At 43.6% G+C, this 72,089-nt stretch overlaps 2 protein-coding genes and 1 non-coding gene across 5 annotated transcripts; 1 reads left to right on the top strand and 2 right to left on the bottom strand.

Annotated features, from left to right (window-relative positions):
• Positions 1–32,428: 32,428 nt before the first annotated feature.
• LOC119308825 (purple acid phosphatase 23-like) lies at positions 32,429–35,386 on the top strand. Its single transcript, XM_037584983.1, has 6 exons — positions 32,429–33,333; positions 33,665–33,888; positions 34,096–34,286; positions 34,475–34,756; positions 34,834–34,976; positions 35,122–35,386. Exons 1-6 carry the CDS (start codon positions 32,471–32,473, stop codon positions 35,156–35,158), a joined length of 1,740 nt encoding a protein of 579 aa, XP_037440880.1. The 5' UTR covers positions 32,429–32,470; the 3' UTR covers positions 35,159–35,386.
• Positions 35,387–35,452: 66 nt separating this feature from the next.
• Positions 35,453–35,539, bottom strand: TRNAY-GUA. The gene is given in 2 exon segments: positions 35,453–35,488; positions 35,503–35,539. It is a non-coding gene; the product is annotated as a tRNA-Tyr (tRNA).
• Positions 35,540–37,346: 1,807 nt separating this feature from the next.
• Positions 37,347–42,531, bottom strand: LOC119308826 (nucleobase-ascorbate transporter 2-like). 3 transcript variants are annotated; one of them, XM_037584986.1, is made up of 14 exons: positions 42,215–42,529; positions 41,801–42,078; positions 41,618–41,715; positions 41,329–41,505; positions 41,110–41,210; positions 40,586–40,661; positions 39,667–39,911; positions 39,489–39,585; positions 39,306–39,392; positions 39,071–39,129; positions 38,896–38,987; positions 38,740–38,817; positions 38,470–38,630; positions 37,757–37,969 (listed from the first exon to the last, which is right to left on the bottom strand). In XM_037584986.1, exons 2-14 carry the CDS (start codon positions 41,892–41,894, stop codon positions 37,757–37,759), a joined length of 1,578 nt encoding a protein of 525 aa, XP_037440883.1. In that variant the 5' UTR covers positions 41,895–42,078; positions 42,215–42,529. The 3 variants fall into 3 exon arrangements, with proteins under 3 accessions (XP_037440881.1, XP_037440883.1, XP_037440884.1); XM_037584987.1 differs by having other exon boundaries at positions 40,589–40,661; XM_037584984.1 differs by having other exon boundaries at positions 37,347–37,969; positions 39,489–39,911; positions 42,215–42,531.
• Positions 42,532–72,089: the final 29,558 nt, after the last annotated feature.

The following is a 72,089-nucleotide window of genomic DNA, read 5'->3' as shown; positions in this document are numbered from 1 at the left end:
TGACCAAGGTGTTGGACACGGGATCATGCATTACGGTACGAGTAAAGTGACTTGCCGGTAACGAGACTGAACAAGGTATTGGGATACCGACGATCGAGTCTCGGGTAAGTAACGTACCGATTGACAAAGGGAATTGCATACAGGGTTTGATCGAATCCTCGACATAGTGGTTCATCCGATGACAACATCGAGGAGCATGTGGGAGCCATCATGGGTATCCAGATCCCGCTGATGGTTATTGACTGAGAGAGTCTTGGTCATGTCTGCATGTCTCCCGAACCCGTAGGGTCTACACACTTAAGGTTCAGTTACGCTAGGGTTATAGGGATATGTATATGCAGTAACCCGAATGTTGTTCGGAGTCCCGGATGAGATCCCGGACGTCACGAGGAGTTCCGGAATGGTCTGGAGGTAAAGATTTATATATGGGAAGTCCTGTTTCGGGCATCGGGACAAGTTTCGGGGTTATCGGTATTGTACCGGGACCACCGGAAGGGTCCCGGGGGTCCACCGGGTGGGTCCACCTGTCCCGGGGGGCCACATGGGCTGTGGGGGGTGCGCCTTGGCCTAATGGGCCAAGGGCACCAGCCCCACATAGGCCCATGCGCCTAGGGTTCAAGGGGGGCAAGAGTCCTAGGAGGGTAAGGCACCTCCTAGGTGCCTTGGGGGGAGGGAAAACCCCCCTTGGCCGCCGCACCCCCTAGGAGATTGGATCTCCTAGGGCCGGCCACCCCCCCTTGGCACCCCTATATATAGTGGGGGAGAGGAGGGACTTCATACCTGAACGTCTCGGCCTTTGGTTGCCTCCTTCTCCCTCCCCAACACCTCATCCACCTCCATAGTGCTTAGCGAAGCTCTGCCGGAGTACTGCAGCTCCATCAACACCACGCCGTCGTGCTGCTGCTGGTGCCATCTCCCTCAACCTCTCCTCCCTCCCTTGCTGGATCAAGAAGAGGAGACGTGGCTGTTCCGTACGTGTGTTGAACGCGGAGGCGCCGTCCGTTCGGCGCAGGTCATCGGTGATTTGGATCACGTCGAGTACGACTACATCATCACCTTGCAAGCTTCCGCACGCGATCTACAAGTGGTATGTAGATGCAAACTCTCTCCCTAGACTCGTTGCTTAGATGAACTCATAGATAGATCTTGGTGAAACCGTAGGAAAAATTTTAATTTTCTGCAACGTTCCCCAACACTTTGTTGTTGCACATTTTACGTGGCTGCTACGGGCTTCTAGCAAGAACCGTTCTTACCTACGCATCAAAACCACAATGATTTTTTGTCAAGTGTGTTGTTTTAACCTTCAACAAGGACCATCCGTAGTCAAACTCGATTCAACTAAAGTTGGATAAACAGACACCCACCAGCCACCTATGTGCAAAAGCACGTCGGTAGAACCAGTCTCATGAACGTGGTCATGTAATGTCGGTCCGGGCCGCTTCATCCAACAATACCGCTGAATCAAAGTAAGACGTTGGTGGTAAGCAGTATGACTATTATCGCCCACAACCTTTGTGTTCTACTCGTGCATATAACATCTACACATAGACCTGGCTCGGATGCCACTGTTGGGGAACGCAGTAATTTCAAAAAAATAATCCTACGATCATGCAAGATCTATCTAGGAGATGCATAGCAATGAGACGGGAGAGTGTGTCCACGTACCCTCGTAGACCGAAAGCAGAAGCGTTTCAATAACGCGGTTGATGTAGTCGAACTTCTTTGCAATCCAACCGATCAAGTATAGAACGTACGACACCTCCGCATTCAGCACAAGTTCAGCTCGATGACGTCCCTCGTGCTCTTGATCTAGTTGAGGACGAGGGTGAGTTCCTCAGCACGACAGCATGGCGATGGTGATGATGATGTTTGATAACCCACAAGTATAGGGGATCAATTGTAGCCTCTTTCTATAAGTAAGAGTGTCGAACCCAACAAGGAGCTAAAGGCAGAACAAATATTCCCTCAAGTTCTATCGACCACCGCTACAACTCTACGCACGCTTAACGTTCGCTTTACCTAGAACAAGTATGAAACTAGAAGTACTTTGTAGGTGTTGTTGGATAGAATTGCAAGATAATAAAGAGCACGTAAATAAAAAGTTGGGGCTGTTTAGATAAAGAAGCAATAAAGTAAATATAGCGACTGTGGAAAAGTGGTGGTAGGAGTTGTGAAATTGTCCCTAAGCAATTGACTACTTTACTAGACCGATAGCAAGTTTTATGTGGGAGAGGCATAAGCTAACATACTTTCTCTTCTTGGATCATATGCACTTATGATTGGAACTCTAGCAAGCATCTGCAACTACTAAAGATCATTAAGGTAAAACCCAACCATAGTATTAAAGCATCAAGCCCCCTTTATCCCATACACCACAACCCCCTTACTCGGGTTTATGCTTCTGTCACTCAAGCAACCCACTATAAGCGAATCATGAACATATTGCAACACCCTACAGCGGGAATCCCTCACGCTTGCGCGACACGGAGGGAAAAATAGGACAACAACATAACCACAAACAAATTAAACCAATCATAGGAATTCACCAATTATCGATAGGACAACGAAAATCTACTCAAACATCATAGGATGGCAACACATCATTGGATAATAATATGAAGCATAAAGCACCATGTTCAAGTAGAGGGTACAGCGGGTTGCGGGAAAGTGGATGATGACACACAAGTGTAGGGGATCTATCGTAGTCCTTTTTGATAAGTAAGAGTGTCGAACCCAACGAGGAGCAGAAGGAAATGACAAGCGTTTTTCAGTAAGGTATTCTCTGCAAGCACTGAAATTGTAGGTAACAAATAAATTTGTGATAAGATAATTTGTAACGGGTAACAAGCAATGAAAATAAATAAGGTGCAGCAAGGTGTCCCAATCCTTTTTGTAACAAAGGACAAACCTGGACAAGTTCTTATAATGAGAAAAGCGCTTCCGAGGACACATGGGAATTATCGTCAAGCTAGTTTTCATCACGCTCATATGATTCGCGTTCGTTACTTTGATAATTTGATATGTGGGTGGACCGGTGCTTGGGTACTGCCCTTTCTTGGACAAGCATCCCACTTATGATTAACCCCTATTGCAAGCATCCGCAACTACAAAAGAAGTATTAAGGTAAACCTAACCATAGCATGAAACATATGGATCCAAATCAGCCCCTTATGAAGCAACACATAAACTAGGGTTTAAGCTTCTGTCACTATAGCAACCCATCATCTACTTCTTACTTCCCAATGCCTTCCTCTAGGCCCAAACAATGGTGAAGTGGCATGTAGTCGATGTTCACATAACACCACTAGAGGAGAGACAACATACATCTCATCAAAATATCGAACGAATACCAAATTCACATGACTGCTAATAGCAAGACTTCACCCATGTCCTCAGGAACAAACGTAACTACTCACAAAGCATATTCATGTTCATAATCGAGGAGTATTAATATGCATTAAGGATCTGAACATATGATCTTCCACCAGATAAACCAACTAGCATCAACTACAAGGAGTAATCAACACTACTAGCAACCCACAGGTACCAATATGAGGTTCTAGTACAAAGATTGGATACAAGAGATGAACTAGGGTTTGGGAGGAGATGGTGCTGGTGAAGGTGTTGATGGAGATTGACCCCCCTCCCGATGAGAGGATCGTTGGTGATGATGATGGTGATGATTTCCCCCTCCCGGAGGGAAGTTTCCCCGGCAGAATAGCTCCGCCGGAGCCCTAGATTGGTTCTGCCTCGTGGCGGCGGAGTTTCGTCCCGTAAGCTTGCTTATGATTTTTTCCAGGGTAAGAGACTTCATATAGAAGAAGATGGGCACCGGAGGGCTGCCAGGTGGCCCACGAGGCAGGGGCGCGCCCAGGGGGTAGAGCGCGCCCCCACCCTCGTGGGTGGTGGGTGGCCCCCCTCAGGTATTTCTTCCGCTGAATATTTTTTATCAATTCCCAAAATGACTTTCGAGAGTTTCAGGACTTTTGGAGCTGTGTAGAATAGGTCTCCAATATTTGCTCCTTTTCCAGCGTAGAATCCCTGCTGCCGGCATTCTCCCTCTTCATGTAAACCTTGTAAAATAAGAGAGAATAGCCATAAGTATTGTGACATAATGTGAAATAACAGCCCATAATGCAATAAATATCGATATAAAAGCATGATGCAAAATGGACGTATCAACTCCCCCAAGCTTAGACCTCGCTTGTCCTGAAGCGGAAGCCGATATCGAAAATATGCCCACATGTTTAGAGATGGAGGTGTCGATAAAAATAAAATACGGACATGAGGGCATCATGATCATTCTTATAACAACAACATATATATATATTGTCATATGATTTCTTATGCTCAAGTAACAATCTATTCACAATGTCAAGTATGATTCAGAAACTTCATTGAGAACTAACAAACTATAATCTCAGTTATTGAAGCAATTGCTATTTATCATAACATCAGAAAGAGTCAATAATAGAGCTTTTCAGCAAGTCCACATACTCAACTATCATTTAGTCTTTCACAATTGCTAACACTCACGCAATACTTATGGTTATGGAGTTTTAATCGGACACAGAGAAAGATAGGGGCTTATAGTGTTGCCTCCCAACCTTTTACCTCAAGTGTAATGTCAACAATAATAGTTCATGCTAACTTACATCCAATTGGATATATATATCAGGACTTTCCAACATGAGGTGCTTGCCAAAGGATAAAATGTAAAAAGGAAAGGTGAAGATCACCTTGACTCTTGCATAATGTAAAAGATAGGCCCTTCGCATAGGGAAACAGAGGTTGTCATGTGCTTTTATTGTTGGATGCCCGAAATCTTAATGCAAAAGAACGTCACTTTATATTGCCACTTGTGATATAACCCTTTATTATGCAGTCCGTCGCTTTTATTACTTCCATATCACAAGATCGTATAAAGCTTATTTTCTCCACACTAATAAGTCATACATATTTAGAGAGCAATTTTTATTGAATGCAACATGACAACTTACTTGAAGGATCTTACTTAATCCATAGGTAGATATGGTGGACTCTCATGGCAAAACTGGGTTTAAGGATATTTGGAAGCACAAGTAGTATCTCTACTTGGTGCAAGGAATTTGGCTAGCATGAGGGGGAAAGGCAAGCTCAACATGTTGGACGATCCATGACAATATACTTTAACTAAGATGTGAGAAAACATAACCCATTACGTTATCTTCCTTGTCCAACGTCAACTCTTTAGCATGTCATACTTTAATGAGTTCTCACAATCATAAAATATGTCCAAGATAGTGTATTTATATGTGAGAACCTCTCTTTCTTTATTATTTCCTATTAATTGCAACGATGACCAAAACTACGTTTGCCAACTCTCAACAACTTTTAATCATCATACTCTCTATATGTGAAGTCATTACTATCCATAAGGTCAATATGGTCTCTTTTATTTCTTTTATTCTTTTATTCCCTCAAGATCATAGCAAGAAAGCAAAGCCCTTGACTCAACACTAATCTTTATTATATATAGCTCATGGACTCGATTACATAGATGGATCACAAAGCAAAAATCAATACTAATTCATACCAAAACTTTATTCTACTAGATCAAGATATTACCAAAAGGATCGAACTAAGTAAAATGGTAAAGATAGGAGTGTGATGGTGATACGATACTGGGGCACCTCCCCCAAGCTTGGCAGTTGCCAAGGGGAGTGCCCATACTCAGGTGTTATGTCTCCTTTGTTGGTGAAGAAGGTGGTGATGATGATGGATAGTCGCACATCGAGCGTAGGAGCTCTTCCAATTTGCGGATAATGCCCTTAAGTGCGGCGATATGATCCTTCAACAAAATATTTTCCTGTGTGAGATACTTGTTTTGTATGCGAGCTAACTCAATCATCTTAAAAGCTTCAATCTCAGTTGGGGTAAAGAGGTTAGGAAGAGGTTAAGGGATGTTTTCTTCTTCTGCCGCCGGAGCTTGATCCTCCATGGCCTTCTTGATCCCATCGTCCTTCTTGATCTCCCCAGGTTCTTCTCTCTTCAGCTCTATCTTCAATAGCCAGGCATCCTTGTCTTCATTGTTGGAGGAGGGTGACGTCATGATGCCTGGCCTTGACAAATCTGACAGAAAACAGCTCGAAACAAAGAGATAAGATTTTTACGTAATACAGTGGTAAAAATCTTCGGGAGATTATATAATGAATTTTTACCAACCAAAATAAGTATCGTGCAAGAAAATGGAGTCTAGAGAGCACATGAGGTGCCCACGAGGCAGGGGGCGTGCCCAGGGGGGTAGGGCGCACCCTCCACCCTCGTGGATGCCTCGTGTCCTTCCTGGACTACTTCTTATTTTCATATTTTCTTAAATATTCCAAAATGGAGGAAAATTGCTATTAGAACTATTTTGGAGTCGGTTTACTTACCGTACCACATGCATAATCCTTTTCGGAGTCTGAAACGTTCTGCAAAGTGTCCCTTATCTATTCCTCCGGGGTTACGGTTTCAATAACATTAGTTTCATCATTTATAGGATTACCTGAGATATAATGTTTGATTCTTTGACCGTTCACCACCTTCGGATTTGTGCCTTTGAAGTTGTTGATTTTTATGGCACCGGAACAATAGACCTCCTCGATAATGTAAGGGCCTTCCCATTTAGAGAGAAGTTTTCCTGCAAAAAATATTAAATGAGAGTTGAATAGCAACACGTAATCACCTACGTTAAACTCACGCTTTTGTATCCTTTTGTCATGCCATCTTTTAACTTTTTCTTTAAACAGTTTGGCATTTTCGTAGGCCTGAGTTCTCCATTCATCAAGTGAGCTAATGTCAAATAACCTCTTCTCACCGGCAAGTTTGAAATCATAATTGAGCTCTTTAATGGCCCAATATTCCTTATGTTCAAGTTCAAGAGCTAAGTGACATGCTTTTCCATAAACCATTTTATACGGAGACATCACATAGGATTCTTATATGCAGTTCTATAAGCCCATAATGCATCATCAAGTTTCTTGGACCAATTCTTTCTAGATCTATTAACAGTATTGCAAAATTAGTTTGAGTTCTCTATTACTCAATTCTACTTGACCACTAGACTGTGGGTGATATGGGGACGCAATTCTATGATTAACATCATACTTAGCCAGCATTTTACGAAAATCACCATGAATAAAATGTGAACCACCATCAGTCATTAGGTATCTAGGGACTCCAAACCTTGGAAAAATAATTTCTTTAAGCATCTTAATAGAGGTGTTATGATCAGCACTACTAGTTGGAATAGCTTCTACCCACTTAGTAATGTAATCAACAACAACTAAAATATGTGTATACCCATTAGGCAGGAAACGGTCCCATATAATCAAAGCCCCAAACATCAAATGGTTCAATAACAAGAGAATAATTCATAGGAATTTCTTGATGTCTACTAATATTACCAATTCTTTGACATTCATCACAAGACAAGACAAACTTACGGGCATCTTTGAATAGAGTATGCCAATAAAAACCGGATTGCAATACCTTATGTGCAGTTCTATCTCCAGCGTGGTGTCCTCTATATGCCTCGGAGTGACACTTGCATAGGATCTATTCCTGTTCATGCTCAGGTACACAACATCTAATAACACCATCTACTCCTTCTTTATAAAGGTATGGGTCATCCCAGAAGTAATGTCTTAAATCATAGAAGAACTTTTTCTTTTGCTAGTATGTGAAACTAGGTGGTATGAATTTAGCAACAATGTAATTAGCATAATCAGCATACCATGGAGCAGTACGAGAAGCATTTATGACAGCTAATTGTTCATTAGGAAAGCTATCATTAATAGGTAGTGGGTCATCAAGAACATTCTCTAACCTAGACAAGTTGTCTACAACAGGGTTCTCAGCTCCCTTTCTATCAATGATATGTAGATCAAATTCATGTAGCAAGAGAACCCATCTAATAAGTCTAGGTTTAGCATCTTTCTTTTCCATAAGATGTTTAATAGCAGCATGATCAGTGTGAACAGTTACTTTAGAATCAACAATATAAGGTCTGAACTTATCACAAGCAAATACAACTGCTAAGAATTCTTTTTCAGTAGTAGCATAATTTCTCTGGGCAGTGTCTAGAGTTTTACTAGCATATTGAATAACATTTAGTTTCTTATCAACTCTTTGTCCTAGAACATCACCTACACATAATCGCTAGCATCACACATAATTTCAAAGGGTAAATTCCAATCATGTGGCTGAACAATAGGTGCATAAATCAAAGCTTTCTTAAGTATTTAAAATGCTTCTACACAATCATCATCAAAGACAAAAGGAATATCTTTTCGCAGTAGATTAGCCAGAGGCCTTGAAATTTCAGAAAAGTCCTTAATGAACCTCCTATAAAAACCGACATGACCAAGGAAACTTCTTATACCTTTAATGTCCTTGGGACATGGCATCTTTTCAATAGCATCAACCTTAGATTTATCAACTTTAATACCTCTTTCAGAAATTTTATGCCCCAAGACAATACCTTCATTAACTATAAAGTGGCACTTCTCCAGATTCAAGACGAGACTAGTATCTTCACATCTCTGCAAAACTCGATCAGGGTTGCTCAAGCAATCATCAAAAGAGGATCCATAAACGGAGAAATCATCCATGAATACCTCACAAATCTTTTCACAAAAGTCAGAGAATATAGCCATCATGCATATTTGAAAGGTAGCAGGTGCATTACATAAACCAAAATGCATACGTCTATAAGCAAAGGTACCGAAAGGGCAAGTAAAAGTGGTCTTTTCCTGATCCTCTGCTGACACAGGTATTTGAGAGAAACCAGAGTAACCATCTAGAAAGCAAAAATGTGTATGTTTGGATAATCTCTCTAGCATTTGATCAATAAAAGGTAAAGGGTAATGATCTTTTTAGTAGCTTTATTTAATTTGCGGAAATCAATTACCATCCTATAACATGTAATAATTCTTTGTGGGATCAATTCATCTTTATCATTAGGAACGACAGTAATACCTCCCTTCTTAGGGACACAATGGACATGACTTACCCACTGACTATCAGCAACGGGATAAATTATACCTGCCTCAAGGAGCTTTAGTATTTCCTTTCTTACCACTTCTTTCATCTTAGGATTTAAATCGTCGTTGGTGATCAATAACTAGTTTGGCGTCTTCCTCCAATTTTATTTTGTGTTGGCATAAAGTGGGACTAATGCCCTTAAGATCATCAAGAGTATCCAATAGCGGCACAGTGCTTCTTCAGAGTTTTTAATAATCTAACATCTTCCTGCTCTGAAAGGTTAGCACTAATAATAACAGGATATATCTTCTTTTCATCAAGATAAGCATATTTAAGAGTATTAGGTAATGGTTTAAGATCAAACACGGGATCACCCTTGGGTGGTGGAGGATCCCCTAAGATTTCAAAAGGCAAGTTGTGTTTCAAAATAGGTCCCTAATTAAAGAATACTTCATCTATTTCCCTTCTTTCATTCATATACATATCATTTTCATGGTCTAGCAAGTATTGTTCCAAAGGAGCAGTAGGAGGCACGGCAATAGAAGGAAGACCAATAATTTCATCCTTACTAGGCAATTCTTTATCATGGGGTTATCTACGAAATTTAGCAAAATTAAACTCATGGGACATATCCCCTAACCCAATAGTAACAACATCCTTTTCGCAATCAATTTTAGCATTAACAGTATTTAACAAGGGTCTACCAAATTTAATGGGACAAAAGTCATCTTGTGGGGAACCAAGAACAAGGAAATCAGCAGGATATTTAACTTTCCCACACAAGACTTCAACATCTCTAACAATCCCAATTGGTGAAATAATATCCCTATTGGCAAGCTTAATTGTAACATCAATATCTTTTATCTCAGCAGGTGCAGTGTCATGCATAATTTCTTCATATAAAGAATGAGGTATTGCACTAGCACTAGCACCCATATCACATAAGCCATGATAACAATGATCTCCTATTTTAACAGACATAACAGGCATGCCTACAACAGGTCTATGTTTATTTTTAGCATCAGGTCTAGCAATTCTAGCAGCTTCATCACAGAAATAAATAACATACCCATCAATATTATCAGCTAAGAGATCTTTAACCATAGCAATACTAGGTTCCACTTTAATTTGCTCAGGAGGTGTATATGTTCTAGTATTACTCTTACGAACCACAGTTGAAGCTTTAGCATGATCCTTTATCCTAACAGGAAAAGGTGGTTTCTCAATATAAGTAGTAGGAACAATAGGATCATTATAAGTGATAGTATTTTCTTCAACTGTAATAGGTGCAACTGCTTTTACTTCAGTGGGAGGATTATATTTAAACCACTTCTCCTTAGGAAGATCAACATGAGTACCAAATGATTCACAAAAAGAAGCTACTATCTCAGAGTCAAGTCCATATTTAGTGCTAAATCCACGAAAAGCATCGGTATCCATAAAAGATTTAACACAATAAAACTTAGGTGTCATACCTGACTCCTTACCATCGTCAAAATCCCAATCTTCAGAGTTGCGTTTAATTCTTTCCAATAAATCCCATTTGAATTCAATAGTCTTCACCATAAAAGACCCAACACAAGAAGTATCAAGCATGGTGCGATTGTTGAGATAAAGCCGAGCATAAAAGTTTTGAATAATCATTTCTCTTGAGAGCTCATGATTGGGGCATGAATATAACATTGACTTAAGCCTCCCCCAAGCTTGAGCGATGCTTTCTCCTTCGCGAGGCAAAAAATTATATATATAATTACGATCACGATGAATAAGATGCATAGGATACAACTTCTGGTGAAATTCCAATTTCAATCGTTTATAGTCCCAGGATCCCATATCATCACATACCTATACCATGTCAATGTGTCTCCCTTCAAAGATAAAGGTAAAACCTTCTTCTTAATAACATCATTGGGCATACCTCTAAGCTTAAATAATCCACAAACTTCGTCCACATAGATAAGGTGTAAATCAGGATGCAATGCTCCATCTCCTGCAAAGGGATTAGATAGCAGTTTCTCTACCATACCCAAAGGAATTTCAAAGTAAACATTTTCAGTAGGTTCAGTAGGTTGAGGAGCAACTCTTTGCTCTACTGGTCGGGGTGTGATGTCTACTACACAACCTTCTTCTTGTAGATGTTATTGGGCCTCCAAGTGCAGAGGTTTGTAGGACAGTAGCAAATTTCCCTCAAGTGGATGACCTAAGGTTTATCAATCCGTGGGAGGCGTAGGATGAAGATGGTCTCTCTCAAACAACCCTCCAACCAAATAACAAAAAGTCTCTTGTGTCCCCAACACACCCAATATAATGGTAGATTGTATAGGTGCACTAGTTCGGCGAAGAGATGGTGATACAAGTGCAATATGGATGGTAGATAAAGGTATTTGTAATCTGAAATTATAAAAACAGCAAGGTAGCAAGCGATAAAAGTGAGCATAAACAATATTGCAATGGTAGGAAACAAGGCCTAAGGTTCATACTTTCACTAGTGCAAGTTCTCTCATCAATAACAACATAACTGGATCATATAAATATCCCTCAACATGCAACAAAGAGTCACTCCAAAGCCACTAATAGCGGAGAACAAACGAAGAGATTATGGTAGGGTACGAAACCACCTCAAAGTTATCCTTTTTGATCTATCTATTCAAGAGTCCGTAGTAAAATAACATGAAGCAATTCTTTCCGTTCGATCTATCATAGAGTTCATACTAGAATAACACCTTAAGACACAAATCAACCAAAACCTTAATGTCACCTAGATACTCCATTGTCACCTCAAGTATCCGTGGGCATGATTATACGATATGCATCACACAATCTCAGATTCATCTATTCAACCAACACAAAGTACTTCAAAGAGTGCCCCAAAGTTTCTACCGGAGAGTCAAGATGAAAATGTCTGCCAACCCCTATGCATAAGTTCACAAGGTCACTGAACCCGCAAGTTGATCACCAAAACATACATCAAGTGGATCACGTGAATATCCCATTGTCACCACAGATAAGCACGGCAAGACATACATCAAGTGTTCTCAAATCCTTCAAGACTCAATCCGATAAGATAACGTCAAAGGGAAAACTCAGTCCTTTACAAGAGAGTAGAGGGGGAGAAACATCATAAGATCCAACTATAATAGCAAAGCTCGCGATACATCAAGATCGTATCACCTCAAGAACACGAGAGAGAGATAGATCAAACACATAGCTACTGGTACATACCCTCAGCCCTGAGGGTGAACTACTCCCTCCTCGTCATGGAGAGCGCCGGGATGATGAAGATGGCCACCGGTGAGGGATCCCCCCTCCGGCAGGGTGCCGAAACAGGGTCCCGATTGGTTTGTGGTGGCTACAGAGGCTTGCGACGGTGGAACTCCCGATCTATCTTCGTCTTCGATGTTTTTAGGGTATATGGACTTAAATAGGCGAAAGAAGTCAGCCGGGGGACGCTCAAGGGGCTCATGAGACAGGGGGCACGCCCAGTAGGGGGGGGGCGCCCCCACCCTTGTGGCCACCTCAAAGCTTCCTTGACTTCAACTCCAAGTCTCCTCGATCATGTTCGTTCCAAAAATCACGCTCCCGAAGGTTTCATTCCGTTTGGACTCCGTTTGATATTCCTTTTCTTTGAAACACTGAAATAGGCAAGAAAACAACAATATGGATTGGGCCTCCGGTTAATAGGTTAGTCCCAAAAATAATATAAAAGTGTATAATAAAGCCCATAAACATTCAAAACAGATAATAAAATAGCATGAATGCTTCATAAATAATAGATACGTTGGAGGCGTATTCGTGTGAAGATACCCCGAACAAGCCCCTCAAAGGATTAGTTTCCATAGTAACAAGTGACAGTAAATTTCAGCACACTATATAAATGTTTCCTTACCAAGTTCCACTTACCAAAGGCGCTTCACTCCCTGGCAATGGTGCCAGAAAAGAGTCTTGATGACCCACAAGTGTAGGGGATCTATCGTAGTCCTTTCGATAAGTAAGAGTGTCGAACCCAACGAGGAGCAGAAGGAAATGACAAGCAGTTTTCAGTAAGGTATTCTCTGCAAGCACTGAAATTGTAGGTAACAGATAGTTTTGTGATAAGATAATTTGTAACGGGTAACAAGCAATGAAAGTAAATAAGGTGCAGCAAGGTGGCCTAATCCTTTTTGTAGCAAAGGACAAGCCTGGACAAGTTCTTATAATGAGAAAAGCGCTCCCGAGGACACATGGGAATTATCGTCAAGCTAGTTTTCATCACGCTCATATGATTTGCATTCTTTACTTTGATAATTTGATATGTGGATGGACCGGTGCTTGGGTACTGCCCTTTCTTGGACAAGCATCCCACTTATGATTAACCCCTATTGCAAGCATCCGCAACTACAAAAGAAGTATTAAGGTAAACCTAACCATAGCATGAAACATATGGATCCAAATCAGCCCCTTACGAAGCAACGCATAAACTAGGGTTTAAGCTTCTGTCACTCTAGCAACCCACCATCTATTTATTACTTCCCAATGCCTTCCTTTAGGCCCAAACAATGGTGAAGTGTCATGTAGTCGACGTTCACATAACGCCACTAGAGGAGAGACAACATACATCTCATCAAAATATCGAACGAATACCAAATTCACATGACTACTAATAGCAAGACTTCACCCATGTCCTCAGGAACAAACGTAACTACTCACAAAGCATATTCATGTTCATAATCAGAGGAGTATTAATATGCATTAAGGATCTGAACATATGATCTTCCACTAGATAAACCAACTAGCATGAACTACAAGGAGTAATCAACACTACTAGCAACCCACAGGTACCAATCTGAGGTTTTGGTACAAAGATTGGATACAAGAGATGAACTAGGGTTTGAGAGGAGATGGTGCTGGTGAAGATGTTGATGGAGATTGACCCCGTCCCGATGAGAGGATCGTTGGTGATGACGATGATGATGATTTCCCCCTCCCGGAGGGAAGTTTTCCTGGCAGAATAGCTCCACCGGAGCCCCAGATTGGTTCAGCCAAGGTTCCACCTCGTGGCGGCGTAGTTTCATCCCATAAGCTTGCTTATGATTTTTATTCCAGGGTAAGAGACTTCATATAGCAGAAGATGGGCACCGGAGGGCTTCCATGTGGCCCAAGAGGCAGGGGGCACGCCTAGGGGGGTAGGGCGCGCCCCCACCCTCGTGGGTGGTGGGTGGCCCCCCTCAGGTATTTCTTCTGCTGAATATTTTTTATTAATTCCCAAAATGACTTTCGTGGAGTTTCAGGACTTTTGGAGCTCTTCAGAATAGGTCTCCAATATTTGCTCCTTTTCCAGCCCAGAATCCCAGTGGCCGGCATTCTCCCTCTTCATGTAAACCTTGTAAAATAAGAGAGAATAGCCACAAGTATTGTGACATAACGTGAAATAACAGCCCATAATGCAATAAATATCGATATAAAAGCATGATGCAAAATGGACGTATTAGTGGACCACTAAATTTAGATGGGGGAAGGTGATGGAGATGTTGGTGAAGATGACGGCGGTGTTGGTGTAGATCGCGATGATGATGATGGCCCCCGGCGGTGTTCCGGCGCCACCGGAAGCGAGGGGGAGAGAGCCCCCCTTCTTCTTCTTCTTCCTTGACCTTCTCCCTAGATGGGAGAAGGGTTTCCCCTCTGGTCCATGGTCTCCATGGCGTGGGAGGGGCGAGAGCCCCTCCGAGATTGGATCTGTCTCTCTATCTCTCTCTGTTTCCACGTTCTGGTATTCTGCCCTTTCACTGTTTCTTATATTCCCAGAGATCCGTAACTCTGATTGTATTGAAACCTTCGCCATGATCCCCCCCCCTCCCGAAAATTAGCTTTCTTGCGGCAAAATAAGAGCATCAACCGCCTTACGGGGTGCCCACGAGGGTCAGGGGCGCGCCCCCTGCTTCGTGGCCTCCTTGGGCACCGTCTCGCGTTGATTCTTCTTCCCAAATATCACAAATATTCTACTAGGGATATAACTACTAAGTGTAAACCGCCCAGGAGGGGCCGGTTCACGCTCAACTATACTGAAGCCCATGAAGACAAAGAAGATGGCGCTTTATGGATAAAGCTTAGAGGCCGAGAGCCTAAGGGTGGATTTGGGCCCATAGTTGTAAACCGCCATAGTTGTATAAACTTGTATTGTAAGTTAGGAAGGGAGAGACCGAGCCGGACACTTGTATGAGCCGGCCTCGGGACTCTGCAAACCGGTCTGGCATCAACCTGTGTATATATAGGGACGATCCGGCGGTGGTTCAGGGATAAGAAACAACAACTCGAGAGCCAGGCATAGCGTGTTAGCTCCCTGGCAATCGAAACCCCAATAATTCCATCACAACTAGACGTAGGCTTTTACCTTCATCGTATGGGGCCGAACTAGTATAAAACTCTTGTGTCCTTTGTCCAGTTTAACCTCTCTAAGCTAACCCGTCGCGATGGCTCCATGACTAAGTCCTTTCACGAGGACATCTGACGTGATAATTCCACGACAGTTGGCACCCACCGTGGGGCTATCGCACGATGGTTTCAAGTTCTTAGAGGTCAAGTTTGAAGGGCTCAAGGGATACATAGTGGGCCGGATGACCAAGAGTCGTTGTGGCAAGCTCTACATCAACGACGCAGGCTGGGGCCCCGATGCCGGCTCAATCGAGTACGGCTACCGGGTCCCCTTCAGAGGAATTCACGTCTTCATCGGCAAGATCGGCGAACCGGGCCCTGAGCCGGACATCTGCACCGACCTCGTCGAGATGGCTCAGCATGCGAGTCCTGCCCGGATTCAGCCCGCCATGAAGCATGCGTTCGTAGGATGTATCCATGAGATTGAATCTGAACCGGTATCCGAAGGTGAGATGGCCGTTTATTCCGATGGCGAGTCATCCACCAGCGAAACCGAATCTCTATATCAAGTTCAGGATGGCTTGTTCGAAGGGTATTCTGATGGCAGTAGTATTCCAGAATTTCTTGAACCGCCAAATCGGGTCGCAATTTTCATGGCCGGTACACAGCCAGCTTTGCAAAACTCAACTGTGGAGGCATTGGGTTCCGGATCGGCAGCTGGGGTAGGAGGCCCCGTGCGCCGGCCGGCTCAAGTTCTGTCCGGTTTGTTGGACGCCTGGACGACGTTATTGGCCACAACAGTTACCCCGGAGACTCAAGATCGGCATAACATGGAAGTCACAAAGCTATGGGATCAGATAACTCAGGCCAAGGAGGACTTGGCGGCTGAGGAAACCAGGATGGCTGAGGAACGGGCCGCTTTAGATGCCCAGTCACAGAGGATTCATGCCAAGAATTACCGACTTTTGCTGGATCAGAACGCTTCGAATGACGTATTGAGGAGGAGACATCAGTCTCGCTTGCCAGCGGATTACAATGCGATGAATCTCTTTAATACACCAGGGGCAGGAACCAGAAACCCAGTAGCAGTAAACCGGACTACCATGCCAAGGACCGGAGCGCCGGATCAACCTCAAGTGATGGGCCCACCTCGACGAACAGATAACCCGCTGCAATACACAACACCCCCGCCGGGTCACTTCTCCACTCCTTTGGACAACATGATAGCTGCAGCATCCCGGTTGGCCGCTATTCCGATGGAGGGTGAGTCGCTTGCGGCGGTTGAGATGCGGCGGGCCAGGGATCTTCTTCAGACTGCTATGGTGCAGTAGCAGGCTTATTCATACAACCGAGATAGGATTCACTCGACCCCTCGCCCAAGCAGGAGCTACAGCAGGCGTATGGATGAACCGAAGGTGTCAAGCAGTGCGCATCGCCGTAATGCCCCTCAAGGGCCTAATCCGGCGCGCGGTGGTGCAAATGCTCAGGATGTGGTAGATAATGGCAGAGCTTGGAGGGAGGCCGCGTTAGCAGCACGGTACGCGGGTCATCATCAACCTGCCCCGGTTCAACCAGCGGCGTCAGTAGAACGAATTATCGGGCTTGCTTTCAATTCATGGGGAGTGCCGTGTCTTACCCCGGATTTGCGCAATGTGCGGTTACCCAAGGATTTCAAGGGCCCGCGGAAGGTGCCAAATTACACCGCCGGTTTACCCCCCGAGGCATGGGTGGAGAGCTACGAGATGGCTATGGAGATGCTAAAGGTAGATGAAGCGGCATGTGCAAAATATTTCACCATGATGTTGGAAGGAACAACTCGCACTTGGTTAAAGAGCCTGCCGGCTAACTCCGTCGGATCATGGGGCCAACTGAAGGCCCGGTTTATAGCAAATTTCAAGGATACATGCAAACAACCCATGTCCATTGTGGATCTAGATGCCTGTGTTCAAGGAGAGAACGAGTCAATAACTCATTGGGTGCACCGGGTTTCAGAAGTCCTGCATTCGTCGGACCGCATCAATGCTGACACAGCAATTGTAACATTGGAGTGTAATTGCCGGTTTAAGTCGCTCAAGATGAAGTTGGGATGGCTCAAACGCCACTGCAATGATATGGGCACGCTCATGGCAGCTCTGATTAAGTATGCTCACTCGGATAATACCAAAGATCCTGATTCGGACGAAGAGAAGCATGAGAAAGGAAAGAAGAATGCCGGTTCAAAGGGACAGAATAACCAGACAAGCCATGTGAATAATGGTAAGCGTAAAGCGGATAATTCAGATTTTGTGGCTAACACCAATGTGCAAGGCAATGTGCAACGTCGTAAGGGTAAACCGCCCCAGCGAGGTGGAGGCATGAATCTAGAGCGCCTGTTAAACCAGCCTTGCCCAAAGCACGAGACGAAGGAGGTTTCAGCGACACACCTTTGGAAGGATTGTTTCATTATGAAGGAGTTCAAAAACTCTGATCTTTTCCGTTATGATCAGGGTCCGTCTGGCGGTTTAGGTCCAGGTTTTCACGGGCCGGGTTACGGTGGCGGCGGTTCAAACTCTGGATTTCAGAATAATCAGGGCAACCAGAACAATCAAGGTGGTAACAACCAACAAAACAATTAGGGGAATCAACAGCAATCAGGTTTTCAGAGTCACCCAAAGCAGTTGAATGGCGGACACTATCATGTCTTCACTACTAGCTTGTGTAAGCGTGATCAGAAGCTTCACAAGAGGGCAGTTAATGCTGTTGAACCGGCAGCACCCCGTTATTTGTGTTGGTCCGAGAAGCCCATTGTGTGGAGCAGAGAGGATCATCCGCCTCGGGTTGATAATCTGGGTCATCTGGCTTTAGTGGTGGCACCTCAGGTGGGAGGTTATAAATTCACCAAAGTGCTCATGGATGGAGGGAGCAGCATCAACATCCTGTATTATGAAACCTTCCATCGCATGGGATTGACAGACAAGAATCTTAAACCGTCGAACACTGTCTTTCACGATGTAGTACCAGGTAAATCGGCATATCCTGGTTGCAAGATAGCTTTGGAGGTTGTGTTTGGTGATGAGCATGACTCCAGGTCTGAAACATTGACCTTTGAAGTGGTGAAAATACAGAGCCCATATCACGCCCTGTTTGGACGGCCGGCTTACGCGACATGGCGAGGCCCTGCTATATTTATTTACAGCTCAAAATTTCGGGTCATAAGGGGACTATCACAGTACACGGAAGTTGTAAGATCGCTTTGGATTGCGAGGAGGGTGATGCGGCCTATGCTGAGTCGGTTTGTGCCACAAAGGAGCTGAAGTTCTACAAAGATAATGTTGATCCCGCAGACATGACCCCTCTGAAGAAGCCCACCACTGAGCATGACCCGACCTTGAAGTTCAAACCGGCTGATGAGACTAAACTTGTTGATTTCGTTCCTGGCAATTCATCCAAACTGTTTAGTATCAGCACCAATCTGGATCCAAAATAGGAAAGCGCGCTCATCGAGTTCATCCGTGAGAACCGGGACATTTTTGCATGGAAGCCTTCTGACATGCCAGGTGTACCGAGGGAACTCGTTGAGCACACTCTCAATATTGATCCCAAGTTTAAACCGGTCAAGCAGTTTCTTCACCGCTTTAACAAGGAAAGACGCAAAGCCATTGGAGAGGAGGTAGCCCGACTGTTGGCTGTTGGGTTCATCATCGAAGTGTTTCACCCTGAGTGGCTGGCTAATCCGGTGCTGGTTCTTAGGAAAAACGGCACTTGGCGCATGTGTGTGGACTACACAGACTTGAACAAAGCTTGTCTAGCAGATCCTTTTGCTCTCCCGCATATTGATCAGATCATTAATGTGACGGCGGGTTGCGAGCATTTGAGTTTCTTGGATGCTCATTCTGGTTATCATCAGATCAAAATGGCAGTTAAGGACCAGGAGAAGACAACCTTCATCACTCCCTTTGGAGCCTTCTGCTATGTTTCTATGCCCTTTGGGCTCAAGAGTGCCCAGGCGACTTATCAACGTTGTGTGCAGAATTGTCTTCACACTCAAATTGGGTGCAATGTTCATGCATATGTGGATGACATTGTAGTAAAATCCAGGAAGAAGGAGACATTGATAGATGATCTCAAGGAGACCTTTGACAATCTTCGGGTTTATAAGATGATGCTCAATCCGGACAAGTGTGTTTTTGGTGTTCTGGCAGGCAAGCTTTTAGGCTTTCTGGTGTCCAACAGAGGCATTGAAGCTAATCCGGAAAAGATCAAAGCGATTACATCTTTGGCTAAACTGGCATGTATTAATGATGTTTATCAGCCGCTTGGGAGAGAAGGTGATCCCTCTGTATCAAATGTTGAAGAAAACAAACACTTTTGTCTGGAGTGACACAGCTGATGCGGCGTTTGAGGACTTGAAGAGGCAGTTGGCTGAACCGCCGGTCCTTGCTGCTCCGGTTGACAAGGAGCCCCTATTATTGTACGTGGCTGCTAATGCCCGTACTGTCAGTGTGGCAATTGTGGTTGAGCGCAAGGAGGCTGGGAAGGAATATCCGGTTCAATGGCCGGTTTACTATATCAGTGAGGTGCTCATCGAGTCGAAGCAAAGATATCCGCATTGGCAGAAGCTGGTATATGGGGTTTTTATGGTGATTCTGAAGCTCAAGCAATACTTTCAAGGCCATCCCATCACAGTGGTCAGTTCTGCTCCTTTGGGCGATATAATTTAGAACAGGGAGGCAACTGGCCGGGTTGCAAAGTGGGCAATTGAGCTTGGTCCACATGGGTTGAAGTATATGCCTCGGACATCCATCAAATCTCAGGCACTTGTTGACTTCATCAATGATTGGACCGAGTTACAGGCACCAGAGGATAAACCGGATAACACATACTGGACTATTCACTTTGATGGATCCAGGCAATTGGAGGGCTCGGGAGCTGGAGTTGTCCTCACTTCCCCTCGAGGTGATAAAATTCGTTATGTTCTCCGCTTAATGTTTCCTTGTACTAACAATGCAGCTGAATATGAGGCCTTACTCCACGGTCTCCGTGTGGCCAAGGAAATGAATGTAAGCCGGGTACGATGCTTTGGAGACTCTGATCTGGTGGCTCAGCAAGTTTCTGGCACTTGGGATTCTAAGGATCCACTCATGGCGGCTTACAAGCGCGAGGTGGATATTGTGGCGGGTCACTTCAAGGGTTATCAGGTTGAGCATATTGATCGGCGCAAAAACAAAGCAGCAGATGCTTTAAGCCGGCTGGGATCTCAGCATAAACCGGTACCACCCAATACCTTTCTAGATATCTTGCATAAGCCGTCTGTTAAGTTGCCTACAGAGAAGGATTTAGCTGTTCCTGATCCGGAGGCCCAATTGGTTGCCCCTTTACATGTAATTCCAGATTGGACAGATCCATATTTGGCATATATGAACCGGGGCGAGTTACCAGAAGATGAAGTTCTAGCCAGACAGATAGTCCGGCGATCAAAGTCCATGGTTATTCACAATGGCGAGTTACACCACTGCAGTGTCTTAGGCGTATTCCAGCGTTGTGTTTCTCCCGAAGAGGGCCAAGAGATTCTACAAGAGATCCACGAAGGAGATTGTGGTCACCATGCCGGTTCAAAGTCTCTGGTGGCTAAAGCTTTTCGTCATGGTTTCTACTGGTTGACAGCTCATGCTGATGCGGAGGATCTGGTAAAGCGGTGTGACGCTTGTCAGAAGTTTTCACGCCGAGCTCACGTTCCGGCTCAAGAGCTACGGATGATTCCAATCACTTGGCCGTTTGCTACTTGGGGGCTTGATATGGTGGGACCTTTTAAGCGGTCCAAGGATAAGAAGACCCACCTGTTGGTGGCGGTTGACAAGTTCACTAAATGGGTTGAAGCGGAGCCCGTAAGTAAGTGTGACGCAGCCACAGCGGTTCAATTTATCAAAAAGATCATCTTCCGCTTTGGTTTTCCACACAACATCATCAAGGATAATGGCACAAACCTTTCTAAAGGTGAGATGGAGGACTTCTATCAGAGAGAGCATATCCGGCTTGACGTGTCGTCAGTGGCACACACCCAGTCCAACGGACAAGCTGAGAAAGCAAATCAAGAAATCTTAAAGGGTATCAAGCCCCAACTTATGGTTCCTTTGAAGCGGACGCCGGGTTGTTGGGTGGAAGAATTACCTTCTGTGTTATGGATCATCAACACCACCCCCAATAGGTCAACGGGTTACACACCTTTCTTCATGGTTTATGGGGCAGAGGTGGTCCTCCCAAGTGATATTCGTCATGACTCGCCCCGGGTTGCCAATTATGTTGAAGCAGACAACGGGCAAGCACGCCAGGAGGCATCAAACCCGTTAGACAAAAAACGGGACATGGCTTTGGCTCGTTCGACGGTTTATCAGCAAGACCTGCGGCGTTATCACAGCCGCCGAGTTAAGACAAGAACCTTTCAAGAAGGCGACTTGGTGCTTCGGCTCATCCAGGATTAGACCGATATGCACAAGTTATCCCCACCTTGGGAAGGACCCTTTGTGGTCAGCAAGAATCTACACAACGGATCATGCTACCTCATTGATGTTCGAGAGCACACAGACTCACGCAAATCTGAGGAGGAGACCCGGCGGCCCTGGAACATAGCTCTCCTTCGGCCTTACTACACCTGAGCCATAGGCTTCTCTTATGTACATATTTTTGACAATGTATATATTATGATCAATATAATAAACCAGCATCCTTGCTATAAGCAGGGCCTCTGCCGTTTTCTTCAAATATCTTTTGGTTACATGGGGGCTTCAGCTGACAAAGCGGAGTTCTGCCTGTTAAACCGGCTATCATGCCACAATACAGCTTGGGAGCTTCACACCCAAGGGGCCAAAAAGAGCCTGGATGCTATGCACAGCTCAAACATAGGCACCCATTGAGCACAACTCACAAACTTACTTGGGGGCTCTTTGTGCAATGCAACAAAGAGTTTGAAAGGACCCTTGTAATATGCTATCAAGCATGGCTTGGAAGCCTGGTGTATTCACCTAAAACCCCGGGTTAACCTGCCTTTCTCAAGTAAGCCACCTCTATCCAGGTAATCCTGGCACGACCCACCGAACGTTTGACAAGTCAATCTTATACAGACCCTGAACTTGTCAAAGTTAAAACGACGATTGGTTAGTTGGAGGCCCATCTTGAAAGGCTTTGTAAAATGGTTTAACTCAGTGGCCTGGCAGCCCATGAAAAGCCTCGGATTTGGGCCTGGCAGCCCTTGAAAAGCCTTGACTACACGGTTTTATTTGCTTTTGTCAAAGAGTTTTTCTTTTGATTTCATGGTAAACCGACGTCTATTGACCCGGCATGTCTATCAGTTATCATAATACCCCAGTGTTTCTTAACCCAGTTTGGCTTTCAGCTACAAGTTGTCAGACCATATTCATTATCAAACCGATGTTTAATAACCCGGACTGGCTTTGACTACATGTCGCCAGCATGATCATCCGGTGTTCACCACAACCCAGTATGGCTTATTATATACACTAGCACTGCATGGTGGGAGTTATCAATACTCCAAGATTTGGGTTTTTATCCTTAATACAATCAAAGTTGGTAAGCCAACAAAAGTAATCTAATATCACAGGTATGATCTATTTCATATTTTGATATCTATTCAGCCTTGGTAATCAACCAGGCTTTGTATTGGGCATTATGACCCGTCCGGCGGTAAACCGCCAGGACAGTTCTTTTTATGCAAACACAAGGATCACATGAAATTATCAAGATATATAAGCAAGCACAGCAAATATAATGGCGGATCAAACAGCGTCATGTAGCAGTGCATGATGGCAACAGATCAAAGTATTTTAACTAGCCTAATACAAGGCGCTTTGAGGCCCAAAATAATGATTGTTTTTTACACAGAACATAGTCTGTGAAAGTCAAGCCGATTGCCGGATTAAGACTCGTCACCAGGTTGACGTGAAGTGGATGGATCCTCTGGCGTCGCTTCAACCTCCTCCTCTCCACCAAGTGGCTGGAAGTCAATGGTGGTCCAGTCAATCTGGGTTAAAGCCTGGAAGACAGCTTCTTCACTTATAAGATTGGACGGTTCAACGTCAGGGGCATAGGTGTGCTTACGGATTGGCGGGATGAGATTCTGCACTTCTTTAACAGCGGCATCAACCCGTCTGTTATCTGCATCATAGAAGGACCGATGAGTGGACAAGTTAGCCTCTTCAGCCAATTGGCTTGCCAGTGGGCGCACCTCCTTTGTCAGAGCTTTAAGGGCTTCATTATCAAATGCTGACCCGTCTGCCTGTTCACCAGGATAACCCTTTGCGATATCAACCGGATCAAGGTCAGCTATCCAAGCTTTAGCAGGAGTCAGTGGTGATAATACGCTAGCCCTAGCAGCAGATCGCTTTACCTCCTCTATCTGAGCAGGTGTCATCGATAGCCTGGCCAAAGTATCCTTGATCAAAATTGGTGCCGGTTTGTTGTACGAAGCAGCATAGATGACTCGTTGTGCACCAGTATACAGTTTCTCAATCAACGTATAGGCTGCCTTCAACTTCATCCGCATATCCACGCCCAGATGAGCAATACGACTGCATGCAACGGTTTAAGAATATAAGGTTAAACCGGCAAATTCGAAGATGCTTCAGACAGGTTATTATAAAGTACTTACCAAATATTGCAGCAGTCATAGCATTCACTTGATGCTTCAGCCCAGTTAGCTCTTCAGCCACCGGTTTAAGAGTTTCTTCAGCATCTTCAACCCGTTTTAACAGAGCAGCCCTCTCGGTGTCCCAGTTGGTTCGTTCATTCTTGAAGCCCTCTTTCAATTGCTCCATGGCTGTTAAATTTCCTTTTAGTTCTTCCTTGGCTTTGGAGGTTTCTGCTTGCTGGGATTTAATATTTTCTTGAAGATCAGCAATTTGGGTATCCTTACTGTTCAAGTCAGCCTGCAGTAGACAAATGATAAGTTATTCATATATTCTTCAAAGTCCCAAGCACATAACAAGTTATACACTTGGCACTTGGGGGCTAATGTGGATTGCTTCTTAAAACGGATATTTTAAAGTCCCAAGGCTCAATACAAGTATTAAGCTTGGCACTTGGGGGCTAATGCCTAATTGATCAGTCAAGTCAAAGGTGAAGGAAGTCAATAAGGACAAAATGTTTAACAGACAGTCCCAGTTCATCTTGAAGAGGTAGACCGGCCCTTGGGGGCTACACAGTTGAAGTCTTTTTTATCTAAAGTTCCGGTCCATCTTTAAGAGATAAACTGACCCTTGGGGGCTACAATGAGATTGACAAAAATACAAAGCAAGATTTGCAGAAATTACCTCATATCGCTCCTTCATCAAGTTCACTAAACCGGCCTCACAATCACGGCTTGTATATAGGCGGTTTAGGTATCCAGAGTGAAGATCTTGAGCGTTGAGATGAGCATAGCTTGACAGATCAGTCGTCCATTTACCTTTGCCCACAGCAGCAAGTTCCTCTTTGGCACTGTGTTTTGATAAAGCAACAGGGCGACCAGGTGAAGTATGGCCAAATCCGATGATCAGAACATCGTCAGTTGCTTTGCTTGGACTAGTTGGTTTGTCTGAGGTTTTGGCGGGGCTTGCCGGATCAGCAGCAACATTTGGAGGATTAGCAATTGGCCTGGGCAGATTTGCATGAGGACTGGCCGGGTTAACTTCCGGCGGGTCAACATAACTATCCTGCTCTTGGGGTACAGGACCGTCCACAGCAATGTCAGCATCTCCATCAACACCTTCTGGGATCTTCTCCGGTTCAACATCTTCTGCAGAAGCATCTGTTCTTGCCTTCTTGCTGAGCCGGCCTTTGGCGCTGCAAAATAACAAAGGTTAGTATGATATACCAGGCGCAAGAAGGATAAGCTAAAAACATCACTCACCCAGGTACAGTCTTGAGAGGAGGCATTTGTGTGGCTGATGAGTCGCCAGAAGATGAGTTGGAAGTTACCTGATAATTCGAGTCAGATGGATTAAGTGGATATCGGAAGCAACCCGCCAAAGGATAAGATTTATTGGAAGAACAAGAAACCTCTGAACGACACTTCCGGGTTGGTGTATCCGGTAAACCGGAGGAAGTGACCTGTTGGCCACTATGCCGGGTTGTGCGACAACCTTCGTGTTGCTGTGTCTTCAAAGAAAATTCTGGATCCAAATGAGCAAGAGGACGTGACTGTTTTACTTTCCGAACTACACGGCGAAGTTTTTGAACCGGAACATGATCTGAATCGGAGGAAAGGAAGATTACCTCTACATGATCAGCATGGCTGGCTTCCGCATCATCCTGGTAATAGTCATTGTCAATAAGGTGTACGAAAAATGAACCAAGGGAGTCAAGTTCTACCTCTTGTTCCGACTCATCAACATCTTCGAGCGGATCAGAGGACTACGTGGTTCTCTTCTTGGCTGGCCTCTTTGTGACCTTGCTCTTGTCACGAAGAGCCCTCGCCGGTTTGTCTTGAGCCTTGGCCGGTTTGTCTTGAGTTTTTCTCTTCCAGAATGGGTCTCTGGCCTGTAAAAATAAATAAAAGATTGTCAGGAAAAAGTTAAAGAGTATACAGATTACAAAAACAGAAGGATAAATTCTTACGACTGGTAGTTTGTTGGAAGCGAAAAAGGGGGCCAATCCAGTCTTGCAACATTCCGAGATCGGTTCGTCTAGCATCTTCTTTACAGACTCAGCGACTTCCTCGTCAGTCATTGGTATGTCAGTGTGCCATTGAGGATCGTTGACATTTCCGATATATTCATGCATTAAACTGGTGCGGCGGCTTAAGGGCAGGATACCCCAGGAGACCCAGCAACGGACAAGATCAATGCCAGTTAAACCATTTGCTAGAAGAGCCCGGAGCTTAGCAAGCTGTGGTGCATAAGTTTGCGTTCCTTGGCAGTAAGCCGCTGAGGTAGCGGATGTCCATTGCTGAGTCGGTGAGGGCGGTAATCCGACAGAGGATTTTTATCATCAGGAGCGGTGTTACGGCAATAGAACCATGTTTGATTCCAGTCTTTGGGGTGGCTGTGATGTTTGGCATGAGGAAAATATACTTCTTTCCTCTTTTGAATCGACACCCCGCCAAGCTCGGTATTGGGGCCATCGGTGAATTCTGTACGGCGGTTTAAGTGGAAGAGATCTCTGAAAAGATCAATGGACGGTTCTTCTTGCAGATAAACTTCACAGAACACTTGGAAATTGCAAATATTGGACATAGAGTTTGGCCCAATATCTTGAGGGTGGAGCTGGAAACTAGCAAGTACATCCCGGAAAAACTTTAATCCAGGAGGACTAAAACCTCGGTCCAGATGCTCCATGAACACAACCACTTCTCCATCTTGAGGTTCAGGAGGGCACTCCGGACCAGGGACTCGCCAATGAATGACATCCTTCTTGGCTAAAGCGCCGGTCAGAACATACCCAGTAAGCTGTTCTTCTTTGATCCGGGAAGGAACCCAATTGCAAGAAGAAAATTGTTTGGCCATTCTTTGCTGACAAACTGTAAAGGAAGTTCACATGACAGTTTATGGTTCAAGATTGACATACATAAACCGGTATCAAACCGGGAGATTTCAACAAAGATTATATACATGTTAAACCAGAAATTCATGTTCAGGTAATATTGGCGGTTTAAGTGAGGGCTAATGGTACCTGGCGGGTTATCAAATTTGAAAGGTTAAACCGCCTATAACAGAGGAATCAGATCTGAAATCTACTAAGTGTTGCAGAAATAGGTTTCACAAGATGGTAAAATAATTTTGGATCTACCGTGGTTCAGTAAAGAAAATTTGTTGAAGCCCTAACAATGGCGACAGTGGAACAGCAAGGAGCCAGATGAGATTTGTTCGTGATCTTAAAAGATACTATGCGGAGGCGAAATAAACTAAAAATCTCGGCCGCAGAAGAAACAGGTCAAGTTTGATCTAGATTCAATAAGGTAGCAAGGGAAAAGTAAAGAGCACGGACGAACACTGACAAACATGGCCGAGTACTGAAACCTTAATGCAGATCTAGGGTTGAGGGAGAAGAAAGCTTACTGGATTCACAGGAGTGGCGGAGGAGAATCGTGGATCTCTGGTGCGTTCAGGTTGATGCAGCGGCTAGGGATGAGGCAGAGCTTCAAGGTCGACGATGACGGCGGAGCTGTCGGGCTTGAGCGGTGAGAGGAAGAAGAAGAAGCGCGGAAGGGGAAAAGTGAAAGACCCCGGAGCCTATTTATAACCTGAATGGATAAAGTAGGCGAGCGCGAGAATCAAGTAGCCGAAGCGGTAAAATGGGGCGCAGCTGTCACCTCGATCTTCGGAAGATAATTAATGAAGGGAATCTTTATAATCTTTTCATACAGAGATGACGTCATGATGATTTACTACAATTTTAGAAGATGATGTCATGGCGGTTTACCAAAGTTTACAGGGAGAAGATAGCATGGCGGTTTACGAGAACCGTAAGAACATGTTCACAGAATTTTTCAAAGTCCTGAAGATTGACATGAACTTATTCAAATCAACCTGGGGCCTAATGCTGGGGATATAACTACTGAGTGTAAACCGCCCAGGAGGGGCCGGTTCACGCTCAACTATACTGAAGCCCATGAAGACAAAGAAGATGGCGCTTTACGGATAAAGCTTAGAGGCCCAGAGCCCAAGGGCGGATTAGGGCCCATAGTTGTAAACCGCCATAGTTGTATAAACTTGTATTGTAAGTTAGGAAGGGAGAGACCGAGCCGGACACTTGTATGAGCCGGCCTCGGGACTCTGTAAACCGGTCGGGCGTCAACCTGTGTATATATAGGGACGATCCGGCGGCGGTTCAGGGACAAGAAACAACAACTCGAGAGCTAGGCATAGCGTGTTTGCTCCCTGGCAATCGAAACTGCAGTAATTCCATCACAACTAGACGTAGGCTTTTACCTTCATCGTAAGGGGCCGAACTAGTATAAAACTCTCATGTCCTTTGTCCGGTTTAACCTCTCTAAGCTAACCCGTCGCGATGGCTCCACGACTAAGTCCTTTCACGAGGACATCTGACGTGATAATTCCACGACATATTCCAAAAATATTCCCCGTCCGTTTTTATCCCGTTTGGACTCCGTTTGATATGGGGTTTCTGCAAAACATAAAACATGCAACAAACAGGAACTGGCACTGGGCACTGGATCAATAGTTAGTCTCAAAAATAGTATAAAAAGTTGCCAAAAGTATGTAAAAGTTGTAGAATATTGGCATGGAATAATCAAAAATTATAGATACGACGGAGACGTATCAATGTTACCGGCGCAGGGCTTCGCCTAAGCACTATGATGGTATTATCGAGGTGTCTAACTGTGGAGGGGGCACCACACATGGTTAAGAGAAACTTGTGTGTTCTAGGGTGCCCCCTGCCCCCGTATATAAAGGAGGGAGGAGAGAGGCTAGCCCCCTAGGGGCGCACCAAGAGTATGGAGTCCTACTAGGACTTCCAAGTCCTAGTAGGAATCCCTTTCCTTTTCGGAGTAGGAGATAAGGAAAGAGGGAAAGAGAGAGGGAATAGGAAAGGGCAAGGGGGGCGCCCCCCTTCCCCTAGTCCAATTCAGACACATGCAGGGGGCGCCACCTCCCATTTGGCATGCCTCCTCCTTTCCCGTATGGCCCAATAAGGCCCATTACTTCTCCCGATGAATTCTCGTAACTCCCCGGTACTCCAAAAAATACCCGAATCACTCGGAACCTTTCCGATTTCCGAATATTGCCTTCCAATATATGGATCTTTATCTCTCGACCATTTCGAGACTCCTCATCACGTCCGTGATCTCATCCGGGACTCTGAACAAACTTCGGTCATCAAACCATATAACTCATAATACAAATCGTCATCGAATGTTAAGCGTGCGGACCCTACGGGTTTGAGAACTATGTAGGCATGACCGAGTCACATCTTCGGTCAATAACCAATAGCGTAACCTGGATGCTCATATTGGCTCCTACATATTCTACGAAGATCTTTATCGGTCAAACCGCATAACAATATACGTTGTTCCCTTTGTCATCGGTATGTTACTTGCCCGAGATTCGATCGTTGGTATCATCATACCTAGTTCAATCTCGTTACTGGCAGGTCTCTTTAATCCTTCCTTAATACTTCATCCCTCAACTAACTCATTAGTCACATTTCTTGCAAGGCTTATAGTGATGAGCATTACCGAGAGGGCCCAGAGATACCTCTCCAATACACGGAGTGACAAATCCTATTCTCGATCTATGCCAACCCAACAAACAACTTCGGAGACACCTGTAGAGCATCTTTATAATCACCCAATTATGTTGTGACGTTTGATAGCACACAAGGTGTTCCTCCGGTATTCGGGAGTTGCATAATCTCATAGTCTGAGGAACATGTATAAATCATGAAGAAAGCAGTAGCAATGCCACTATAACGATCATAATGCTAAGTTAACGGATGGGTCTTGTCCATCACATCATTCTCCTAATGATGTGATCCCGTTCATCAAATGACAACACATGTCTATGGTTAGGAAACATAAACATCTTTGCTTAACGAGCTAGTCTAGTAGAGGCATACTAGGGACACTATGTTTTGTCTATGTATTCACACATGTACTAAGTTTCCGGTTAATACAATTCTAGCATGAATAATAAACATTTATCATGATATAAGGAAATAAATAATAACTTTATTATTGCCTCTAGGGCATATTTCCTTCACTGCCCCGACTATCCCTCTAAATCCTCCACCTACTCTTCTTCTCCTGCACTGGCACCACCCCATTTACCACCATTCGAACTGTCAACTTTGACTCCCCTCCACTTGCAATGTTGTTGCCATGTCGTCTGCAACTCCTGGTCGGGGCCTCGTTGACGTCCCCACACCTCGCTAGCGTCGTCGTCCCCGACCTCTCCAAAAGTTGTTAACACAATTGGAGTTTTAGTTGTTGAAATGGCAAAACTGTCCATTATAAGAAAGCCCGACGCAAAAACTTGCGCGGATCTGCCTACTTCCCCACCGTCTGATCTACCACCCTCAAACGCAACCATCTCGTTCCCTTCTCGCCCCCGTGTTCCTTCCTTCTGAGTTTTTACCCACACATAATGTCTCTTAGCTGACAAATAGGAGGAGGTCAGCTTGCAGCAATGAGAGAAGCACTGTCGCATTGGTTCCACCGCTCTAAGCATCATCGTCAACGCCCGACATGGTCGCTTGCAGCACCAAGTTTTGTCGCTCGTAACTCCGTCGTCAGCGCCCTCATAGCTTGCCCACCATCGCCCTACCCCATCTAGCATTGATGTCCACCACTCGCAGCTTCGACATCGCCGCTCCACCACTTGCAGCTCCGACGTCACCGCCGTAGCAACCTACCCATTGCCGCCCTAAACCAGGCTGCTATGGCGTACGTCGATCGTAGCTCTGATGGCGTTGCATGTGTGTCGTCGCCACAACCCATGTATCACCGATGTCCACCGCTTGCAGCACTGGCATCCACTGGTCACAACTTCGACATTACCATTGCAACAAAAAAAAATAGAAAACAAGAAAACCAAGAGAAAACAACAAATAAACCAAAAAAATGTTCTAGTGGAAGACAGTTCAACATGGGACACGTGGTGGCGTTGGAGCGACTCTACAATGACATCTAGAAAGCCGATCAAAGATAACTTAATTAGTTGTCTGCGGGTTCCGTCAGTTGAAAAGAAGAGTATATATGGACCCCAATAATGTGTTGACGTTCCTTAAGAAGGTCATCCGAGCGAACTAATGTTTCCTAGTGAGGTAAGAACGAACAAACGTTTTCGTTCGCTCAAAAGAAATCCACTTCCAGTGAACAACTGCCATGCGAAAACAGATAAATTTGACATTCTATGTATACGGATTTGCCATGTTTTAAAATTAAAAAAACATATAATATAAAAAAATGTTAGAAAAATGTAATGTTCAGCAGAGTAATTGCCATGCGTTTCCAGGAATTTGTCATGATTGCAACATGAAAAATTGTCAGCCTATAAATTTCTATGAAAATTTACCATGCTCGGAATTTGCCATGGTACATCAATGAAACATGGTGAAAACTACATTGCGCTGAAAAAAATGTCATCATAAAACGTGTTTGCTCAGATTGCTATATTGGTCCGAGCGAACCAAGTAACCACATATATTTCACTAGAAAACGGAAACAATATACATTATGTCACCATAGGAGACACATATAGATGTCTTGCAATATCGCATCAAAGACTCCACAAGAAGTAAAACTAGAATTTCACTCCGGGAGAATCTTGTGCCACGTCGAAACGTCGTCCATCATCGTCTTCCGCAGTCGTCGAGGCAACATTGAAGAAGTAGGTAAGTTATCGTCATACCCAGATTTGAAGGAGCACCTTCACATACAAGGATGCTTTTTAAACCGATGAACCGGACTGCCGCAAGCGACAAGACTAAGGCTATGTGGCACGTCGGCCAGGGTTCTTCCCAGTGACCGCTAGATCCCAACATCGTTAACTTCATCCGACATGGTTGAAGAAGAGAAACATCGCTGCTTGCCGCCACCCACGCACCCCACTGCAAGACACCAAACACAACTGCAACGGTCGATGGCAACGCCATCTGGGAGGGTGTCGTCCTTCGACCATTGGACACAAATCTCATCGGATCTGAAGACCGGCAAGAAGACTGAGCCACCTGCTCCTCAATGCCGTCCATTAAAACATCACCGAAATGAAAGAAGAGCTGAAGCAAAACTATTGTCCGCTACCACCGCTGAAGCGGCAGACGAAAAGGACTAGGAGCCACGGCGGCGCTGCTGTCGAGAGGGAAGGCAGAAGATCGCCTCTGTGGAGCGGTTTCCAAAGAGCGAATGAAGCGGTTCGGTATGCAGCGAACCATGTAGCTCGTTCAGAGGAAAGCCAACACTTTAAGATTCGCGCGCAAAATCCAACGTGACTGAGCGCGTTCACTTGAAAACGCCAAAAATCTGATATCACAATCATTAGCATTTGCATTTCGGTTGCGCTAAATGAATAGGAAAAATAAAGGCAAAGTATTCGAGGAATATCCAGCGAATTATCCGCTTCAGAAGATCCTCCTATCTTAGTACAGTCCCTAGGTGGCCGAATAGGACGCACTGGCTGCCAGTGCCATGGGCACCATGGCCACCAGCACCATCGCCGCCGGTACCCTCCACAGCCGCCATCTCCATTGCCGCATTCTCCTGCTACTGTTACCATACCTCACAATCGCGTTCCTACTCGTCGATGGCGGCGGCATTCCGACGACGCTGGACGGCCCGTTCACGCCAGCCACCCGCGCGTTCGACCGCTCGCTGCGGCAGGGCAGCGAGGACGTCCCGCTCTCCGACCCCCGCCTGGTCCCGCGCGCGCGCCCGCCGTCCCCAGAGCAGATCGCGCTCGCCGCCTCGGCCGACCCCTCCTCGCTCTGGGTCTCCTGGGTCACGGGCCGCGCCCAGGTCGGCTCCCACCTCACCCCTCTCGACCCCACCGCCATCCGCAGCGAGGTCTGGTACAGCGAGCGCCCCGCCTCCACCGACACCGTCGGCCACCCGCACGTGGCGAGGGGCTCGGCGGAGGTGTACAGTCAGCTCTACCCGTACCCGGGCCTCCTCAACTACACCTCCGGCGTCATTCACCACGTCCGACTCGTGGGCCTGACGCCGTCCACCCGCTACTACTACCGCTGCGGTGACAGCTCCCTCAAGGACGGCCTCAGCGACGAGCGCTCTTTCCGGACACTGCCCGCGCCGGCGCCGGACGCGTACCCTCGCCGCGTCGCGGTGGTTGGGGACCTTGGGCTCACCGGCAACTCCACCTCCACCGTCGACCACCTCGCCAGGAACGACCCGTCCATGATCTTGATGGTCGGCGACATGACGTATGCCAACCAGTACCGCACCACCGGCGGCAGAGGCGTCCCCTGCTTCTCCTGTTCCTTCCCAGATGCCCCGATTCGGGAGTCCTACCAGCCGCGATGGGACGGCTGGGGAAGGTAACTAAGTACATTCCTCTGAGCAATGACCGTTGTCAATTTCTTGCTGTGGATTTGTGGTGGCGCGGTGAACTGGTGATCTGAGTATTAAGATTTAATATCGTCAACTCAATTTTACCGCATGCGTGAGTCCTGTTCTTGGAAGCATGCAAGTACTTAGGAAATTAGAGTTTTTATTGTCACTAGGTGTGCACTCCACCAAGGGTCAGTGATGTGGCATGTAAACTTGTAAAGATTGAGATAGAGTAGAGCTTCAGCCTCACAGCTCCAACATGTCATGTTTCTTGTGAGTTGTGACCACATTTGTGAATGTGTGTATGGATTAATCCAGATTCATGGAGCCGCTTGCGTCGAGGGTGACAATGATGGTGACCGAAGGGAACCATGAGATTGAGCCGCAGGGGCACGGCGGAGCAGTGACCTTCGCCTCCTACTTGGCGCGCTTCGCTGTGCCGTCGGAGGAGTCTGGATCCAACACCAAGTTCTTCTACTCATTTAACGCGGGTGGTATTCACTTCATCATGCTTGGTGCCTACGTCGACTACAATCGCACAGGTAATATATGAACCGACTTGCCAACGTTTCATCTGGAATTCTAGATGGATGGCCTACCCTCTTGATAAGTTGTAAGATTTTGCCAACCACCTGTATTTACAAGTGCATGTTGATGCTGATAGTGTAGTAGTAACTAGTAACTAACATTAGGTAGTTCTCTCGCAAAAAAAAAAAACTAACATTAGGTAGTTGCTTCATTGTGCATAGGAGCTCAGTACTCGTGGTTAGAGAAGGATCTGCAGAAAGTTGATCGACGAGTCACACCATGGGTTGTCGCTTCTTGGCACACGCCGTGGTATAACAGCTATTCCTCGCACTACCAGGAATTTGAGTGTATGAGGCAAGAAATGGAAGGACTCCTCTATCAACATGGGGTCGACATTGTCTTCTCAGGCCATGTAAGCACACACACTGTTTGGTAAATGCCTTGATTCAGACTGCATTCATTCGATTTCTGTGCTCTCTTTTCCTGCATCCAGATTAATCAATTGTACTCCCCTCGGTTCCTGCTATTAATTTGATTCAAGTCACTTACCTTTTTGGTGAAGCAAGTCTGGTTTATTTGATTCTACATTTGATTGCCAAGGTACACGCATACGAAAGGATGAACCGGGTGTTCAACTACACGTTGGACCCGTGCGGGCCGGTTTACATTACGATCGGGGATGGCGGTAACATTGAGAAAATCGACATTGATCATGCAGATGACCCTGGAAAGTGCCCCTCACCAGGTGACAACCAACCTGAATTTGGTGGAGTCTGCCATTTGAACTTCACTTCTGGTCCTGCCAAGGGGAAGTTTTGCTGGGAACGACAGCCGGAATGGAGCGCATTCAGGGAAAGCAGTTTCGGCCACGGTATTCTAGAGGTAATTAAATCACTTCACAGAAGGAAACGTGTCATGTGTATGTTCTTGTATCAGTCCTCACATCTGAGATCATGCAGGTTGTGAATTCGACATATGCCTTGTGGACATGGCACCGGAACCAGGATACATACGGAGAACACAGTGTGGGAGATCAGATCTACATAGTACGGGAACCCGATAAGTGCCTATTGCAGCCAAGGGGTGTAATTTCGCAAGACTGGTGATTTTGAATTCTATGTTCTTGAACAGCCCTTCTCAAAATAAGAAATCTATGTACCTCAGTTAGCTGCATGCTGTTATCTTGCAACTTGTGTTTATCACCAATGTAGATTCTCAATCCCTTTGTTCTCGTTTGTGACGCACAGGACAGTCCCTCGGTGGGATGCCCTTCTTCAACATTAAGTAGCACCTCAGGTGTTGAACAAGCTGCTAAAAATGGCCGTCTCCTTTGGACTACTACATGTATGATTTTGATCAGTACAGTTTTGAGGCGAAGCCTGTGCACCAGGCAAAATATATGGGCAGTGTGGTGGCGAGTTGACAGATTATATTCCTTATAGCAATGGGGTTGTACATGAAACAACATATTTGAAAGAAAATAACATCGAGAATGTTTTTTGGCGGCAATCACTGAGAATGTGTTGATACTTGTACAAAAAAAGAAGCAAAATATATATATAGAACAAAAAAGGATAATCCGACCTACCTGATTCGAACCAGTGACCTAAGGATTTAGCTGCAACATACTACAGTCCTCCGCTCTACCAACTGAGCTAAGGTCGGGATGTGCATGATTTTATTAGCTAACCTACATATACGCAAAGACGCGTATTCACGAAAAGAAAGCTACATATACACATACATTTATCTTTTTCCTCGCGTGGCGCTGGGAGCCCTCGAGAACTGCGACGCGGCTGAGACTATCCATAATGAGAGTAATACAGAGTAAGATCGATGCCACCTAAAAAAAATGATGTGACATCTAATATTAATGAAGAGAGAGACAAATTGAGTGGGGTAACATAACTAGTTACTCCCACTACGAGTAATACCATACCCCCTTCTTTTCGGTTTATAGGACTTAATTTGAAAATCTATTCAACCATGGTAGATGATAAATGGTGGAATTAATTCCGTAGTTTGCAAAAGTATTTAATTAGTACTCTCATTTTTCTTAAAAATTTGTGTATACCGATGCATTAATTACACCACATGCATGCATGATCACTTCATGACCAAAACTTATACATGCATTGGTGAGTTTTTTCTTCATCCTTACATGCAGTGATTTATACCTTGAAATCTGAACATTTGATGGTAAGTAGTAGAATTGACACTTATAAAACAAAAAAAACAAACTTTTTAAGATGAGCCCTATAAACCGAAAAGGAGGGAGTACATATCAAGACAAGATGAGTCTACAACCTAATAAATGAAGTGTTGCATGACACCATATGTTACTCCCCACAATAGAGGTAGTAACATAGACTAGTGACATGCAAACATTACTGGTCTAAGTTACTCCCTATTATGAGTAGTCTGATGGAGTTTTGGTTGCCGGAAATGGGGGCCTGGGTTCCCTAGGTGGTCGTTGTGCCATTGTGCTGTGTGGGTAGCCATGTGCGATGACGGGCCTTCATCATCTAATTTGGCGGTGGTGGCTCGAGGTCCGGTGGACAATGGTAGTGGTGAAGCGACGACAACAACAACAACATCAACAACGACACGAAGATGTGTAGGTGTGGAATGGGGTATGCGCTATGACTTGTGGTGTCCATGGAATTGCCGCCACGGCTTGGTGCTTTGCCGGCGCCGGCCTCAGTAATTTCCGGCGACGTTCGGCTCTTCGTGTTCTGTGATAGCCTTGTGCTCGTATATATAGGTTTGACCACATAGTGATATCCGCGTGACCGCGTTAAGGATATGCACATGAGCGGCTACCTCTGGGAACGAACACAATGGAAAGGTTTGGATTTCAATTTCCCGTGCCCATGGTATGTTGGAGCTCTTCCGTGACGCCTTCTTCTGTGAAGTGGGGTGACAGCGACACACGGTGGCTTCGGCTTCATGGCGCTCTTTTGAGCACTGAGTATCGAGCTCTAGGGTGAAAATTCTAGGTACGACCTTCGATGATTGCGCTTGGCAATGACAATGTTTTACCGATTGTGTCTTTGTTGAAGGCATTGTTTTGAAGTCTGCTCGGGCATACTATCCGGATGAAAACCCAATCCCTGACCTATGGTGGTTGGATCACGCGACGGGTGTATACTTTTACTTTTTACTTGTGTTGTTGGTTCTTCATCGAAAGTGTGCATGATGTATACAAACGATGTGTGGCGGTCTCAGGAGCAATTGAGTGAAATGAGTCATTGGTCCATTTACTCAATCCGATTGCATAGTTTAAAAAAAATACTCAATCTGATTGCATACTTCAGGCCAATAACTCAGTAATGGTCAAATTTATCAAATAAGGCCATAACCGATTCACGAGGGAAAACCGGACCACATAGGTGCCACATCAACCTACCTTGACCGCTCGTAAACCGACTACCTCTTACAAGGGTCTTATTGCAACAGCGCCGACATGATCTGAGCAGCATATCACGGATGTGTGCCGACAAGGATTAATGACACATTTCAATTGGGGCCATGCTATAATTTTTGCTTGTTTGGAATGCCCTTTTCTACGGTGTGTTCAACTACAGCTAACAATGTGCCTCATTTGCCCGCTGCCCGCAAATGTTTCATGAGATCTTACATTGCACACAGCAAAAATTAGCATTAATTCATTGTCTACGGAAACAAATATCTATGTACAATCGGACAGCCCGAAGGGAACTTCCTCCATCCTACGCTAGTAAAACGGCATGCGGGTCTTATCATCTCTACTTCTCTTCTCCTCTTCTACTCTATCAGAATTCAGAAGCATGCCATATTGTGATGCAAAGGTTTCTTCATTTGGTACTCAGCTTGCAGTACCCGGACTTTGGAAGCTTCTGCTCAAGATGGTGGGAAGAACCTGTTGAGGTTGAAGGGCAGGGTGTAGAACTCTTCATTCCTGCTGTCCCCTCGGAACGTCCGGAACCGCTCCCACCATTGCATCCCCCTGTCCTTCGCCGCGTCTCTGACATCCAGCGTGTTGTCAAGGACTACAGCAATGATGAGAGCGACAGTCGGTGGGGATGCGAAGATGGTGTTGATGTAGTCATTGAACTGCATTGACGGTCAGGGATGATACAATTCAAACTCAACTTCAAAATGATGCAAAATAGGACTCTTGCATGGAGATGACAGACATTTTGATAACATTGGCAGGCCATTATTGATGTATGAGTAGATTTGAACATGAACTTTCTGCAATGTGGTGTACAAGCTGTGATCGTCTTTTCTGTACTAAATTAGTATTACATACTACATATTAATTTCCTACTACCTCCGTCCCAATTTTTGCAGAACTGCAAAAACGTCTTATATTTTGGGACGGAGGAAGTAACATTTTACCAGCAATATGCCACAACATTTTACCACCAGTTAAGTTTGTGTTATTGTTTTGTGCCAGATACTAGATGGACATTTTTGCAGATGTCATTTCGAATTCAAATCTCGAGACAGTGGACTTGTTTTTTTCTTTTTGAAAAGGAGACAGTGGACTTGTGGGAGTCCATGCTAGTACAGTACAAATTAAGGGTGTGGGGGATAGTGAGGTTACGAACCCATCCAGCCTTCGTGTGCGCCGGGCCATTTTGAGCACCTGTCATATACCGAGAAAAGTACTCTGGTATCGATAAGCCAAGAAAGAGTGAAAAACCAACAATGAAGAGGTTGCGCATAGAGTTCATGTTGGTGAACTGCAGAAAGGATAGCCCCACCGCCGCTGGAGACACAACAAACGAGCAAAAATTATTTGTGCGAATTCAGATATTGGTAGAGAGCTCGGAAACTACAAAGGAGAACATCTTCACTTTTTCTGCTAGGATACTTACCAATAATGCCAAACATAACACAATATATGGCAGCAAATATTGTGAACGGAATGGAAGCAAAAAGTGCCCCGAATTTTCCTACAACATCGACATGTTCAGAACCCTGAAAAATCCAATGCAAATGAGTGCTCGTGGCTAAAGAGAAACCTTAATTACCTAGTATGGAGAAGAAGATCATGAAACCAGCAGAAATCTGTATCACTCTCCTGCTCCCAATCCTTGTAGACCCAAGAAGACCAACGTTCTCACTGCATTGCATCCAAATATTCTGCATAATATTAGGCATGCCACAACAGAACAATCTTAAGAGTGATAGCTCAGATGCACTCACACAGAAACAGTAGAGCCAGTTGCAGTGCCAAATAGCCCATCCAGTAGGGTACCTATTCCCTGAATGCACATGTTTCATTTCCTTTCAGAAAAAGCTCAGCAGTGATTACGGAGTAGTTGTACAGCCGTAAAAACAAATCATTAAAAATTATAGTTGATACTCAACTTCATGAGAACTACTAGACTTAACATATTGACAGAACTCCACAAGAGGCTAAGATAATGCAACTACTAACCTGCCACCCGATGCCTCTACTGAGGACATATGCTGGTGGGGGTGTTGCACTTGCCAACCGGGCAGCAGCCTTGAATGCGCCAGTTGACTGAAGAACTCAAATGGTTTCAACAAAATCAGGTGGATATAAAAATATTGAGAAAAACTTCGAGGAATCATGTATTTGACAAGTATGATATGGTACCTCTATTAGCGACACCATTACTGCGGCCATCATGCCGAATGCATGGTCTGCATTGAATGTTGGTGCTCCCCATTGCAAGGGGTATGGAATGCTTATCCTTATGAGAGTAAAAAAAAATGAACTGAGATATATCATATGGAAATGAATAAGTGGTGTGGAAGCCGGTTTATTTACAAACCATAATGCCGAAGAGATGAGGTTAGAACGGTCTGTCCTGCAACTGATCTGGGTGTGTAGTGCAGTGTGATGGTATGCACCACTTGCTGTTAGAATGTGGGCATAGACCCAGAGAAGAGCAATGCACACCAGCAGTGAGAACCTCTCCAAAATCGGAACATGCCGAACATGTACATGCTTGAGATATTGGGAAAGCACAACAAATATGATAAGCATCGGAAGGCCAATCTCCACACAGCTTGCAACCTGACAAAATATCCTTCCTGAATTAACTCAGTATAGGACAACATAAATCTCATGGTGCTAAATGTTTTTCTGAGAAAAAAAAGGCAAGCTAACAGAGTATGGAGATCTTGCCTGGGTAAATATGAACAATTAATAACTTTCTAAATGTAGAGGTAAACTAAGAAAATAAACATATTTTCAGTGACATTGAAGATTGGTCCAGGAACACTTTAAAATATACTAAAACAGAAAGAAATGATCTGGTACTAAGTGCAACTTACCATATGTAACAATAAATATTATCTATTGGATGGTGTTGCTAAAGTTCCAATCAATAAGAGATCCATGCTCCAAATAAACTTTTGTATACAAGTAAACAATACATAACTACATTATCAAACTAGCAAGGTAGGCCATGCAACCCAGAAAACGTTTAAAATGGTACTTCCTCCGTTCACAAATATAAGATGTTTTGGATATTTCAATATGGACTACATATGGACTGAAATGAGTGAACAAACACAGTAAAACGTGCCTATAACATCTGATTAACAAAAAAGTTAGACCATCTTATATTTGTGAACGGAGGGAGTAAAATATAAGTAGCTGGGGTCCCATTCTTCAGTGTGATGAGTTCCAAACATCAAAGTGAGTAGAGCTAAACAGAACAAAAGTAAGGCCATTAGAGCTTTTACTACCGGGAATCCTCTCTCGAAAAGGCCAAGCCCCACCAATGAAACCACTGGAACCATCCCAAGTGGGCTAAAGAACCTGCAACAAGCATATCATACTGTTAATGTTCTTATTCCTGTCTTCGATGCGAAGGTAGTTACCATGTTCCAACAGCTTTTGGATATTTTTGCCCACTCTTTGTTTAACACATCGGCATATTACGCTTTATCTAAAGTGACCCCCACTATTCAAACTGATGGGCACATAAAGTGGACGGATAACGGAGGGCCGGAGGGCCGGAGGGACCAGGATAGTAATAATAAAAAAAGCAACAACAAGTATCCGCAATTGCATATTTGGTCCAGTATATGAACACATGTTAACATGGCATGCTAATTATACTAAAGTTCAAGCAAATAATCTATCAGGTTGAGTATAAGATTTTAATATAGTAAGATTCTGACAAAAACCAAGAAATGAATGTTTGAACTTTTGGACTGAAAAACCTATCATCGTCAGTTAAAGGAGAAGTGAGAGTTTCTTGTACCTCGAACATATTGCCCACAGCTGGCTATAGCCAAGAATTATCTGAATGCTTGACGACACTATCAACGCACCCTGTGTCGCTCTCATTGTCTGCAGGAACCTCTGCAGATAGAACAAAAGGTAAACTGAAATGCATAACATGGATATTTGCATCACGTATTCGAGTTGCCATGATTCTTGTTACAAGACAGAAAATGTAGAAGAACATTTTAATACTTACGGTATGGCCATCGGCTATTTGTGCGAGCGATCGGTCATGGATTATGGAGAGGACTGGAACAAGATATGCATATGAGCCGCCAATGACAGTGGGAAGGCGAGTGCCAAATAGTGTCTGGAGCAGTGTCTTTATCCCAGTCACAAATAGCAGTGTCTGAACCACTTTTGCCTTGTCATGCTTTGGTAAACACACAAACAAGCACCATTTTTTCAGTCAAAATAATAGTATGTTGTACCAAATTAACCAAGGAGTGTAGCAAACATAAAAGAAAAGGGGAGAAAGTTCTCACATCATTTCCACCCATAAGAGGAACCAACATTGTGGGGATCATAACAGCAGTTCCCAGGGACAGTATGTAATGCTGAAAACCCAAACCAATTGCCTCTCCTGCGAGACCCACAAATATTCAGGGTAAGAAACACAGATCGATTGATCCAACATGCCAACACTTGAAGGAGGAGATGGCACAGACCCCAGGAAGGATTTGAGTCTATGCAGTACTCAAACCCCTGCAGCTGATCCATGGGCGGATGGTGGACCATCTCTTCCGGTTTCACTTCAGCCATTTCCCAATCGAACTGTTCCTCTGCTCAAGAAGAACAATCTTTGCGCTCGGTTGAATGAAAGGGGGGAAGGCAGCAAAGATGCCCAAGATTTCCTCGGGATGATTTCTAAACTGGAAATCAAGAGCAAGATGAAAAGTAGAGAGATCAAGGAAATCAAGGAATCCTGTCAAGCTCACAAACCAATCTGCAAAACGAACATCAATAATTTTGAGTTATCAAATTGCTAGATCAGTTCCACAAGAACAAGACTGAAAAAATAGTCTGTCACTCAAGATGCTCCTAAAGCAAAGCTTTGAGTGACAGAGCAAGCAATTGCATACCAGGTGCCCAAGGCGGAATAGATTGCTCCTAAACCAAGCTTGAGTGACGCCGAGAGGGATGGATGGATGGATGGATGCAAGAGAAGAGAGGTCGCTGGGATGGGGGGACAAATGTCAGTAGCCGCAATGGGAATTTCGGCGAGGACGACGAAAGCGAACAAAGGCGGTTCTGCTGCCTGCCTGCCTGCTGCGTGCTTTAGTGATGCGGGATATATCAAAGGGAAAAAGATGGAAAAGGTCAAAAGAGGCAGCCATAAAAAGGCGCAGAGCGAGTGCGAGGGATGAGTGGGCAAACTGCACTCCCTCGCTACGATACCAAGCATCGGTTTCTTTCGGGGCGTTCCCCTAGGGTTTAATGGCGGATTAGCCCGTTGTGATTTCTGGGACGAAAATGGCCTCGGATCAGAGGTTTTAAGGAGAAGAGGCGCGTTGGGGCGCGTGCGCAGTAAATTTTGGTGGGTGAAAGGCTGGCCGGAGTGTCGGATTTGTCGCCCCGCGTTTATATTTTCCGTTTCGGTGTGGCGTATCTTCAGAGAACACGTGCGATCTGATTCCCATTTTTGCTAGAGGATGATCTGTTATGTTGTACATATTTCTTTTCTTAAATGTCATTCCGTAATGTTTATTTTTTTCGAAAAAGGAGGGTTCACCCCAGCCTCTGCATCTGAACGATGCATACAACCAATATTATTAATAAGCAAAAGGTCTAACAAAAGTCTTCACGTCTCGACCAAAGAAATACAAAAAAGGCTCACGAAGAGCTAAGCAGTAATAAAAAATCCATAACCGACTGACATAAAAAGATATGAGCACTACATGCCTATCCTATTACATAACCGTCATCCAAGCCGGTTGAAAATATTCCGTGCTACCGTCTCCCATCGGGTAGACCCAGTAACCAAACGTTTTCTGGCCTCCGTCGGAGTAAGTAGCGACCACATACGGATCAACGCAGTGGCTCTGAAGATAACCTGCAAAAAATGAATGTTTGTTGTTCTGTTAAAGACCAGATCATTTTTGCAGTTCTAGACTGCCCATAATAAAGCACATACTCCCACGCGAATGTGTCTCGCTGTATGGGTATCTATCCCATCAAGCCACGTCCCAAATAACGTGTTGATAGAATTCGGCGGAGTAATGTTAAAGATTATATGAACCGACCGCCACATAATTTTAGCCAGAGGACAATCAAGAAAGAAGTGCTTGATTGATTCATGTTGGTCGCAAAAGCTACATCTTGCAAATCCTGTCCAATTGCGCTTTGCCAAATTATCCTTTGTAAAAATAACTTGTTTATGCACAAACCACATAAACACTTTGATATTTCAAAGGTACTTTAACTTTCCAAACATGTTTCGATCTAGGAATCACGCTAGAGTTAATAACATCCAAATACATGGATTTAACCGAGAACTCTCCATTCTTAGTTAGTTTCCAGCACAATTGATCGGGTTGTTGAGACAACTGAATATCCATCAATCTTCTCACAAGATTGAGCCAGACTTCCCAACGGTTTCCCACTAGCATCCTCCGAAATTGAATATTGAGCGGAGTGGATTGTAGTACTGTGCTACTTCTTGAGCTTGAGTTGGTTTTCCTTGAATAGGAAAGGGTGATGTAGCACAGTAGCGTAAGTATTTCCCTCAGTTTTGAGAACCAATGTATCAATCCAGTAGGAGGCTCTTCATAAGTCTCACGCACCCACACAAACAAACAAAGAACTCGCAACTAACACAATAAAGGGGTTGTCAATCCCTTCACGGCCACTTGCGAAAGTGAGATCTGATAGAGATAATATGATAAGATAAATATATTTTTGGTATTTTATGATATAGATTGGAAAAATAAAGATGCAAATAAAAGTAGATTAAAAGCTTATATGATAAGAGATAGACCCGGGGGCCATAGGTTTCACTAGTGGCTTCTCTCAAGATAGCATAAGTATTACGGTGGGTGAACAAATTACTGTCGAGCAAATGATAGAAAAGCGAATAATTATGAGATTATCTAGGCATGATCATGTATATAGGCATCACGCCCGTAATCGCTTCGTGAACGACTCCACCGACCGTGTTCTCGTAACGCTTCCGCATCGCGATCTTCATGGGTATGAAGATGCACTCCCCTCTCTCTCGTTGCTAGTCTCTCCATAGATTGATCTTGGTGATGCGTAGAAAATTTTGAATTTCTGCTACGTTCCCCAACAATAAAAGTGTAAAGTAAAGCCCATAAAAATTCAAAACAGGTAATATAACAGCATGGAACAATCAAAAAGTATAGATACGTTGGAGACATATCATACTGTTGCAACATATGCGTCTTTACGCTGAACAATGTTATACAAAGAAGGATATTGGAGTGCGAGGGGAGTCTCCCCCAGCCATGTATCCTCCCAGAACCTCGTAGCCGTACCGTTTCCAACTATGAACCTTGTCCTATTGAAAAAGAGTGGTTTAACTCTCATCAGTCCTTTCCAAAAAGGCGAATCTGTCGGCCTCACTATCACCTGGGATAGGGTTCTAGAGTGAAGGTATTTGTTTCGCAAGATCTGAGCCCAAGTGGCCTCCGTCTTGACAGAAAGCTTAAACAACCACTTGCTAAGGAGACATCTGTTCTTCACTTCCAGATTCTCAATACCTAGACCCCCCTTGGTATTTCGGTCTACAAATGATATCCCATTTAGCAAGTCTGTATTTTCGCTTCAGCTCATCACTCTGCCAGAAGAAGCGTGATCTATAAAAGTCAAGCCTCTTCCGGACTCCAACCGGTACCTCAAAAAAGGAGAGAAGAAACATGGGCATACTCGTGAGGACCGAATTAATAAGAATTAATCATCCTCCGTATGACACCAGCTTGCCTTTTCAGCAACTCAATTTCTTCTCAAAACGGTCCTCAATGCACTTCCATTCTCTGTTGGTCAACTTACGACGTTGAATTGGTATACCTAAATACGTGAAAGGTAGAGCCCCCAATTCACACCCGAACAATTGTTTGTACACATCTTGGTCATCATTAGCTCTCCCGAAACAGAACAGTTCGCTCTTATGAAAATTAATCTTTAACCCGGTCAATTGTTCGAATAAGCATAACACGAGCTTCAAGTTTCACGCTTTTGCAAAATCATGCTCCATGAAGATGATAGTATCATCGGCATACTACAGAATGGAGACCCCTCCGTCAACTAAATGCGGGATGAGGCCACCTACCTGACCCGCATCCTTAGCCCTTCCTATAAGAATTGTCAACATATGGACCACTATGTTGAAGAGGATAGGTGACATCGTATCTCCTTGCCTCAATCCTTTGTGTGTTTGGAAGTAGTGACATATATCATCATTCAATTTAATCCCAACACTCCCTTTTTGCGTAAAAGAGTATACCTGGTGTCTCCAGGCCTGATCAAAACCTTTCATAAGCAATGCCTGTTGAAGGAAGGGCCATTTAACCTTATCGTATGCTTTCTCAAAGTCCACTTTGAAAATAGCTCTGTCTAGTTTTTTCGTGTGGATTTCATGGAGCATTTTGCTACGTCTTGAGCTTGCGTTGGTTTTCCTTGAAGAGGAAAGGGTGATGTAGTACAGTAGCGTAAGTATTTCTCTCAGTTTTTGAGAACCAAGATATCAATCCAGTAGGAGGCTCCTCAAAAGTCCCACGCCCTACACAAACAAACAAAGAACTCGCAACCAACGCGATAAAGGGGTTGTAAATCCCTTCACGGCCACTTGCGAAAGTGAGATCTGATAGAGATAATATGATAAGATAAATATATTTTTGGTATTTTATGATATAGATTGGAAAAGTAAAGATGCAAATAAAAGTAGATTGAAAGCTTATATGAAAAAAGATAGACCCCGGGGCCATAGGTTTCACTAGTGGCTTCTCTCGAGATAGCATAAGTATTACGGTGGGTGAACAAATTACTGTCGAGCAATTGATAGAAAAGCGAATAATTATGAGATTATCTAGGCATGATCATGTATATAGGCATCACGTTCGTGACAAGTAGACCGACTCCTGCCTGCATCTACTACTATTACTCCACACATCGACCACTATCCAGCATGCATCTAGAGTATTAAGTTCATAAGAACAGAGTAACACATTAAGAAAGATGACATGATGTAGAGGGATAAACTCGTGCAATATGATATAAACCCCATCTTTTTTTCCTCGATGGCAACAATACAATACGTGCCTTGCTGCCCCTGCTGTCACTGGGAAAGGACACCACAAGATTGAACCCAAAGCTAAGCACTCTCCCATTGCAAGAAAGATCAATCTAGTAGGCCAAACCAAACCGATAATTCGAAGAGACTTGCAAAGATAACCAATCATACATAAAAGAATTCAGAGGGGATTCAAATATTTCTCATAGATAAATTTGATCATAAACCCACAATTCATCGGATCTCGACAAACATACCGCAAAAAGAGTTACATCGAATAGATCTCCAAGAAGAGGAAGGAGAACTTTGTATTGAGATTCAAAGAGAGAGAAGAAGCCATCTAGCTAATAACTATGGACCCGAAGGTCTGTGGTAAACTACTCACAACTCATCGGAAGGGCTATGGTGTTGATGTAGAAGCCCTCCATGGTGGATTCCCCCTCCGGCAGAGCGCCGGCGACGGCTCCAAGATGGGATCTTGTGGATACAGAAGGTTACGATGGTGGAAATAGCTTTTCATGGTCACCCTTGATGGTTTCGGGGTACGTGGGTAGATATAGGAGGAAGAAGTACGTCGGTGGACGCCCGAGGGGCCCATGAGATAGGGGGCGCACCCAGAGGAGGGGGGGGGGGGCGCCCTCCACCCTTGTGGCCGCCTCGGCAGCTTCTTGACTTGCACTCCAAGTCCTCTAGATCATGTTTGTTCCAAAAATCATGCTCCCGAAGGTTTCATTCTGTTTGGACTCCGTTTGATATTCCTTTTTCTTCGAAACACTGAAATAGGCAAAAAACAGCAACAGGGGCTGGGCCTTCGGTTAGTAGGTTAGTCCCAAAAATGATATAAAAGTGTAAAATAAAGCCCATAAACATCCAAAACAGGTAATATAATAGCATGGAACAATCAAAAATTATAGATACGTTGGATACGTATCAAGCATCCCCAAGCTTAATTCCTGCTCGTCCTCGAGTAGGTAAATGATAAAAACAGAATTTTTGATGTGGAATGCTACCTAGCATATTTCTCAATGTATTTCTCTTTATTGTGGCATGAATGTTCAGATCCAAATGATTCAAAATAAAAGTTCATATTGACATAAGAAATAATAATACTTCAAGCATACTAATCAAAGCAATCATGTCTTCTCAAAATAACATGGCTAAAGAAAGTTTATCCCTACAAAAATCATATAGTTAGGCTATGCTTCATTTTCATCACACAAAATACTCCCATCAAGCACAACCCCGGTTTCAACCAAGCAATTGTTTCATACTTTAGCAATCTCAAACTTTTTTCAACTTTCACGCAATATATGAGCGTGAGCCATGGATATAGCACTATGGGTGGAATAGAATATAATGATGGGGATTGTGTGGAGAAGACAAAAAAGGAGAAAGTCTCACATTGACGAGGATAATCAATGGGCTATGGAGATGCCCATCAATTGATGTCAACATGAGGAGTAGGGATTGCCATGCAACGGATGCACTAGAGCTATAAATGTATGAAAGCTCAACAAAAGAAACTAAGTGGGTGTGCATCCAACTTGCTTGCTCACGAAGACCTAGGGCATTTGAGGAAGCCCATCGTAGGAATATACAAGCCAAGTTCTATAATGAAAAATTCCCACTAGTATATGAAAGTGACAACATATGAGACTCGCTATATGAAGAACATGGTGCTACTTTGAAGCACACGTGTGGAAAAAGATAGTAACATTGCCCCTTTTTTTGGCCTTTTTTTTGCCTTTCTTCTTTTTTTCTTTTTCTTTGGCCTTTCTTTTTCTTTTTATTTTTGGCCTTTCTTTTTTTCTTTAGGGACAACGCTCTAATAATGATGATCATCACACTTCTATATATTTACAACTCCTGCATTACAACTCGAAACTAGAACAAGATATGACTATATGAATGCCTCCGACGGTGTACCGGGATGGGCAATGAATCAAGAGTGACATGTATGAAAACTTATGCATGGTGGCTTTGCCAAAAATACGATGTCAACTACATGATCATGCAAGGCAATATGACAATAGTAATGTATGTCATGATGATAAACGGAACGGGGGAAAGTTGCATGGCAATATATCTCGAAATGGCTATGGAAATGCCATAAATAGGTAGGTATGGTGGCTGTTTTGAGGAAGATATAAGGAGGTTTATGTGTGATAGAGCATATTGTATCACGGGGTTTGGATGCACCGGCGAAGTTTGCACCAACTATCAAGGTGAGAAAGGGCAATGCACGGTACCTAAGAGGCTAGCAATGATGGAAAGATAAAAGTGTGTATAATCCATGGACTCAACATTAGTCAAAAGAACTCATATACTCATTGAAAAAATCTACAAGTCATCAAAAACCAAGCACTACACGCATGCTCCTAGGGGGAAGGTTGGTAGGAGTTAACCATCGCGCGCCCCCGACCTCCACACAAGGGAAGGCAATCAAAAGAGCACCCCATGCAATAAATGTGTTACACAACTTTTACCATACGTGCATGCTACGGGACTTGCCAACTTCAACACAAGCATTCTTTAAATTCATAATCACCCAACTAGCATGACTCTAATATCACTACCTCCATATCTCAAAACAATTATCAAGTATCAAATTGATCATAGCATCCAATTCACTTCTATGATAGTTTTTATTATACCCAACTTGGATGCCTACCATTCTAGGACCAATTTATAACCATAGCAAATACCATGCTATTCTAAGAGACTCTCAAAATAATATAAGTGAAGCATGAGAGATCAATGATTTCTTCAAAATTAAGCCACCGCCGTGCTCTAAAAGATATAAGTGAAGCACTAGAACAAAAATTACCTAGCTCAAAAGATATAAGTGAAGCACATAAAGTATTCTAACAAATTCCAATCAAGTGGGCTTCTCCCAAAAGGTGTGTACAACAAGGATGATTGTGGTAAACTAAAAAGCAAAGACTAATATCATACACGACGCTCCAATCAAAACACATATCATGTGGCAATAAAAATATAGCTCCAAGTAAAGTTACCAATGAACGAAGACGAAAGAGGGGATGCCTTCCCGGGGCATCCCCAAGATTAGGATTTTGGCTATTCTTGAATATCTTGGGGTGCCATGGGCATCCCCAAGCTTAGGCTCTTGCCACTCCTTATTCCATAGTCCATCAAATCTTTACCCAAAACTTGAAAACTTCACAACACAAAACTCAACAGAAAATCTCATAAGCTCCATTAGTGAAAGAAAGAAAAACCACCACATAAGGTACTGTGATGAACTCATTATTTATTTATATTGCTGTTAAAACTACTGTATTCCAAGTTCTCTATGGTTCATACCCTTGCATAATAGCCATAGATGCATCAAAATAAGCAAACAACACACGAAAGGCAGAATATGTCAAAAACAGAACAGTCTGTAGCAATCTGTAACTTTCGTATACTTCTGGAACTCCAAGAATCTTACCAAAATAGAACGTATTAGGAAATTTGTCTATTCATCTACAGAAAAAAGAATCAACGAAAAATCATGTTTCTGTGATTTACTAAATTTTGTCTCGTGAGCACAAAGTTTCTGTTTTTCAGCAGAATCAAATTAACTATCACCATAGGTTATCCTATAGGTTCTACTTGGCACAAACACTAAATAAAACATGAAAACACATCTAAACAGAAGGTAGATGCAAAATTTATTACTAAACAGGAACAAAAACAAAAAACACATAGAAAATTGGTTTGCCTCCCATTTAGCGCTATCGTTTAACGCCCCTAGCTAGGCATTGATAATTTTGATGGTGCTCACATGAAAGACAAGAATTGAAGCACAAAGAGAGCATCATAAAACTCATGACAAACACATCTAAGTCTAACATACTTCCTATGCATAGGCATCTTATAGGCAAACAAATTATCAAGGCAAGCAAAAACTAGCATATGCAAGGAAGAAGAAAGAAACAATAGCAATCTCAACATGACGAGAGGTAATTTAGTAAGATAAAAATTTCTACGACCATATTTTCCTCTCTCATAATAATTACATGTAGGATCATAGGCAAATTCAACAATATAACTATCACAAAACATATTCTCAACATGATCCACATGCATGCAAAGTTGACACTCTTCCAAGGTAGTGGGATTAACATTACTAAAGTCATGACCTCTCCAAACCCACTTTTATCAAAAATATCATAAGATTGAACATACTCCAAATATGTGGGATCTAAAGTTGATACTCTTCCAAACCCACTTTCAGTATTATTGTAAACACTGTTATCAATCTCATATTGATCATGGAGCTTAAATAAATTTTCAAGATCATAAGAAGAATCACCCTAATCATGATCATTGGAACTAGTAGTAGACATAGCAAAACTAGCATCCCCAAGCTTAGGGTTTTGCATATTATTAGCATAATTGACATCAAGAGAATTTATAGAAAAATCATTGTAATCATTCTTTTAATTGAAGTAACTACCAAGTATGGGTGCAATAGCAACGATCTCATGTTTAACATAAGGAACTATAGCAAATTCATCTTCATAAATATTGGCATCATGGCCACAGGAATAGCAAGCATCATGTTCACCAAGGGATATTTCAATCAAATCATCGGAATCATTATCTATAGATTCATGCATATCATTATTTTCTTCCGAAGCAACATTCATTCTCTCAATGAATTCTTTGACATAGACATTAGTAGCATAGTTTTCATAGCAATATTTAAGTATGTCAAAATTTTCAGATTCGTAGAGAGTAATATCATACTTTTCAAACAAAGAAGCAATTTCATAAGCACCCTTAAAAGCAACAAATTCTTCAGTTTGTTCGATATCATAGTAACTGTAAACACCCTTTGCATAAGAAGATATGATTTCATTTTCATTAAACTCACATAGGTAGGGAAGGTGTTTTTTAGGGTTCTTAGAGCAACAAGTCAAAACACAAATTTCACAAAGATTCCAAGCATAACACATCAATCTGTTTATTTGATCCCATAAGAGTCTCCCTTTTTCAGACAAACGGTGACGCACAAAATGAGCATGCTCATCCAAAGATTTCCCATCAACTAGGCTAGTTGGGGTTTCAGCACGAGCGCATAAGGATCGAAGATGATCAAAGTAGAACACTTTAAGTGGATCCATATCAATAGATTTTTAGCAAGCAAAGATGCAAGCACATAGAAGGCACATGGAGACACAAGCAAACAAAAAGGCAAGCGAAAGAGAGAGGAAATTGGGAAAGAGAGGGCAAATAAAACGGCAAGGGTGAAGTGGGGGAGAGGAAAACGAGAGGCAAATGGAAAATAATGTAAATGCGAGGGAGATGAGTTTGTGATGGGTACTTGTATGTCTTGACTTGAGCGAAGACCTCCCCGGCAACGGTGCCAGAAATCCTTCTTGCTACATCTTGAGCTTGCGTTGGTTTTCCTTGAAGAGGAAAGGGTGATGTGGCACAATAGCGTAAGTATTTCCCTCAGTTTTTGAGAACCAAGGTATAAATCCAGTAGGAGGCTCCTCAAAAGTCCCACACACCTACACAAACAAACAAAGATCTCGCAACCAACGCGATAAAGGGGTTGTCAATCCCTTCACGGCCACTTGCGAAAGTGAGATCTGATAGAGATAATATGATAAGATAAATATATTTTTGGTATTTTATAATATAGATTGGAAAAGTAAAGATGCAAATAAAAGTAGATTGAAAGCTTATACGATAAAATATAGACCCGGGGGCATAGGTTTCACTAGTGGCTTCTCTCGAGATAGCATAAGTATTATGGTGGGTGAACAAATTACTGTCGAGCAATTGATAGAAAAGCGAATAATTATGAGATTATCTAGGCATGATCATGTATATAGGCATCACGTCCGTGACAAGTAGACCGACTCCTGCCTGCATCTACTACTATTACTCCACACATCGACCACTATCCAGCATGCATCTAGAGTATTAAGTTCATAAGAACAGAGTAACGCATTAAGAAAGATGACATGATGTAGAGGGATAAACTCATGCAATATGATATAAACCCCATCTTTTTATCCTCGATGGCAACAATACAATACGTGCCTTGCTGCCCCTGCTGTCACTGGGAAAGGACACCGCAAGATTGAACCCAAAGCTAAGCACTTCTCCCATTGCAAGAAAGATCAATCTAGTAGGCCAAACCAAACCGATAATTCGAAGAGACTTGCAAAGATAACCAATCATACATAAAAGAATTCAGAGGAGATTCAAATATTTCTCATAGATAAACTTGATCATAAACCCACAATTCATCGGATCTCGAAAACACACCGCAAAAAGAGTTACATCGAATAGATCTCCAAGAAGAGGAAGGAGAACTTTGTATTGAGATTCAAAGAGAGAGAAGAAGCCATCTAGCTAATAACTATGGACCCGAAGGTCTGTGGTAAACTACTCACAACTCATCGGAAGGGCTATGGTGTTGATGTAGAAGCACTTCATGGTGGATTCCCCCTCTGGTAGAGCGCCGACGACGGCTCCAAGATGGGATCTCGCGGATACAAAAGGTTACGATGGTGGAAATAGCTTTTCATGGTCGCCCTTGATGGTTTCGGGGTACGTGGGTATATATAGGAGGAAGAAGTACGTCGGTGGACGCTCGAGGGGCCCACGAGATAGGGGCGCACCCAGAGGGGGGGGCACCCTCCACCCTTGTGGCCGCCTCGGCAGCTTCTTGACTTGCACTCCAAGTCCTCTGGATCACGTTTGTTCCAAAAATCACGCTCCCGAAGGTTTCATTCCGTTTGGACTCCGTTTGATATTCCTTTTCTTCGAAACACTGAAATAGGCAAAAAAAACAGCAATACGGGCTGGGCTTTCGGTTAGTAGGTTAGCCCCAAAAATGATATAAAAGTGTAAAATAAAGCCCATAAACATCCAAAACAGGTAATATAATAGCATGGAACAATCAAAAATTATAGATACGTTGGAGACATATCACGTTTCATGCAGGACGGAAACCCCTTCTAGGATGTTTCTGTCCGGCATGAAAGCGGTTTGGGACGGCTGCACCACAGAGTGCGCAATTTGCGTAAGACTATTAGTCCCAACCTTAGTGAAAATTTTGAAATTTACATTAAGAAGATAGATAGGCCTGAACTGCTCAATACGAACGACCTCTGTATTCTTAGGGAGTAGCGTTATCGTTACAAAATTAAGTTGAAACAACTGAAGCTGTGCAGAGAAAAGATCATGGAACATCGAAAGCAAATCCCCTTTGATACTATGCCAGCATTTTTTTATAAAACTCCGTCGAAAAACCATCCGGCGCTGGAGCCTTATTGTCTTTCATTTGTGAAATGGCCTCAAACACCTCTTTCTCTGTAAATGGGGTAGTCCAAATCTCATTCTCGTCTGGCGCAAGTTGAGGGGCATCCTCAACCCTCGACTCATCTAAGAACACAAAGTTATCCCGCGGAGGCCCAAATAGCTTCTTATAGTAATTGGTTATATAAACTTTTAGACTTTCTTATCCTAAAATCGTCCCCTCGTCCTGCTCGAGCTGAAATATCCTCTTCTTGCGGTGCTTACCATTTGCAATCATATGAAAGAACTGAGTGTTATCATCCCCTTGGACGATTTTGCGAACCTTAGCTCGCGATGCCCACTTCAATTCCTCCTCTCGAAGAAGTTATTTCAGTCTCAACTCCGCCTCCACCTTAGTTTCTAGGTCTCTGGTATCTAAAATAGCGGACTCGGCTTTTAAGTCTAGGGATTGAATAAGTAGAAGGAGCCTTTCCTTCTCAGCCTTATAAATCCCATGCGTATGTTTAGCCCATCCACGAAGGAATCTTCGGAGATGCCTAATCTTATTCTGCCATCTTTCAACAGGAGACCTTCCTCCTGAATTTCTAGCCCATTCTCTAGCTATCAGATCGAGGAACCCCTCTCTCTCAAACCACGATAATTCGAAAGAAAAGGTGTTCTTATTTCCCACATGGGTAGGATCACCAGAGTCAATAAGCAACAAGGTGTGATCCGAAATAGCGCGAGATAATGCCTGGACCGTTACGAGAGGGAACTTCTGTTCCAATTCGACGCTAGCGAGGACACGGTCCAGCTTTTCAAAAGTCGGATTTGGTAACGAATTGGACCAAGTGAATTTCCTACTAGACAGCTCTATCTCTCTAAGATCCAAGCTTTTGATTATAGTATTGAACATAAACGACCATCTGCCGTCAAAATTCTCATTATTCTTTTCCTGCCTTCTTCGAATAATGTTGAAATCGCCCCCAACGAGGATTGGTTGTTGTTCGCTACCGCAAATGCGGACAAGATTGGCCAAAAAATCTGGTTTGAGTTTGGGCTGCGCGGCACCATATACCGCCACCAAAGCCCAATTAAACCCATCAGCCTTTGATCTGACCCAAAACTTAACCGCAAAATCTCCCATGACCACACTCCGAACTTCCAATAGTCACACTTAACCCCGAGTAGGATCCCACCGAACCTTTCTCTTGGAGGTAGGCAGTGCCATTCCAAGTTGATACCACCCGATAACATGCTGACAAATTGTGGGGTGAAATTGTCCCTTCCAGTTTCGGACAGTGCAATAAAATCCAACTGATTTTCAATAGAAGCTTCCGCTAGAAACCTTCTTTTAGCCAAGTCTTTAAGACCTCTGCTATTCCAAAAGATTCCTCTCATATTTCATCATGAGTTTTTTTAGAGGTACGGATCCTAGCACTTTTACGCACAGCCGAAACAGTATAAACCTTTCGTTTCCATTTCCTCTTAGGCTTGTTCTGATCCTCCCGCCGGTCCTTAGAACCGGGCTCTGGGGAATTAGCCTCCGGAACATCAACATGGCTCGAGGCCTTAGGGGACCCGAATCCCTCATCTTCCTCTGTCTCAGGAAGTGAAGGGCAAGATCCGCACAAAAACTATCAAGAGCCCTGACTCCCAACGCATCTATGTCAGCATCATTCATGGGTTTAACAACTGCTATGTTACGAATCATTTCCAAAGCGCGCTCCGCTTCGAGATCAAGAATATCATTAACTGATTTAGTGATTTCACTACCATTACTACCTAGTGAAACCCCTAATTGATTTGCATTGTGAACAATCTCATCATTGGAAAAACGTAAAATGGAATTAGATGTATTGACTGACATACCATTAGTAACCTCAATGTCACGGAGCTTGGCCGCCCACATAGCGCACCTTAGCTGCATGTCATCCACATCCGGCTGCTCCTGGAGACGACCGCTCATCCGCCGCCCCTCAGAAACCAGATCCGGTATACCTCCATAAGCAATGACCTCCTCCCGCGTGTCCCTGTTTGGGGTTGGACCTGCTGCCCGACCCCCGACAGAGCTCGAATGAACTGGAACAGCCGAAAAGTCACCAAGAGTCCTCGAAGCCTCCTGTGGCATCGGCCGATGCCCAGATCCCGAAGACGACACAGGAACCCTACCAACCACGGGCGCCGCTGTAGCACCTAAAACAGGTGAAGCCGCTGCATGTCATGACGAAGCGATGAATGGTGAGCAGGGCCCTTGGCCGCCAGGCCCAGCCGACCCTCCCACCAGGGTTGCCGTCGCCGGTGACGGCGCCACCGGAGGCGTCGGAGGATGCATCGTCTGAGGGGTAGAAAGGAGTGCGCATGCCTCCTTCCTGCATGCTCCTCTGAGGACCGCCGGTCCCCCTCAAGAACTGTTGGCCGTAGATCCTTCCTTGGGCCCCTCAGCGTAGATGAAGAAATCGAGGAGGAGGGCCGGGCCACCTGTCCGCCACCTCCCGCCGTGGCGTCCAAAGCAGCCGCCCCCTCCAGCCTATGCAACGGAGGTGAAGAGGGGGCAATGGCCACCTCCTGTCCACCAACTCCACCCTGTCCATCCAGCAGTATCAAAGACTCACACTCCACAACCACCGGCGGAAGATGTTCCGACGGGTCGTCCAAGTCAACTCAATCACTCCAAAGACGAGGAGGCGCGGAAAAAGCCCCCAAGGATCCAAGCTGCAACATGTTGGTCGGAGCAGACACCGGGGACTTCTCATTAGCAGTCTCTCCTGCTTTAGACGAAGTAGAAGGTCCACTAGCCTTATCACCATTGGTGTGCGCACTATCATCCTGGTTCCCGGAGGCACCTCCACCCTCAGAAGTATTCATACGATGAACCTTCTCAAAGTCCTGAAACAAGTTAGGATCCTCATACTCGACATCCAACAAATACATGATGCCCTCATGAGTCCATCTTACCACATCCGGCAAGAACTTAATGTTAGCAACACTAACAAGCAAACGTGCCACCCCATGAGCGCATGTGAAGGGCATATCCACCTGTTCCATCTTGCCAAACAGGGATCCCAGGCTCCATGTGACCAGGAAATTATCCAGGGGTTCAGATGGCGCCCCCGAGAAATGGAGCCAAATCTGAGTCAACGGCATACCCTGAGGCTCCTTCTTTTTCCACTCATCAAACTACAACACAAAACTTGTACCAGTGACTCTACACATGCCAAATTTGAGGATTCTCAACTGATCCTCTTTAGAAGGAAACTCCACTTTGTAGGTCTGATCTGTTAACTTCAGCAAAGACCACTGAAAATTACCCGGTGCCAACTCCCGTAACTGCTGAATAATTTGATCTTCAGTTAGAGGTCCATGAACCACCTTCACCACACCTGGGAAGGAAGTTTCAATCATGGGTGTCACCAGTGCCACGTATGGTGACTCGAAGAACATCAATTCTTGGCAACATACCCCATAGATGTTAACCGTAGGCTCGGGCCCTAAAAGAAGTGGACACTCAACCGCCGTATGCTTCGATTTCCGACATAAATCACATAACTCAGCAGTGCACTCAGCCATAAAGTGCCCTGGTTCACCCCAACGAAAACAGGCCAATTTTTTCTTCGTAATCGCCCACTTGGACGGTTTGTAAGCCTCAGACTTTTCCGTACCTTTGTGAGATGTAGCATCACCAGGCTGAATGGGCTCCGGCACCGTCACTTCTGCCAAGGCATGAACTGTCTCCACCGCAACCTGATGCAGAACTGAACCATCGGTGGGCACCTCCTCAAGGTTCGTCACTGAATCTGTAGCAGCGGGCAAATGGCGTGGAGGAGGACGCCGGTAGCTGCCATGACCTCCGAGGAAGTGGGCCAGAATGACCGGTTATTAGGGCCAACCGCACCCTCCACAAAGTTTCTCGGCGGCCGTTGAAAACCTCTATCGGTAGCCCCGTGATCTGTCCAAGCATAGTCGCGCTCACCTCCGGTAGACGATGAACCTCGATGAAGACCTTCTCCGTATGCATTAAAACCATCGTCACCCCACTGACCACGAGAAGGATTGAGGTTGTCTCCCGCGAAACCGCCCGTACCGCGGCCAACTGCACCATGATCAGAACCACCTCGCCCACCAGCCATCTGCCTAGGCCAAGGGCGATGCGGCGGCGCAGCCCTGGCAGGAGGCACCGTGGGCCGCGCGGGCACCGGCACGACCGAACCCACAGCCTGTGCCGGAGCAGCTCCAGCAGCCCCCGAAGCCGTCTTCGCCACAGGCATGGCCTTCGCCGGTGGCGGAGCCTTAGGCGGCATCACGTTCCCGCGAACCGCCGACGCAGCGAACACGCCGGATGGGCCAGGAATCTTCTTCGCGCGCCCAACAGAAACAGCAGGGAGGAAACGAACGTGCATGTGGTGGCTCCCGATCTGATACCTCCTCATGCACGTCTGCCCCCTCAGGTAGATCGCACGAAACTGGTTTTGCCTGGGCCACAAGCCCCGCTAATCCCGGCCCACAGTCAGACATCTCGCCCTGGCCCGACGGCCCAAGCGCAGGCACACCCACACAGCGGCCCGCCGCTTCCAGCCCATCTGAGCCTAGCAAAAATTTCGAACGCGTGATCCGCTCCGCCCGGATCACGCTCAATCGGTCGACCGCGGCGCCGGCGCCTGCGCCGCCGATGGCCGCCGTTTCTTCTTCCTCATCACTACCTTCCACGACCCTTTCGGAATGAAATCTGACAAGATCGGTTTTGGAAGACACACCTTAGGAAGAGACCCTTCCAAGGCCGGATCACCGTGGCCGCCGTCCATCGATGAACATGCGTCGGACAATCTCGATCTTGTCCTCTGCCCGCAAGCCTCGCCTCGCCGGACCGTCGGTAGGAATCGCCATGTCCATAAGCAGTGCCACCTCTTCCTCAGGATATCCCACCCGCAGGGCTTTGCAAATCGTGTCAGATGGGGTAGGGGACGGCACACCCGCAGACCCGCCGTTGGAGCCGCCGGTGCCATCCTCGGCCAGCGCCCAAAACACCCCCCCCCGTGCCTCCTCCCACCAGCGGGGGTATGATACGTCCATTTTGCATCATGCTTTCATATTGACATTTATTGCATTATGGGCTGTTATTACATGATATATTACAATACTTATGCCTATTCTCTCTTATTTTACAAGGTTTACATGAAGAGGGAGAATGCCGGCAGCTAGGATTCTGGGCTGGAAAAGGAGCAAATATTAGAGACCTATTCTGCACAGCTCCAAACGTCCTGAAACTCCATGAAAGTCATTTTTGGAATTAATAAAAATACTGGCGAAGGAATCAGCATCAGGGGGCCCACACCCTGTCCATGAGGGTGGGGGGCGCGCCCACCCCCTAGGGCGCGCCCCCTGCCTCGTGGGCCCGCTGACAGCCCTCCGGTGGCCATCTTCTTCTATATGAAGTCTTTTACCCTGGAAAAAAATCAGAGGCAAGCTTATGGACGAAACTCCGCCGCCACGAGGCGGAACCTTGGCGGAACCAATCTAGGGCTCCGGCGGAGCTGTTCTACCGGGGAAACTTCCCTCTGGGAGGGGGAAATCATCACCATCATCATCACCAAAGATCCTCTCATCGGGAGGGGGTCAATCTCCATCAACATCTTCACCAGCACCATCTCCTCTCAAACCCTAGTTCATCTCTTGTATCCAATCTTTGTACCAAAACCTCAGATTGGTACCCGTGGGTTGCTAGTAGTGTTGATTACTCCTTGTAGTTCATGCTAGTTGGTTTATTTGGTGGAAGATCATATGTTCAGATCCTTAATGCATATCAATACCCCTCTGATTATGAACATGAATATGATTTGTGAGTAGTTACGTTTGTTCCTGAGGACATGGGAGAAGTCCTGCTATAAGTTGTCATGTGAATTTGGTATTCATTCGATATTTTGATAAGATGTATGTTGTCTATCCTCTAGTGGTGTTATGTGAACGTCGACTACATGACACTTCATGATTATTTGGGTCTAGAGGAAGGCATTGGGAAGTAATAAGTAGATGATAGGTTGCTAGAGTGACAGAAGCTTAAACCCTAGTTTATGTGTTGCTTCGTAAGGGGTTGATTTGGATCCATATGTTTCATGCTATGGTTAGGTTTACCTTAATACTTCTTTTGTAGTTGCGGATGCTTGCAATACGGGTTAATCATAAGTAGGATGCTTGTCCAAGAAAGGGTAGTACCCAAGTACCAGTCCACCCACATATCAAATTATCAAAGAACGCGAATCATATGAGCGTGATGAAAACTAGCTTGACGATAATTCCCATGTGTCCTCGGGAGCGCTTTCCTCATATAAGAACTTGTCCAGGCTTGTCCTTTGCTTCAAAAAGGATTGGGCCACCTTGCTGCACCTTATTTACTTTTATTACTTGTTACCAAGTACAAATTACCTTATCACAAAACTATCTATTACCGGTAATTTCAGTGCTTGCAGAGAAAACCTTACTGAAAACCGCTTGTCATTTCCTTCTGTTCCTCGTTGGGTTCGACACTCTTACTTATCGAAAGGACTATGATAGATCCCCTACACTTGTGGGTCATCAAGACTCTTTTCTGGCGCCGTTGCCGAGGAGTGAAGCGCCTTTGATAAGTGGAACTTGGTAAGGAAAAATTTATATAGTGTGCTGAAATTTACTGTCACTTGTTACTATGGAAACTAATCCTTTGAGGGGCTTGTTCGGGGTATCTTCACCCTGACCAGTAGAGCAAAGAGTTTCTCCTCAACCTACTGAACCTACTGAAAGTGTTTACTTTGAAATTCCTTCGGGTATGGTAGAGAAACTGCTAGCTAATCCTTTTACAGGAGTTGGAACATTACGTCCCGACTTGCATCTAATCTATGTAGATGAAGTTTGTGGATTATTTAAGTTTGCAGGTTTGCCTGAGGATGCTATTAAGAAGAAGGTTTTCCCTTTATCTTTGAAGGGAGACGCATTGACATGGTATAGGCTATGTGATGACATGGGATCTTGGGACTATAAACGATATAAATTGGAATTTCACCAGAAGTTCTATCCTATGAATCTTGTTCATCGTGATTGTAATTATATATATAATTTTTGGCCTCACAAAGGATAAAGCATCGTTCAAGCTTGGGTGAGGCTTAAGTCAATGTTATATTCATGCCCCAATCATGAGCTCTCAAGAGAAATTATTATTCAAAAATTTTATGCTCGGCTTTCTCTCAACAATCGCACCATGCTCGATACTTCTTGTGTTGGGTCTTTTATGATGAAGACTATTGAATTCAAGTGGGATTTATTGGAGAGAATTAAACGCAACTCTGAAGATTGGGATTTCGACGATGGTAAGGAGTCAGGTATGACACCTAAGTTTGATTGTGTTAAATCTTTTATGGATACCAATGTCTTCTGTGAATTTAGCACTAAATATGGACTTGACTCTGATATAGTAGCTTCTTTCTGTGAATCATTTGCTACTCATGTTGATCTCCCTAAGGAGAAGTGGTTTAAATATAATCCTCCCACTGAAGTAAAAGTAGTTGGACCTATTACAGTTGAAGAAAAGACTATCACTTATCATGATCCTATTGTTCCTTCCACTTATATTGAGAAACCACCCTTCCCTGTTAGGATAAAGGATCATGCTAAAGCTTCGACTGTGGTTCGTAAGAGTAATACTAAAACATATACACCACCTAAGCAAATTAAAATTGAACCTAGTATTGCTGTGGTTAAAGATCTCTTGGCTGATAATATTGATGGGCATGTTATTTATTTCTGTGATGAAGCTGCTAGAATTGCTAGACCTGATGCTAAGAAACATAGACCTGTAGTAGGCATGCCTGTTATTTCTGTTAAGATAGGAGATCATTGTTATCATGGCTTATGCGATATGGGTGCTAGTGCCAGTGCAATACCTTATTCCTTATATCAAGAAATTATGCATGATATTGCACCTGCTGAGGTAGAAGAAATTGATGTTACAATTAAGCTTGCCAATAGAGATACTATTTCACCAATTGGGATTGTTAGAGATGTTGAAGTTTTGTGTGGGAAAGTTAAATAACCTGCTGATTTTCTTATTCTTGGTTCCCCACAAAATGAGTTTTGTCCCATTATATTTGGTAGACCCTTCTTGAATACTGTTAATGCTAAGATAAACTGCGAAAAATATATTGTTACAATTGGTTTGGATGATATGACTCATGAGTTTAATTTTGCTAAATTTCGTAGACAACCCCATGATAAAGAATTGCCTAGTAAGGATGAAATTATTGGTCTTGCTTCTATTGTTGTGCTTCCTAATGATCCTTTATAACAATACTTGCTAGACCATGAAAATGATATGTTTATGAATGAAAGACGGGATAGATGAAGTATTCTTTAAACAGGGACCCATTTTGAAACACAACTTACCTGTTGAAATCCTAGGGGCTCCTCCACTAGTAAGTATGAAATTATTGGTCTTGCTTCTATTGTTGTGCTTCCTAATGATCCTTTATAACAATACTTGCTAGACCATGAAAATGATATGTTTATGAATGAAAGAAGGGATAGATGAAGTATTCTTTAAACAGGGACCTATTTTGAAACACAACTTACCTGTTGAAATCCTAGGGGCTCCTCCACTACCCAAGGGTGATCCCGTGTTTGAGCTTAAACCATTACCTGATACTTTTAAATATGCTTATCTCGATGAAAATAAGATACATCCTTTTATTATTAGTGCTAACCTTTCAGAGTAGGAAGAGGAAATATTATTGAAAACTCCGAAGAAACACCGTGCTGCTATTGGATATACTCTTGATGATCTTAAGGGCATTAGTCCCACTCTATGCCAACACAAAATAAAATTGGAGGAAGATGCCAAACCAGTTATTGATCACCAACGACGGTTAAATCCTAAGATGAAGGAAGTGGTAAGAAAGGAAATACTAGAGCTCCTAGAGGTAGATATAATTTATCCCGTTGTTGATAGTAAGTGGGTAAGTCATGTTCATTGTGTCCCGAAGAAGGGAGGTGTTACTGTTGTTCCTAATGATAAAGATGAATTGATCCCGCAAAGAATTATTACAGGTTATAGGATGGCAATTGATTTCCGCAAATTAAATAAAGCTACTAAAAAGGATCATTACCTTTACCTTTTATTGATCAAATGCTAGAAAGACTATCCAAACATACACATTTTTTGCTTTCTAGATGGTTACTCTGGTTTCTCTCAAATACCTGTGTCAGCGGAGGATAAAGAAAATACCACTTTTACTTGCCCTTTCGGTACTTTTGCTTATAGACGTATGCCTTTTGGTTTATGTAATGCACCTGCTACTTTTCAAAGATGCATGATGGCTATATTCTTTGAAGTTTGTGAAAAGATTTGTGTGGTATTCATGGATGATTTCTCCGTTTATGGATCCTCTTTTGATGATTGCTTGAGCAACCTTGAACGAGTTTTGCAGAGATGTGAAGATACTAGTCTTGTTTTGAATTGGGAGAAGTGACACTTTATGGTTAATGAAGGCATTTTCTTGGGGCATAAAATTTCTGAAAAGGGTATTGAAGTTGATAAAGCTAAAGTTGATGCAATTGAAAAGATGTCGTGTCCCAAGGACATCAAAGGTATAAGAAGTTTCCTTGGTAATGTCGGTTTTTATAGGAGGTTCATTAAGGACCTTTCTAAAATCTCTAGGCCTCTGAGTAATCTATTACAAAAAGATATTCCTTTTGTCTTCGATGATGATTGTGTAGAAGCATTTGAAATACTTAAGAAAGCTTTGATTTTTGCACCTATTGTTCAACCACCTGATTGGAATTTACCCTTTGAAATTATGTGTGATGCCAGTGATTATGCTGTAGGTGCTGTTCTAGGACAAAGAGTTGATAAGAAACTAAATGTTATTCAATATGCTAGTAAAACTCTAGACACTGCCCAGAGAAATTATACTACTACTGAAAAAGAATTTTCAGCCGTTGTATTTGCTTGTGATAAGTTCAGACCTTATATTGTTGATTCTAAAGTAACTATTCGCTTTGATCATGCTGCTATTAAATATCTTATGGAAAAGAAAGATGCTAAACCTAGACTTATTAGATGGGTCCTCTTGCTACAAGAATTTGACTTACATATTATTGATAGAAAGGGAGCTGAGAACCCCGTTGCAGACAACTTGTCTAGGTTAGAGAATATTCTTGATCACCCACTACCTATTGATGATAGCTTTCCTAATGAACAATTAGCTGTCATAAATGCCTCTCATACTGCTCCATGGTATGCTGATTATGCTAATTACATTGTTGCTAAATTCATACCACCTAGTTTTACATACCAGCAAAAGAAAAAAAATCTATGATTTAAGACATTACTTCTGGGATGACCCACACCTTTATAAAGAAGGATTAGATGGTGTTATTAGACGTTGTGTACCTGAGCATGAACAGGAACAGATCCTACACAAGTGTCACTCTGAGGCATATGGAGGACACCACGCTGGAGATAGAACTGCACATAAGGTATTGCAATCCGGTTTTTATTGGCCTACTCTCTTCAAAGATGCCCGCAAGTTTGTCTTGTCTTGTGATGAATGTCAAAGAATTGGTAATATTAGTAGACATCAAGAAATACCTATGAACTATTCTCTTGTTATTGAGCCATTTGATGTTTGGGGCTTTGATTATATGGGACCTTTTCCTGCCTCTAATGGGTATACACATATTTTAGTTTCTGTCGATTACGTTACTAAGTGGGTAGAAGCTATTCCAACTAGTAGTGCTAATCACAACACTTCTATTAAGATGCTTAAAGAAGTTATTTTTCCGAGGTTTGGAGTCCCTATATACTTAATGACTGATGGTGGTTCACATTTTATTCATGGTGCTTTTCATAAAATGCTTGCTAAGTATGATGTTAATCATAGAATTGCATCTCCTTATCACCCACAGTCTAGTGGCCAAGTAGAGCTGAGTAACAAAGAACTTAAATTAATTTTGCAAAATACTGTTAATAGATCTAGAAAGAATTGTTCCAAGAAACTTGATGATGCATTATGGGCTTATAGAACTGCATATAAAAATCCTATGGGTATGTCTCCATATAAAATGGTTTATGGAAAAGCTTGTCACTTACCTCTCGAACTAGAACATAAGGCATATTGGGCTATTAAAGAGCTCAATTATGATTTCAAACTTGCCGGTGAGAAAAGGTTATTTGACATTAGCTCACTTGATTAATGGAGAACCCTAGCTTATGAAAATGCCAAACTATTTAAGCAAAAAGTTAAAAGATGGCAGGACAAAAGGATACAAAAGCGTTAGTTTAATGTAGGTGACTATGTGTTGCTTTTCAACTCTCGTTTAAGATTTTTTGCAAGAAAACTTCTCTCTAAATGGGAAGGCCCTTATGTTATCAAGGAAGTCCATCGTTCTGGTGCCATAAAAATCAACAACTTCGAAGGCACAAATCCGAAGGTGGTGAACGGTCAAAGAATCAAACATTATATCTCAGGTAACCCAATAAATGTTGAAACTAATGTTATTGAAACCATAACCCCGGAGGAATACATAAGGGACACTTTCCAGAACATTCCAGACTCCGAAAAGGAATAGGTACGTGGTACGGTAAGTAAACCGACTCCAAATCAGTTCTAACAGCAGTATTTCTCTGTTTTGGAATATTTAAGAAAATAGGAAAATAAGAAGTAGTCCGGGAAGCACACGAGGTGCCCACGAGGGTGGAGGGCGCCCCCTGCCTCGTGGGTACCTCGTGTGCTCTTCGGACTCCATTTTCTTGCACGATACTTCTTTTGGTCAGTAAAAATTCATTATATAATCTCCCAAAGGTTTTGACCACCGTATCATGCAAATATCCTCTGTCTTTGTTTCGAGCTGTTTCTGTCGCGGGCTAGAACAATATGTCATCCCAGGATTCGGAAGGAGAAAGCTATGTGGTTGATTACCTTGCAGACCCTAAGGTCTACGGAGACGTGGACCATCATGTTGTGACCACGGAGGAAGAGGAAGACTACGAGCCTAAGGGAAAAGAGGAGACAAGCTCAGATGAAGATGAAGTCCCATTACCCCGACCTGGAGACATGCATGTGGAATTTAAAAAGTCAAGCCTCCCTGATAGAGCAAAGAAACCTAAGATCGAGTTTATCCCTTTTCGTCTCTTGCAGGAGAATAAACAGGAATTGTGCAAAAAGATATTAAGCCTTGAGTAGGAGATTGATGATCTAAGGGAGCAAAATTCTATCCTCAAATGCAAATTAAGGAACAAGCCTACATCATCAACAACTCCACCCTCTTCACCAGCAAAGGAGACATAATCACATGGGTATGGGCACTCCCCTTGGCGACTGCCAAGCTTGGGGGAGGTGCCCCGGTATTGTATCACCATCACACTCCTATCTTTACAGTTTTTCTTAGTTTGATCCTTTTAATAATATATCGATCTAGTAGAATAAAGCTTTGGTATGAATTAGTTTTGAGTTTTGCCTTGTGATCCCTCTATGTAATCGAGTCTGTGAGCTATATAATAAAGATTAGAGTTGAGTCAAGGGCCTTGCTGTTTTGCCATGATCTTGAAATAATAAAAAGAAAAAGTAATAAAAAGGAATAAATAGATCATATTGATCTTATGAAGAGTAATGACTTCACATATAAAGAGTATGATGAATAAAAGTTGTTGAGAGTTGGCAAACATAGTTTTGGTCATCGTTGCAATTAATAGGAAGTAATAAAGAAAGAGAGGTTCTCACATGCAAATATACTATCTTGGACATCTTTTATGATTGTGAGCACTCATTAAAATATGACATGTTAAAAGAGTTGATGTTGGACAAGGAAGACAACGTAATGGGTTATGTTCTCTTATATCTGAGATAAAGTACATTGTCATGGATCATCCAACATGTTGAGCTTGCCTTTTCCTCTCATGCTAGCCAAATTCCTTACACCAAGTAAAAATTACTTGTGCTTCCAAAATACCCTTAAACCAGTTCTGCCATGAGAGTCCACCATATCTACCTATGGATTGAGTAAGATCCTTCAAGTAAGTTGTCATGTTGTATGTAATAAATATTGCTCTCTAAATATGTATGACTTATTAGTGTGGAGAAAATAAGCTTTATACGATCTTGTGCTATGGAAGTAATAAAAGCGACAAACTTCATAATAAAGGTCTTTATCACAAGTGGCAATATAAAGTGACGTTCTTTTGCATTAATATTTCATGCATCCAACCATAAAAGCACATGACAACCTCTGCTTCCCTTTGCGAAGGGCCTATCTTTTATTTTTGTCTTATACATTATGCAAGAGTCATGGTGATCTTCACCTTCCCTTTTTATATTTTATCCTTTGGCAAGCACCTTGTATTGGAAAGATCCTGATATATATATCCAATTGGATGTAAGTTAGCATGAACTATTACTGTTGACATTACCCTTGAGGTAAAAGGTTGGGAGGCAACACTATAAGCCCCTATCTTTCTCTGTGTCCAATTAAAACTCCATACCCATAAGTATTGCATGAGTGTTAGCAATTATGACTAAATGATGGTTGAGTATGTGGACTTGCTGAAAAGCTCTTATATTGACTCTTTCCGATGTTATGATAAATTGCAATTGCTTCAATGACCAAGATTATAGTTGTTCGTTTTCAATGAAGTTTTTGAGTCATACTTGACATTGTGAATAGATTGTTACTTTAACATAAGTAATCATATGACAATATATATATATATATATATATATATATATATATATATATATGTTGCTGTTATAAGAATGATCATGATGCCCTCATGTCCATTTTGAGGACAAGCGAGGTCTAAGCTTGGGGGAGTTGATACGTCCATTTTGCATCATGCTTTCATATTGATATTTATTGCATTATGGGCTGTTATTACATGATATATCACAATACTTATGGCTGTTCTCTCTTATTTTACAAGGTTTACATGAAGAGGGAGAATGCCGGCAGCTGGGATTTTGGGCTGGAAAAGGAGCAAATATTGCAGACCTATTCAGCACAGCTCCAAAAGTCCTGAAACTCCATGAAAGTCATTTTTGGAATTAATAAAAAATACTAGCAAAGGAATCAGTGTCAGGGGGGCCACTGTTGGGGAACATAGTAATTTCAAAAAATTTCCTACGTACACGCAAGATCATGGTGATGGCATAGCAACGAGAGGGGAGAGTGTTGTCCACGTACCCTCGTAGACCGTAAGCGGAAGCGTTAGCACAACGCGGTTGATGTAGTCGTACGTCTTCACGATCCGACCGATCCAAGTACCGAACGTACGGCACCTCTGAGTTCAGCACACGTTCAGCTCGATGACGATCCCCGGGCTCCGATCCAGCAAAGCTTCGGGGATGAGTTCCGTCAGCACGACGGCGTGGTGACGATGATGATGCTCTACCGGTGCAGGGCTTCGTCTAAACTCCGCAACGATATGACCGAGGTGGAATATGGTGGAGGGGGGCACCGCACACGGCTAAGGAACGATCCGTAGATCAACTTGTTGTTGTGCCTAGAGGTGCCCCCCGGCCCCCGTATATAAAGGAGCAAGGGGGGAGGGGGCGGCCGGCCTAGGAGGGGGCGCGCCAAGGGGAGTCCTACTCCCACCGGGAGTAGGACTCCCTCCTTCCTTGTTGGAGTAGGAGAAGGGGAAAGAGGGGGAGAGGAGGAAGGAAAGAGGGGCTGCACCCCTTGTCCAATTCGGACCAGAGGGGGGCTGCGCGCCTCCTTCCTTTCGGCCTCTCTCCTCAATTCCCGTATGGCCCAATAAGGCCCATATACTCCCGGCGAATTCCCGTAACTCTCCGGTACTCCGAAAAATACCCGAATCACTCGGAACCTTTCCGAACTCCGAATATAGTCGTCCAATATATCGATCTTTACGTCTCGACCATTTCAAGACTCCTCGTCATGTCCCCGATCTCATCCGGGACTCCGAACTCCTTCGGTACATCAAAACTCATAAACTCATAATATAACTGTCATCGAAACCTTAAGCGTGCAGACCCTACGGGTTCGAGAACTATGTAGACATGACCTAAAACTATTCTTCGTCAATAACCAATAGCGGAACCTGGATGCCCATATTGGTTCCTACATATTCTACGAAGATCTTTATCGGTCAAACCGCATAACAACATACGTTGTTCCCTTTGTCATCGGTATGTTACTTGCCCGAGATTTGATCGTCGGTATCCAATACCTAGTTCAATCTCGTTACCGGCAAGTCTCTTGACTCGTTACATAATGCATCATTCCGTAACTAACTCATTAGCTACATTGCTTGCAAGGCTTATAGTGATGTGCATTACCGAGAGGGCCCAGAGATACCTCTCCGACAATCGGAGTGACAAAACCTAATCTCGAAATATGCCAACCCAACATGTACCTTTGGAGACACCTGTAGTACTCCTTTATAATCACCCAGTTACGTTGTGATGTTTGGTAGCACCCAAAGTGTTCCTCCGGTAAACGGGAGTTGCATAATCTCATAGTTACAGGAACATGTATAAGTCATGAAGAAAGCAATAGCAACATACTAAACGATCAAGTGCTAGGCTAACGGAATGGGTCATGTCAATCACATCATTCTCCTAATGATGTGATCCCATTAATCAAATGACAACACATGTCTATGGTTAGGAAACATAACCATCTTTGATTAATGAGCTAGTCAAGTAGAGGCATACTAGTGACTATATGTTTGTCTATGTATTCACACATGTATCATGTTTCCGGTTAATACAATTCTAGCATGAATAATAAACATTTATAATGAAATAAGGAAATAAATAATAACTTTATTATTGCCTCTAGGGCATATTTCCTTCAGTCTCCCACTTGCACTAGAGTCAATAATCTAGTTCACATCGCTATGTGATTTAACACTAATATTCACATCTGCATGTGATTAATACCCATAGTTCACATCATCATGTGATCAACACCCAAAGGGTTTACTAGAGTCAATAATCTAGTTCACATTGCTATGTGATTAACACCCAAAAGAGTACTAAGGTATGATCATGTTTTGCTCGTGAGAGAAGCTTAGTCAACGGGTGTGTCATATTCAGAGCCGTATGTATTTCGCAAATATTCTATGTCCACAATGCTCTGCACGGAGCTACTCTAGCTAATTGCTCCCACTTTCAATATGTATCCAGATTGAGACTTAGAGTCATCTGGATTGGTGTAAAAGCTTGCATCATTGTAACTTTAACGACGGGCTCTTTTATCACCTCCATAATCGAGAAACATCTCCTTAGTCCTCACTAAGGATATTATTGACCCATGTCCAGTGATCTACTTATTAGATCAAAATTGTATTCCTTTGCCAAACATAGAGCAAGGTATACAATAGGTCTGGTTCACAGCATAGCATACTTTATAGAACATATGACTGAGGCATAGAGAATGACTTTTCATTCTCTTTCTATTTTCTGCAATGGTCGGGTCTTGAGTCTTACTCAACTTCACACCTTGTAACACAGGCAAGAACTCCTTCTTTGACTGTTCCATTTTGAACTATTTCAAAAATTTATCAAGGTATGTACTCATTGAAAAATCTTATCAAGCGTCTTGATCTATCTATATAGATCTTGATGCTCAATGTGTAAGCAGCTTCATCGAGGTCTTGCTTTGAAAAAATCTTACTCAAGTATCCTTTCATGCTATCCAGAATTTCCATATCATTTCCAATTAACAATATGTCATCCACATATAATATTAGAAATGCTACAGAGCTCCCACTCACTTTCTTGTAAATATAGGCTTCTTCAAAAGTCTGTATAAAACCATATGCTTTGATCAACTCATCAAAGCGTATATTCCAACTCCGAGATGCTTGCACCATTCCATTGATGGATTGCTGGAGCTTGCACACTTCGTTAGCATCTTTAGGATTGAGAAAACCTTCTGGTTGCATCATATGCAACTCTTCTTTAATAAATCCATTAAGGAATGCAGTTTTGACATCCATTTGCCAGATTTCATAAAATGTGGCAATTGCTAACATGATTCAGACAGACTTAAGCTTCGATACGAGTGAGAAAATCTCATCGTATTCAACACCTTGAACTTGTTGAAAACATTTCGCAACAAGTCGAGCTTAGTAGATAGTAACACTACTATCAATGTCCGTCTTCCTCTTGAAGATCCATTTATTTAACATGGCTTGCTGATCATCGAGCAAGTCAATCAAAGTCCATACTTTGTTCTCATACACAAGGTTGTCAGAATCGTGATTTTGAATCAGATCGGAGCTCCGATGGTAGGATCGCAAATCGTAGAATCTTCACTATAAGGATCGTAGAAACGTAGATTCTATGAAGTAAAATCGTAGAATCAGAGGTGTTAGTTTGGATCGTAAAGTCGTAGAATCTTATAACAGAATCGCGATTCTGACAACCTTGCTCATACATGGATCATATCTCAGATTTTATGGCCTCAAGCCATTTCGTGGAATCTGGGCTCATCATCGCTTCCTCATAGTTCGTAGGTTCATCATGGTCTAGTAACAGGACTTCCAGAACATGATTACCGTACCACTCTGGTGCGGATCTTACTCTGGAAAACCTACGAGGTTTGGCAGCAACTTGGTCTGAAGTTTCATGATCATCATCATTAACTTTCCTCACTAATTGGTGTAGTAATCACTGGAACTGATTTCTGTGATGAACTACTTTCCAATAAGGGAGAAGGTACAATTACCTCATCAAGTTCTACTTTCCTCCCACTCACTTCTTTCGAGAGAAACTCCTTCTCTAGAAAGGATCCATCTTAGCAATGAATAACTTGCCTTCGGATCTGTGATAGAAGGTGTACCCAATAGTTTCCTTTGGGTATTCTATGAAGACGCACTTCTCCGATTTGGGTTCGAGCTTATCTGGTTGAAGTTTCTTCACATAAGCATCGCAGCCCCAAACTTTAAGAAACGACAACTTTGGTTTCTTGCCAAACCACAGTTCATATGCTGTCGTATCAACGGATTTAGATGGTGCCCTTTTAACGTGAATGTAGCTGTCTCTAATGCACAACCCCAAAAACGATAGCGGTAAATCGGTAAGAGACATCATAGATCGCACCATATCCAATAAAGTGCGGTTACGACGTTCGGACACACCATAACGTTGTGGTGTTCCAGGTGGCGTGAGCTGTGAAACTATTCCACATTGTTTTAATTGAAGACCAAACTCGTAACTCAAATATTTGTCTCCGCGATCAGATCACAGAATCTTTATTTTCTTGTTATGATGATTTTTCCACTTCACTCTGAAATTCTTTTAACCTTTCAACTATTTCAGACTTATGTTTCATCAAGTAGATATACCCATATCTGCTCAAATCATCTTGTGAAGGTCAGAAAATAACGATACTTGCCACGAGCATCAACACTCATTGGATCACATACATCGGTATGTATTATTTCCAATAAGTCAGTA

This window comes from Triticum dicoccoides, chromosome 5B, assembly GCF_002162155.2.
Source record: "Triticum dicoccoides isolate Atlit2015 ecotype Zavitan chromosome 5B, WEW_v2.0, whole genome shotgun sequence".
NCBI lineage: Eukaryota > Viridiplantae > Streptophyta > Magnoliopsida > Poales > Poaceae > Triticum > Triticum dicoccoides.
The sequence above is the reverse complement of the archived record's forward strand: the minus strand, read 5'-3'. Positions and strand labels throughout refer to the sequence as shown.

Coding starts and splice junctions, on each gene's coding strand:
- LOC119308826 (XM_037584984.1), bottom strand. CDS start 41,894: ATGGCTGAAGTGAAACCGGAAGAGATGGTCCACCATCCGCCCATGGAT. Junction 41,716..41,800: donor AGACTCAAATCCTTCCTGGG/GTCTGTGCCATC, acceptor TGGGTCTCGCAG/GAGAGGCAATTGGTTTGGGT. Junction 39,912..40,585: donor TCGAGAGAGGATTCCCGGTA/GTAAAAGCTCTA, acceptor ATATTTTGTCAG/GTTGCAAGCTGTGTGGAGAT.
- LOC119308825 (XM_037584983.1), top strand. CDS start 32,471: ATGGGCACCATGGCCACCAGCACCATCGCCGCCGGTACCCTCCACAGC. Junction 34,287..34,474: donor ACATTGTCTTCTCAGGCCAT/GTAAGCACACAC, acceptor TTGATTGCCAAG/GTACACGCATACGAAAGGAT. Junction 34,977..35,121: donor GGTGTAATTTCGCAAGACTG/GTGATTTTGAAT, acceptor TGTGACGCACAG/GACAGTCCCTCGGTGGGATG.